At 42.0% G+C, this 72089-nt stretch overlaps 1 protein-coding gene across 4 annotated transcripts; it reads right to left on the bottom strand.

Annotated features, from left to right (window-relative positions):
* Positions 1 to 21132: 21132 nt before the first annotated feature.
* On the bottom strand, positions 21133 to 63951 carry mylk4b (myosin light chain kinase family, member 4b). Of its 4 annotated transcripts, none has more exons than XR_013935755.1 (15): positions 63739 to 63951; positions 54882 to 55134; positions 31403 to 31484; positions 29972 to 30365; positions 29259 to 29485; positions 27817 to 27922; positions 27059 to 27152; positions 25782 to 25891; positions 25545 to 25686; positions 24496 to 24566; positions 24274 to 24402; positions 23890 to 24121; positions 22497 to 22545; positions 21592 to 21720; positions 21133 to 21388 (listed from the first exon to the last, which is right to left on the bottom strand). XR_013935755.1 is itself a non-coding variant. In XM_080474217.1 (15 exons), exons 1-14 carry the CDS (start codon positions 63801 to 63803, stop codon positions 22501 to 22503), a joined length of 2031 nt encoding a protein of 676 aa, XP_080330343.1. In that variant the 5' UTR covers positions 63804 to 63951; the 3' UTR covers positions 21970 to 22381; positions 22497 to 22500. The 4 variants fall into 4 exon arrangements, 3 of the variants coding, with proteins under 3 accessions (XP_080330343.1, XP_080330344.1, XP_080330342.1); XM_080474217.1 differs by lacking the exons at positions 21133 to 21388; positions 21592 to 21720 and adding exons at positions 21970 to 22381; positions 39321 to 39401; XM_080474218.1 differs by lacking the exons at positions 21133 to 21388; positions 21592 to 21720 and adding an exon at positions 21980 to 22381.
* Between the last annotated feature and the right edge of the window lie 8138 nt (positions 63952 to 72089).

The following is a 72089-nucleotide window of genomic DNA, read 5'->3' as shown; positions in this document are numbered from 1 at the left end:
AACGATTTAAGACCAAGACGTTCACTTCAAGAAGAAAGCATGAAAATGTTTTGGGAATATGCTGAATCTGAATTTAAGAGGATCCACGCTGGCAAATCAAGGGTTCCCACTCAAAACTGACAAATCCAAGATGGTTCCCATCTATATTTTGATATCTGCCAACAACTTTGGTTCTGTTTGGCATAAAAAACATGATCTTTGTGACAAATTCTAGGTTTTTTAAGTCAAGGAATGCAATGAGACTGTTTAATATAGTGTAAATTGCGCTACGAACAAGATCCAAGATGGCCGCCATCTGCGAAATTTGGTTCTATTTTTTCTAGAAACTTTGTGGCAAAATATCGGTTTTAGGGGTCAGAGATTTAACACAACTGTAATTTTTGGGGACCAGAACAAGATCCATCTCGATATCTGGCCATGAATTTGTTTCCCACTCAAAACTGAAACGAGGAGCCAAATCACCATGCATCAAGTTGAACCACATTTTAAAATATTGATTTATTTTTTTTTCTGTCATCAAAGCACCAAGTTTCTGCAACTGTATGTGAATCATTCATCATTCTATAATATGATGTTTGAATAATACATGTAACTGCAAGAAACAAACAAAACTGTTTTGTTTGATATGATGTTACTATATACAATAAACCTAGAAACTTAAAAGTTGTTGGATTACATCTAATCCAAGTTCTATACAGCAAGAGTTCATTTTGTAGTATTCTGCAGGAAGTCCTTCACTCGATGTCGCTTGGTGTCCACTGTCCCCTACAGAAGCAGAGCTGTGTGCAGAGGAGACTGGCTTTGGAGCTTTACATCGTCCTGTGCAGCTTTTAATGATTCTCTGATTCACCAATGTGGATCCCATTTAATTTAGATTCAAAATGCTAAAAAAACAAACAAAAAAAAACTAGATGCAGATTATCACGCTCTCATCTGTAAGTGAGCATGTTTTGGGAACGACGCGCCAGATGTGAAGAAAGTCGGTCCTCTCTCTCCCTGGCTTGTTTCAGTTTTTAGGCAGCTCTGCTCTGGCACATGGCACCACGAGAGGAAGTACTTCCTCCTCTTCCCAAGATGGGCATGTGTGGGCGGAGCCAGTCCAGCTCACACAGACACAGCAGATTCTGAATGCAGCTCCTATGATCCAATATTCAAATGGAGGAAAATCAAGGAAAAGCTGGATTTGGGGCAGTAAAATTTGAATACCTTTTTTATTTTTATATATATATATATATATATATATATATATATATATATATATATATATATATATATATATATATATATATATATATATATATACATATATATATATATATATATATATATATATATATTATTTCATAATACAAGACCACAAAGTTAACAAACACGGAATATAACAAAACAACAAAACGACTAAAAGAAAAAGAAAAGACCAATAAAAAACAAGACAAAGGGACAAAGAACCGTAATCAGACCGTAATAATAATAGACCCTGGAGTTTCAGTAGACTGCTTGCACCTTCAGTGCTCGGACCCTAAAGAATGGCTGAAAATGTTAGAAAACTTTATAGCTCACACTGTGCCGAAAATCTGGCAGAAGAAGAAAAAAAAAAAAACAGAAAATAAACCGGGACCTGGGATAGTAATATTTGCGCCTCTCCTATTACATAGGCAGGCACACATGATTTATTCTTTCCACTTGATGTCTTTTCCCTAATACCACTTCACTCAAAGCCTAATTAAGGCGCCGTCCATCTCTTGGCTGTCATTTGCAGAGCAAATTTAACTGTGCTTTATGAAGTGGAGTTAACACCGGGGAGATTTCGGTAGAGGTGGAAATTACATGGGACATTACATTTAACTACTTTGTTTTCAGCGGGGTCTTTCTTGTAGTTCCACAAAGGTGGAAACCTTCCAAGTTAATACTTGTTCACTCACTTAAATCTCATATGGAAATCGGCGCCATCCATTAAACTTTACGGTGGTTTGAGCCACAGCGGAGGGGAGTGTCAGGAGAACAAAGAAAAATAAAGTGATGGACGGTGATAGACAGGCGGGTCGGCGTGCTGACAAAAAGTCCATCACATGTGGTCAGATCTCAGATTCATTTTGGTTTGAATTCGTAGGTCTGCCTGTGACAATATCCCACGCTGGACTGCTGCCTTTTCTGGTCTCCTTCCTGATTGGCTTCTTTGTCCAGGTAAGTGGAAATCTGAGTGAATTCAGCAGAACTCAACGTGACCACGCTGCAGTCAATAATAGTAAGTTTTGTTTTGCAGGCCTTACTCATCTATCTGTTTGTGGAGCTGCTTCAGAAGAGTCAGGTGATACAGCTTGAATCACTGAAGGTCAGTTGGTGTTCAAACATTGATGCATGAGTTAGAAGTACTAAGGCTGGGGCTCGTTTAACTCAACTTTAAAGGGTCGTATTACGCAAAATTTCCTTTCTAAAGGTTCTCCAGCAGTACTAATCGTCCCCATACCTGGACTGACACCCCAGAAGTGAAGACAGTCTGTCCTCTCTGTCCCTGGCTTGTTTCAGGTTTTAAAAAGTGTGTTGCTCCAACCAGCCAATCAGAGATCAAACCCTATATAGTGTAATCGGGGGTTTAGCCGATCCCAATCAAGGTAGGCCCTCCCTTTGACTCCTCCCACAATTAGGCAGCTCTGCTCTGGCACATGGCACCACGAGAGGAAGTACTTCCTCCTCTTCCCAAGACGGGCATGTGTGGGCGGAGCCAGTCCAGCTCACACAGACACAGCAGATTCTGAATGCAGCTCCTATGATCCAATATTAAAATGGAGGAAAATCAAGGAGGAGCTAGAAACTTTGACGTTCGGAGCTCAAAACGTGAAGCGAGCTGACAATCACGAAGTTTCCATAAAAAGAGATGAGACTCAATCATTTACTCCTGAATCCTGCTTTTGAAAGAAGGGGAGTTTTATATGTTTAACTGAATTTAAAATTTTTAAAATCGAGCTAATTTAGTTCTGTTAACCTGTAGGTCGCTGTTGCCTAGCAACTATCCTTATGTTTCACTCTTAATTTATCATCACAAATGTTTTCAAAATGTTCATAAAATGTTTAGTGTCTGGTGTTGTAATCCAGGTGAAAGCTGAATGGAGACGATGTGACACTGTGCAGAACATTTTCTAACTAAATGTGGACAAAATTAAATACCTTTTTCTGGATAAAGTGAGATATTAGTATTTTTTCTGCAGTTGATTTTGCCTTCATAATTAAGCTCTGAACTCATTTAATTTCATTTCATGTATTTTTATTTTGAACATCCAAATCAAAATTCCAAATCACAAATTCACAACAACCAAATATATTTCACTAAACAAACGGAATAAGTTCACCAGTGTCCAGTCTCTGTATCTGTCTGCCCCTGTCTCTGTCTGCCCCTGTCTCTGTGTGTCCCTGTGTGTCTCACATCATGTTCCCAGTCTCTGTGTCTGTCTGCCCCTGTCTCTGTGTCTGTCTACCCCTGTCTCTGTCTGTCTGTCTGCCCCTGTCTCTGTGTCTGTCTACCCCTGTCTCTGTCTGTCTGCCCCTGTGTGTCTCACATCATGTTCCCAGTCTCTGTGTCTGTCTACCCCTGTCTCTGCGTCTGTCTACCTCTGTCTCTGTCTATCTGCCCCTGTGTGTCTCACGTCATGGTTCCAATTGACCAATGGTCTTCTCCCTCTGTGTGGACCTGTCATTATGAGTTCCACCTGTGTCCTCCCTACCCCTGTCTATTTAAACCGTCTCCCTCTGTCGTCTGTGTCGGCTCGTCTTGTCGCTCCTGTGTCCCCTGCGTTTCCTTGTGTTCCCTGGACTTTTCTACAATAAACCTAATTTTATGGAACTCTGTGAGTCTGTGCTTGGGTCCGTCCGTTTAGTTATTTAACCAGAATTGTGGGGAAACCAGAGCACCTGGAGAAAACCCACATGAATAACTTCTAATGGATTAATGGCTTCTGAAGAGTCGGTTCTGGATGTCGTTGCCACGGTAGGTAGTAGAAAGGACCGGTCCCACAGCAACCTCCTCTTCTTTTGGTGTCTTCATACTTACCTGGAACCATCCGTGCCAGAAACCCTCATATTTCTTTTTCACTTCCTTCTCGCTCACTTTCCTTGCCAGCCTCATCTGTTCCTCGTTCTGCTCTTCCGACTGTTTTGTTGTCTTGAGTTCTTTGACCTCAAACCTTCTTGGCCTCTTCCATCGTCTCTCTGGCCTTCTTCTCTCTGTTGTCATTGTTCAATGCCTTTTGAAGAGCCGCCTCCAGAAGCCTCGTTTCTTCTTTTTCTTGGCCCGGAGTTTCTCCTCTAAGGTCTTGTTGGCCTCCTCTAAGTCCTCGTTGGCCTCCTCTAGCCTGTTCTGCTCAGCCAGCAGGTTGTTACACTGACTATGGAGGGACTCATTTTCCACGATGATGGGCTGGTTTTCCTCCTCTAAGAACCTGTTGGCCTCCTCTAGCCTGGTCTGCCTTGCCAGCAGGTTGTTACGCTGACTGAGGAAGAACTCATTTTCCATCAGCAGGGTCTCATTTTCCTTCAGCAGGATCTCCTTTTCCTCCAGCTGGATCTCCTTTTCCCCCAGCACAGTAAGGTATAGACTGTGGAGGGACCTCTTTTCCTTCAGCAGGATCTCCTTTTCCTCCAGCACAGTATTGTACTGACTGTGGAGGGACTCATTTTCCTCCAACAGGGTCTTGTATTGACTGTGGAGGGACTCCTTTTCCTCCAGCACAGTATTGTACCTACTGTGGAGGGACTCATTTTCCTCCAACAGGGTCTTGTATTGACTATGGAGGGACTCCTTTTCCTCCAGCACAGTATTGTACTGACTGTGGAGGGACTCATTTTCCTCCAGCACAGTATTGTACTGACTATGGAAGGACTCCTTTTCCTCTAGCACAGTATTGTACTGACTGTGGAGGGACTCATTTTCCTCCAACAGGGTCTTGTATTGACTGTGGAGGGTCTCCTTTCCCTCCAGCGGGGACTCCTTTCCCTCCAGCAGGGTCTTGTATTGACTGTGGAGGGACTCCTTTCCCTCCAGCAGGGACTCCATCTCAGCCAGGAGCCTGTCTCTCTCCTCCACCACCTGCTGGAGCCTCTCCTCCAGAGCTTGGAGCTTCTCCGACCCCCTGTCCTCTTTTTCCTGGAGGCCCTGCTTTGGCTTTTTATCCAGCTCATCTAAGGTGGCTTGCAGCATTGCACAGAGACTCTTATTTTCCTTCTGGAGTTCAGCAATGCCTTTTTCACTTCCAGTGAGATGCACATTCAGATGGATCACATTTCCTTTGAAGTCACTGATTGTTTGCATTGACTGGCTGTCTGAGGAGGCCTGGAACATCTGGTTGTCTTCCTCCAACAGTCCACCAGTCGTCTGGAGATGCTTCAGTTTGGATTTCTCCAACAGTCCACCGGTCATCAGGAGATGCTCCAGTCTGGATTTTTTCATGTCCAGCTCTTCTTCAATTTTCCGTAATTCCTGTCTGTTCAAAGCATTTTTCTGCTTGCATAATTCTTGACGTGCGTTCTCGAGTTCACCGATTTCACCGCGCAGCACCATCATCTCACGAGCAGCTTTAGGCGTAGGAGCCATGGCAGCGTCCTGTTCAAAATCTTTACGGTTTCCGCCTCTCTGTGCCATTTCTCAAACCTTTTCTAAGTAAAACTAATAATGTGGTGGCTACTGTGCCAGCGAGTGCTATTTCTCAAACCTTTTTTCAAATAAAACTATTAATGTCGTCGCTACTGTATCAGCTAGTGCTATTTCTCAAACCTTTTTTCAAATAAAACTGTTAATGTCGTCGCTACTGTACCAGCTATTGCTATGTCCTACCAAGTCCGCAGTTCAAATGTTTGTGCTGATCCAACGTGGCGTGGCCTCTTATTTATAGACGTCACTTTATGACATCACCCTTTCATCTTGAAGACATTACACATTGATCTTGATGGCTTTGATTCCAAGATCAGTGTGGGTGTGACTTTGAGCTGATGATCAAAGGTGTGACTTTGCTCTAATGATCAAAGTCACACCCAGTGACTTTGTTACTCAGTGTTTGTGTTGAATGAATGTTTCAGAAACGGTCTATATTATCAATATAATTTTCTTTGTTGAAGATACAGTGACTCAGGTCCTGTGTAGAGGTGGTGGACTGTGTACAGCTCTGGCATTCATAACATCTGTGCCTTGAAGAGGTTTGTTATAGAGAAAGCATGTATGCATGTTCTCTGATGCCCAGTTTGCATTTAATAAATGAAAAATACTACTCAAGTATGTGCCATTTGTGTATTTGAATATGTGATGAAGCTGGCAAAGGTGCAGACACATTTTATTCACGTGCCTAGTTGTTAATTCTTTGCTGAATTTCAGCATCACATCAGTAAGATAAGGACGGACAGCAGATCCAGACATAATGCTAAATTAAAGCTACAAGCAGCCAAAGAATTAGTATATCATGAAAATGTTCAATATTTTTTGTCACTCATTTCAGAAAGTCAAACCCATATACAATATAGGCTCATGACACACAGAGTGGAATATTTCAAGCCTTTATTTCTTGAAATGTTGATGATTATGGCTTACAGAGAGTGAAAACCCAAAATTCAGCCTCTCAGAAAATGAGAATATTCCATAAGATCAAGAAAAAAAGGAATATTTTAAAGAAAAATGTAAGGCTTGTGAAAAGTATGTTCATTTCTCTGTACTCAATACTTGGTTGGCTCCTTTTGCATGAGTGACTGCGTCTTAGCGGCGTGGCATGGAGGCCATCAACCTGTAGCACTGCTCAGGTGTAATGGAAGCCCAGGTAGCTTTGATAGCAGCCTTCAGGTCATCTGCATTGTTGGTCTGGTGTCTCTCACCGTCCTCTTGACAATAGCCAGAGATTCTCTCTGGGGTTCAGCTCAGGCCAGTCTGCTGGCTAATCCAGCACAGTAACACAAAGGTCATTGAAGAAGCTTCTGGTACCTTTGGCAGTGTGGGCAGGTGCCAAGTCCCGCTGGAAAATTAAATCAGCATCTTCATAAAGCTTGTCAGCAGAAGGAAGCATGAAGAGCTCTAAAGTTTCCTGCTGGATGCTGCCTTGACTGTGGACTTCAGAAAACCCAGTGGAGCGACAGCAGCAGAGGACATGGCAGCACAAATCATCACAGACTGAGGAAACTTCACTCTGGACCTCAAGCAAGGTGGATTCTGAGCCTCTCCATCTTCCTCCACACTCTGGGACCTTGATCTCCAAATGAGATGCAAAATGTTCTTTCATGTGAAAAAAGGACTTTGGAGCAACAGTCCAGTTCTTTTCCTCCACAGCCTAGGTAAGACTCTTCTGACCTGGTCTCTTGTTCAGGAGTGTCTTGACACCAGGAAGCCACGTTAGGATCCCATGTCTAGGATTGGTCTGTGCCTAGTGGCTCTTGATGCGCTGACTCCAGCCTCAGTCCGTCCTTGTGAAGCTCCCCCAAATTCTTCAACGCATTTTTCTTGACAATCCTCTTAAGGCTGCGCTCCTCCCTTTTGCTGGTGCACCTTTTCCTCCAACACTTTTTCCTTCCACTCAACTTTCTCTGAATATGCTTGGATCCAGCGCTCTGTGAACAAGCAGCTTCTTTAGCAAGGACCTTTTGTGGCTGACCCTCCTTGTGGAGTGTGTCGATTAGGGCTGCCACTAACGATTATTTTGATAGTCAACTAATGACCGATAATTTGTTCTTCGATTAGTCGACTAATCGGATCATACATAAATTGAATGTAAAACATACAGCTTATCACAACAGAATGAAGCTGCTCTTCTATAACCATCATTCGTTTTCAGCTTGAAGTGTTTAAGGTTTATGCTAACTAAAAATAAAGACAATTAGGATGATAGTTCATTAAACCTTTAATGGAATATGCTTGTAGCAACAATCACTTGTGCAAACAGCTGAGTAAAATAAGGAAAGGGCACTTGTCTAAACAACACAAAAATAAATACTTCAGGTTTATTTTTTAGGTTTTTTCTTTCCTTAATTTGCCTTTGGCATCAAACAGCAGCAATGAGGGAGGCACCTGGAACTAAGGAGTTATTAAAGTTTTGGTCTCGCTGACTCAAATAGAACACGAGTGCATTTAGTACTCACAACTGATAACGTTTACAGCTATATGAGTAAGTAGTTAGCTGCTAATATTAGCGTAAACAGAGAGCTAACTAACTAGTCAGTTAGCTCACCGAGACGATGGTCCCTCTTCATCGTTGTCACGAGCCACAACGTACTTCCTTTTTCTTTTCAGGTGCTCGTTTTCAGGTGCTCATTTACTCCTGAATCCTGCTTTTGAGCGTCTTTTGAAAGAAGGGGAGTTTTATATGTTTAACTGAATTTAAAATATTTAAATTCAAGCTAATTTAGTTCTGTTAACCTGTAAGTCGCTGTAGCCTAGCAACTATCCTTATGTTTCACTCTTAATATATCATCACAAATGTTTTCAAAATGTTCATAAAATGTTTAGTGTCTGGTGTTGTAATCCAAGTGAAAGCTGAATGGAGACGATGTGACACTGTGCAGAACATTTTCTAACTAAATGTGGACAAAATAACATAACAAACAAAAAAAATCTTTTTCTGGATAAATTGAGATATTAGTATTTTTTCTGCAGTTGATTTTGCCTTCATAATTAAGCTCTGAACTAATTTCATTTAATTTCATGTATCTTTATTTTGAACATTCAAATCAAAAATCAAAATCACTAATTCACAACAACCAAATAGATTTCACTAAACAAACGGAATAAGTTCACCAGTGTCCAGTATCTGTGTCTGTCTACCCCTGTCTCTGTCTGTCTGCCCCTGTCTCTGTGTCTGTCTACCCCTGTCTCTGTCTGTCTGCCCCTGTGTGTCTCACATCATGTTCCCAGTCTCTGTGTCTGTCTACCCCTGTCTCTGCGACTGTCTGCCCCTTTCTCTGTCTATCTGCCCCTGTGTGTCTCACGTCATGGTTCCAATTGACCAATGGTCTTCTCCCTCTGTGTGGACCTGTCATTATGAGTTCCACCTGTGTCCTCCCTACCCCTGTCTATTTAAACCGTCTCCCTCTGTCGTCTGTGTCGGCTCGTCTTGTCGCTCCTGTGTCCCCTGCGTTTCCTTGTGTTCCCTGGACTTTTCTACAATAAACCTAATTTTGTGGAACTCTGTGAGTCTGTGCTTGGGTCCGTCCATTTAGTTATTTAACCAGAATTGTGGGGAAACCAGAGCACCTGGAGAAAACCCACATGAATAACTTCTAATGGATTAATGGCTTCTGAAGAGTCGGTTCTGGATGTCGTTGCCACGGTAGGTAGTAGAAAGGACCGGTCCCACAGCAACCTCCTCTTCTTTTGGTGTCTTCATACTTACCTGGAACCATCCGTGCCAGAAACCCTCATATTTCTTTTTCACTTCCTTCTCTCTCACTTTCCTTGCCAGCCTCATCTGTTCCTCATTCTGCTCTTCCGACTGTTTTGTTGTCTTGAGTTCTTTGACCTCAAACCTTCTTGGCCTCTTCCATCGTCTCTCTGGCCTTCTTCTCTCTGTTGTCATTGTTCAGTGCCTTTTGAAGAGCCGCCTCCAGAAGCCTCGTTTCTTCTTTTTCTTGGCCCGGAGTTTCTCCTCTAAGGTCTTGTTGGCCTCCTCTAAGTCCTCGTTGGCCTCCTCTAGCCTGTTCTGCTCAGCCAGCAGGTTGTTACACTGTCTATGGAGGGACTCATTTTCCTCGATGATGCGCTGGTTTTCCTCCTCTAAGAACCTGTTGGCCTCCTCTAGCCTGGTCTGCCTTGCCAGCAGGTCGTTACGCTGACTGAGGAAGAACTCATTTTCCATCAGCAGGGTCTCATTTTCCTTCAGCAGGATCTCCTTTTCCTCCAGCTGGACCTCCTTTTCCCCCAGCACAGTATAGTACAGACTGTGGAGGGACCTCTTTTCCTTCAGCAGGGTCTCCTTCTCAGCCAGGAGCCTGCCTCTCTCCTCCACCACCTGCTGGAGCCTCCCCTCCAGAGCTTGGAGCTTCTCCGACCCCCTGTCCTCTGTTTCCTGGAGGTTTTGCTTTGGCGTAGGAGCCATGGCAGCATCCTGTTCAAAAACTTTACGGTTTCCGCCTCTCTGTGCCATTTCTCAAACTTTTTCTAAGTAAAACTAATAATGTGGTGGCTACTGTGCCAGCGAGTGCTATTTCTCAAACCTTTTTTCAAATAAAACTATTAATGTCGTCGCTACTGTATCAGCTAGTGCTATTTCTCAAACCTTTTTTCAAATAAAACTATTAATGTCGTCGCTACTGTACCAGCTATTGCTATGTCCTACCAAGTCCGCAATTCAAATGTTTGTGCTGATCCAACGTGGCGTGGCCTCTTATTTATAGACGTCACTTTATGACATCACCCTTTCATCTTGAAGACATTACACATTGATCTTGATGGCTTTGATTCCAAGATGAGTGTGGGTGTGACTTTGAGCTGATGATCAAAGGTGTGACTTTGCTCTAATGATCAAAGTCACACCCAGTGACTTTGTTACTCAGTGTTTGTGTTGAGTGTATGTTTCAGAAACGGTCTATATTATCAATATAATTTTCTTTGTTGAAGATACAGTGACTCAGGTCCTGTGTAGAGGTGGTGGACTGTGTACAGCTCTGGCATTCATAACATCTGTGCCTTGAAGAGGTTTGTTATAAAGAAAGCATGTATGCATGTTCTCTGATGCCCAGTTTGCATTTAATAAATGAAAAATACTACTCAAGTATGTGTGATTTGTGTATTTGAATATGTGATGAAGCTGGCAAAGGTGCAGACACATTTTATTCACGTGCCTAGTTATTAATTCTTTGCTGAATTTCAGCATCACATCAGTAAGATAAGGACGGACAGCAGATCCAGACATAATGCTAAATTAAAGCTACAAGCAGCCAAAGAATTAGTATATCATGAAAATGTTCAATATTGTTTGTCACTCATTTCAGAAAGTCAAACCCATATACAATATAGGCTCATGACACACAGAGTGGAATATTTCAAGCCTTTATTTCTTGAAATGTTGATTATTGCTTACAAAGAGTGAAAACCCAAAATTCAGCGTCTCAGAAAATGAGAATATTCCATAAGATCAAGAAAAAAAGGAATATTTTAAAGAAAAATGTAAGGCTTGTGAAAAGTATGTTCATTTCTCTGTAGTCAATACTTGGTTGGCTCCTTTTGCATGAGTGACTGCGTCTTAGCGGCGTGGCATGGAGGCCATAAACCTGTAGCACTGCTCAGGTGTAATGGAAGCCCAGGTAGCTTTGATAGCAGCCTTCAGGTCATCTGCATTGTTGGTCTGGTGTCTCTCACCGTCCTCTTGACAATAGCCAGAGATTCTCTCTGGGGTTCAGCTCAGGCCAGTCTGCCGGCCAATCCAGCACAGTAACACCAAGGTCATTGAAGAAGCTTCTGGTACCTTTGGCAGTGTGGGCAGGTGCCAAGTCCCGCTGGAAAATTAAATCAGCATCTCCATAAAGCTTGTCAGCAGAAGGAAGCATGAAGTGCTCTAAAGTTTCCTGCTGGACGCTGCGTTGACTGTGGACTTCAGAAAACCCAGTGGAGCGACAGCAGCAGAGGACATGGCAGCACAAATCATCACAGACTGAGGAAACTTCACTCTGGACCTCAAGCAAGGTGGATTCTGAGCCTCTCCATCTTCCTCCACACTCTGGGACCTTGATCTCCAAACGAGATGCAAAATGTTCTTTCATGTGAAAAAAGGACTTTGGAGCAACAGTCCAGTTCTTTTCCTCCACAGCCTAGGTAAGACTCTTCTGACCTGGTCTCTTGTTCAGGAGTGTCTTGACACCAGGAAGCCACGTTAGGATCCCATGTCTAGGATTGGTCTGTGCCTAGTGGCTCTTGATGCGCTGACTCCAGCCTCAGTCCGTCCTTGTGAAGCTCCCCCAAATTCTTCAACGCATTTTTCTTGACAATCCTCTTAAGGCTGCGCTCCTCCCTTTTGCTGGTGCACCTTTTCCTCCAACACTTTTTCCTTCCACTCAACTTTCTCTGAACATGCTTGGATCCAGCGCTCTGTGAACAAGCAGCTTCTTTAGCAAGGACCTTTTGTGGCTGACCCTCCTTGTGGAGTGTGTCGATTAGGGCTGCCACTAACGATTATTTTGATAGTCAACTAATGACCGATAATTTGTTCTTCGATTAGTCGACTAATCGGATCATACATAAATTGAATGTAAAACATACAGCTTATCACACCAGAATGAAGCTGCTCTTCTGTAACCATCATTAGTTTTCAGCTTGAAGTGTTTAAGGTTTATGCTAACTAAAAATAAAGACAATTAGGATGATAGTTCATTAAACCTTTAATGGAATATGCTTGTAGCAACAATCACTTGTGCAAACAGCTGAGTAAAATAAGGAAAGGGCACTTGTCTAAACAACACAAAAATAAATACTTCAGGTTTATTTTTTATGTTTTTTCTTTCCTTAATTTGCCTTTGGCATCAAACAGCAGCAATGAGGGAGGCACCTGGAACTAAGGAGTTATTAAAGTTTTGGTCTCGCTGACTCAAATAGAACACGAGTGCATTTAGTACTCACAACTGTTAACGTTTACAGCTATATGAGTAAGTAGTTAGCTGCTAATATTAGCGTAAACAGAGAGCTAACTAACTAGTCAGTTAGCTCACCGAGACGATGGTCCCTCTTCATCGTTGTCACGAGCCACAACGTACTTCCTTTTTCTTTTCAGGTGCTCGTGCATCGTAGTTGTGCTGCCGTGGAAGGCAAGTTCTGTCTTGCAGAAATTGCATTGCACACGTTTCTCTTTTGTTTTGAGCTGCGTTGCCGCCGGGTCGCCATGACAGCAGAGTCCGTCTGGTATAACTTCCGGTGACGTCACGGCCGACCCCGATTACCACTACTGCGCATGTGCATCAAGGACAGAAAGGCAGACGGCAGTGCAAGGTGCCGCAGCAGATTTTCAGAGAAAAATAAAGATAAAAAAAAAAAAAAGCTGACGATTTTAATAGTCGACATGATAGTGGCAGCCCTAGTGTCAATGAGTGTCTCCTGGACATCTGTCCAGTCAGCAGTCTCCCCCATGATTGTGTCCCCTACTGACCCAGACTGAGACCATTTAAAGGCTCAGGGAACCTTTGCAGGCGTTTTGACTTCATTAGCTGATGAGGCTGTGACACCAGGACTTTCCAAAACTGAACTTTTCCACAATATTCTAATTTTGTGAGACACTGAAATTGGGATTTTCACCATCTGTAAGCCATAATCATCAACATTACAAGAAATAAAGGCTAGAAATATTTCACTGTGTCATGAGGCTATATCATATATGGGTTTGACTTTCTGAAATGAGTGACAAAATACATTGAACATTTTCATGATATTCCAATTTTTTGAGATGTACCTGTATATTCTCCCGGCACCATCTGTCAGCAGCTCTAAAAAGCACCTCAAAACCTTTTTATTTGGATTCTATTAAACTGCTGTGTTGTCTTTTTTTATACTCCTCTCATATTTAATTTGATTCCTTTTATGGTTTGGCTGAAGCTGGTTTTTAGAGTGTCTTTGGTGCATCAAATTTAAAGTAAATAGATATAAAATGTACTTCTCCTTCACGTGGTCTTTATTCTGAATTTATAATATTAGCAGAATGTGTAACACTGAATCCTCAACAGGTTATTGATTATACAACCCAATACAACATAATTAGAATTATCTTAATTTTCTCACTGATTTCAACTCATCTATAACACATTTCTTTTCTTTTTCTTTCATTATGGGACCGAATGTGTGTTGTGAGTGTCAGTTTAAAGGTATTTCTATGAGTTTAAGTTAGATTGGATATATTTCATTGTGTGTTTTGCCTGATTTGCTGGTTAATTTGAGATGTGCCTTTTGATCAGTTCACAAACGAGTGAAAAGAACAATTTTAACTGTACACATGTTTAAACACGTTTATTATATTATGCAGTTATTTCAGGTTATAAAGCAAGTGGCATAAAGTTTCCTTAAAATTCGCTCCATGTTGAATAATTTTCCTTATTTGCAAAAATATAGATATTAACATCCACGTGTAATCTGTGCCACGACAAAGAAAATCCTTAACGGTTAAATTTAAAGGTCATTACGGCCCTATGTTACGGTCAGCCCATTCAAAATGAAATTGTACTTTACGTGACCCCTGAACTAACTGTTAAAGAGATTTCAGCTCATTTAAAAGCACAGAGGCACATTGTCTCCTGATCAGGTACAAAGTGTGAAATATACAAGTGATAATCAGAAGTACCAAAACAGAAAAATCATTAAAGTACCAGTATCAATTGAAATCCTCAACAGAACTTGATTTTTCTTCGGTAACATGCTGTTCATGAACTCCCAACCCGAACATATAAACAAAAGTTTCATAATTACAGCAGTGAGTTACTCTCTATAAAACCTTTAGTGAAAACCGGTTTTAAACAGGTCGGTAGTTTATTGGGAATCCTGCCTTATCGGGTCATTTTTCCGTAACGTGGGCTGGATAGTAACAGACACATCCTGCAAACAAAGAATGAAACTACCAAGTCCCAGGAGAATGTGGACTGGGCGTCGTGCGCCACGGAGGAAACTTTGTTCTTATTGTCCAACCACAGGTCTGTATTTTCACTGCAGCTTCACACCGTTTGCTCAGATGCTCGGCTCTTTTTTTTTTTTTTTTGTTGTTTTTTTTTTCCCCTTTCCTGCTTTCTTAATCACGCACTGCTGCTTCTCTCCGGTGCGCTGCTCTCGAACGCTCGGTCTCTTTTTAGCTCAACAAAAGCCCCAAAACACTTAACATCTTTCACCTCGTTGCCTTCTGACTGCCAATCGGAGCCAAAATCAAGTTGGTGCAACGTAAAGTTTTCTGCTGATGAGCTCAGCTCATTCGGTTCAGTGTGTTCAGCTTCAGCACTAACATGTTTTCTTTGGCTCAAAACATCGACGCAAACATGAACAATGGATTTATTCAAACATGTAGGGAACATTTCACGTGTTTACAACAGTATGCTTTATTAGATGAGGGCATTTATAGGCTGGTTTTATGACTGAATATTCGACCCCATTTACGCAACAGTGTTTTCACGTAAACAACGCGACACTTTGGGTTTTCGTTTCCACAGACGTTAAAAGCTTTTGTGACGCGGAAACGCAGAAGGTTTCACTTTGAACCGTCGTCGTGTGAACGGGGCCTCAGCGGTCTGAATCTCTCCCTCAGATGGGCGTCGCCGAGTGTATCGTGATGGATGAAGTGGGCGTGGAGGAACCGGCCCCCACTGAGGAAGAGGATGAAGACGATGATGGGGAGAACGCAGAGGCCGGTAAGAAAGTACCTTCTTCAGACCGTTTTTCTTTTTTTTTTTTTTTTAATTCATTCATTTAAGACGTGTGACATTCAAACATTTTGTGCAATCACATACATAACCAATATCCCAGTATACATCCATACACAAGTATCCAACAATATATACAACATTTGATGATAATAGATAATTAAATTATACCTCGTATATCTGATTAACATGCCTGAAAAGTGGTAGCAAGAAGTAAACTTATCAAATCCTAACCCTTCTCCAATTTATAATATTTATCTTTCTGTATTAAGAATAGTTAGTATTATATATGTAAATATAACAGTAAGAATGTTATCTAATATAGACATATACACACATAAAATATACACACAATTACATACACAATATAGACAGTGCGAAATATAACGGTCTTAAATAATCTGAAGTAAACATAGATAGTCACATCTGAATGTCAACCCCCTATCCACCCACTGCCAGGCCAAACACTTAAGAAAAATAAAAAAAGAATAATTTAATTTAATTTAATTGGGGGTGGTTTCAATGCTCCACCTCAGAGGAAAGGTCCAGCGAAGAGTGTACATAGTTTAGAAAAGGATCCCAAGTTGTATGAAATGATTTCACTGAGCCTGTTAGTATAAATCTGAGTCTTTCCAGGCTGTTGGTTGTTTTTGTAATTAAACCACGTATACCTGCGTGCAGAGAACAATGTGCTCTAAATGTTAACAATGGAGAGTACCAACATTCATATGGACAGTGGATGCTATTAGTAGTGAATCTCAACTATAAAACTACCCGACCAGCCCCCCTCTGGTCCAGAGTCACTGCCTCAGAGCTTAACAGGTACATCTGGTTGTTTGGTGCTGAGCGTATTTTCAGAAACCTTTTCAAAAAGTAAAAAGGGTGTTTGTGTCTGGCTCACAGAGTCAGGAGTGGAAGTCCCCGAAGCGGTGGAGGCAGAAATGAGCAGGTCTGTTTGCATTTATCTCGACATATTTTACACAAGATGTGAACTAAAAACCTTCCGGATGCTTTTATAACATTCGTAGAGTGGACTCTTTTTTTAACTTCTACACCAGTTTCTGCCAGACTGGCGTCCTTCTGCTGAGTGAAAAGACTCCATTAGTTGTGTTCATTGATGTGGAAAATAAATGTGGTTAAGACTAAAACATGAAAGTCTGAAAAAGCACTTTTTGGTTTACTAAACATTTTTATCTCGGGACATTGAAATGTAAACATGAAATTCTTTCTTGTCAATTGGAATGTTGAAGTGGCATAAATACATGTGACGTCTAAGGTCCTGTTCATCGCTTTCAATCTTTCCATGCGTTGTCGGGTTCTGCTTGTAGGACAACGGTGCTCTGAGCCACTGAAAACAACACTTTTTGAAAACGGCTCCCACGGTGGCACTTTTGGAAAATGCTCAGTAGAGACAATCAGAACAAAGTTTCCTCCGTCGTGTTCATGACTCCCAGTCTATATCCTCCTGGGACTTGGTGCTTTTATTTTGACAGTCACCGTAACAACAATCCAACTTGGCGGTCTGTCCACCAGAATATCCGTGTTCTCCCAGGGTTAATGTTTATCACCTCTTGTTTTCTGCTGCATGTGTGTGCGGCTTTACTACAAAAACAAGTTAAACGCTTTATTGTCATTGTCCTAAATACAACGAAATTCTGTTCAAGCATCACAACCCAACATAGTATGTTGAAGGAAAAAAAGGTGTTTTAATGGTGCAGAATCCCAGGAATAGTCATAATAATAGAATCCAGTGCAGGCACAAAATATAAACTCTGGTTTTTTTTCAGTGGAAAGGAAAAACAATTCTGAAATGAAAACGAAACCTTTTCACTTGAAACGAGGTTGTGGCCTAGAAAGTTCATTTCAGTCAGAACAACAGAGTAGAAGAGCTTCCATGATACCAGGAATCAGGAGCCAAGTCCGTGTTTTCACAGCCCGAGTCAATCTGTCGGGGAAAGTTTTGAGGCACGTGCGCTCCAATACAATTTGAAGTGATTAAATGTCCCTTGATTAAAACGTTGACTGTTTACTGGTGTATTACAGTAAATCATCTCGGAGCGTCGCACACTGCTGCTTTTACATGCATAATAGATTGGAACAAACAAGACATTCAGGCTTTATCTGGAGCTTTTCCCACAGAAGATAGTGACAAAGCTGAAAAACGTGTGTGTGTGTGTGTGTGTGTGTGTGTGTGTGTGTGTGTGATATTCTCTTCCACATTTGTCCTCCGCTGGCGCCAACGAGTCATGCTTATCTAATGCAGACAGACAAAAGTACGGCTTAAGAATAAAAGTTTTGCTCGTGTAGAGGAGTACAAGTTGTTTTTTTTTTTTCTTTTTTTGTTTCTCCAAACTGGAGCACAGATGGTGGCAGTCGTGTGTGTTTGTGTGTTAATGTCCTACTCTTACGTAACACACGTCTGCAACGCTATTAATTTAACATGCTTGTTTTGACTATCACTGGGTGCACACGGTCTGCCAGGACCACTTTCATTAAAGTTATTAGAGTCTAGACAGGCTGAGGGAACGCGACAGGCTGCCACTGTTTGTCCTCGCGAGGCTCCAACCGAGGACAACGCCGTCACGGGATTGTGTGTGAGAACTTGACTTGGACTTGAAGCCGGAATTCAGATCATTTAAGTCAAAAAAACATTGTAAAGAAACTAACAAGTAGCTGAGTGTTGGAAGATAAAGTTTAGATCAGGAGTGTCAAACTCATTTCCACCAAGGGCCACGTCAGCATCATGGCTGCCCTCAAAGGGCCAAATGTAACTGTAAGACAGTATAAATGGAACTAAATGTAAATAAATATAATGTAAAATAAATGTAACTACTCCTCAATTTTAAATAACTCTGACTTTATTACTTACTCATATTACAAATATTACATATGCATTTGCATAGATATAAAAATATATATCTGGTAGTTGCTCTGTTAAGTTTAACTTTGTCATACTTACCACCGTACTCGGTGTCAAGATGTGGACTTATATTTTACTCTTTGACAACCGACACGCCTCAGAACACTAAAGACAAACTGTTTTTTCTCCTTGAAGCACAAACATGTCTTCTCCTCCCCATCGTTCATGAAACAGCCTCTCATCTGCATCAGGTTTTCTCTTCCTGGACATTTTGGGATCATTTATATTTCTCAATTCTACTTGTTGAAAATTGCATTGATGTTTATACGCTGCAATCTTCACGTGTAATATAATATAACAATCATATATAAATTGTACACAGATTGTAACAAAACTGCAAGATTAAATCTTTAGTATTTTGAAATTAATAGAATCAGCATGCATTGTGCGAAATGTAGTTTATGGTCAATGCAGTTTTACAAAGATATCGTGAGCTCAAAGAAACAAACCTCACTACTTGATCAAATTATATTTTGCAGTTGGTGTAAAAGTGTATAAACAACAGTAAATCAAATTTTTGTAGGCGTTTTTTTTTATTATTATTAACACCGCTCCGCACATGCCGCACGGCGCACGTCGTTCAGCCCTCGTGACCCCGTGTCAGTGTCTCAACGCAGCGCACGCGGGACGGGGGGGGATTCGCCGCTCGCCGCCGCGTGGGGTTCTCACGGGGGTTGTCTCTCGTCGGGTGGAACACTGGTCGGCGCGGGGAATATCTTAACCTGGATATGCTCAAATTCCCAATTATTTCCGCCTGAACAAAGGCACATGTAATTACCGTAATGTTGCCAATAGACGCGCACCCCAAGGCGTCCTCTGCGCGTCTGTTGAAAACACTACGGTATTTTTTATTTTTTTATTTTAAAAGACAATCAGACCTTGAAGCCCTCGCGGGCCACATAAAATAACGTGGCGGGCCACATTTGGCCCGCGGGCCTTGAGTTTGACACATGTGCCTTAGAACAAGTGTTTGAGTGGTCTTGGGTTTATGTGCTTAAACTGTGATTAGATTAGATTAGATTAGATCAGATTCGATTCCCATAAAAGAGAAATTTTAATAGTTACAGAAATAGAAAAAAGACCATATGAGCAACAAATAATAAATATTTAAAAGCAATAAAAACAATTAACAGTAAAAAAAAATATAATCAGACATTGACGTTGACATTATTTACCTTTTTTTATACGTTTTTTCCCACAATATATATATTTAATGGGTTTTTTCAGATTTATAACACAATAACGGCAATGAAAACAAACATCTTGTTTAATTAATATGGTCAAAAGATCCTCTAATCGAGTTGCCAGGAATTTAGAATGCGAGCATTTCTTTTGTCCATAATGGCTGAACAGCTTGATAAAGGGATAAAAAAGAAAACTCTTCATACACAATCTAGGTTCGGGTCTGTCTTTGTGCCAGAAGCAACACAAGAGCCGAACTTGATCCGGCGACCCGGTCAGAGGATTCCTCCCTTCCATCTGAACTAATGTGGCGGAGCGATCAGAGAGGCTCCCCGATCTGTTTTGGTTCTTGTACATTCGATAACGTATGACAACATCTGCTCCAGCGGAGGGCGTCAGTAGCCCCCCGTGAAAGAGAGCTCCCTCACAACTCGACGTCCCAGAGAGCGCAGTGTGACGGGAGACGTGGGATTTCATTAAAGTCCTGGAAAAACACCCGTCCAGCGCTCGGGGGTCCTGAGAAGCACAGCAGCGTGTCCAAGTGAACCAAAGTGGAACAATGAAAAGGTCTGTTACAGCCTTTCTTCATCTTCATCCTCTTCTTCTTCTTCATCCTCTTCTTCTTCTTCATCCTCATCCTCTTCTTCTTCTTCTTCTTCTTCTTCTCCACAGCGGTCTGTAAGTCTGAGGCCACTGCTGTGCAGAAATCTGCATCATTCAACATGTCAAAGGGGGCGGGGCCTAAAATCACAGGGTGCCCATTGCTCTGCTTGCTCCAAGCATAAAGGGGAATACTTCCGTCTCTACATCCCCATCTTATAGTAATTTATTCAGTCGTTTATGATTGGAAGTGTGTGCCTGTTCAGATCTTGCATTTCCTTTATGACCGGTACCTTTGCTTCTTCTTGACGCCCATCCAGCTGCACCAACACTCTGCAGCTGTGTGTCCACAGCCATTGTATTTTGTTCTGTTTCCTCGGAGTGGAAGCCTGGCGGCGATGTCCGCATTCTGTTTAAGTTCTCATTTATATACACGTTTGTTCCTTTTGGTTTCTTTCCCCGTTCGAGTAGTGCCTGTTAATGCTTCCTGTTTACAAATCTAACGATAATGGCTGGTTTATCTGTTGTTTGTATGAGTGAGCGGGTGACGAGCTTCAATCTGTTGGGATCCCTTCAATCAGACATGTTGAAAGTGTCGAATATTTTCGAAGATTCCTGCATTTGTTTGTTGGTGGGAGAGGCTTTGTGGTTTTGTTGTAACGCGTTAAATCAGAGGAGTGGGACCAGCAAACTGTCTTATAGAGCCGGGAAAGCAGAATGTGTCACTTATAAATGTTATAATTCTGCTAATGTTAATCACTGTACAGTGAATACAGCTTAATGTTGATGATCCTAACTGGGGATGCACTGATACCACTTTACGATACGAGTACTTAATAAATGCCATAAAGCCTAATTTATACTCCATACGCAAAGCGTTTTTTCCGGGTACGAGTACTCGGTGCAGTATGTTACCGATACTGGTGTCGGTATCGGTGGATCCCTACTTATAACACACCTTCACAAAGTGAACAAAGCTTGAGAACCAGAAATATGAAACATGAGCTACTCTTTCCACACATGTGGAAACCTGAACGTTCTTATCGGACAAAAATTAAAAACACATACACAAAGACTACTCCACGTGCTCTCTGGTGCGTAGTATTTATTGACTTATTTAAGTCCTACATTTAATTATGACTCATTAAGCAAGAAAACTTGAAAAAAGGTATCATAAATTCAAACTAACAAGTCTTCAGATCTCAAAGGTTTTTGGTTTCCAAATCCAACTGAGTGTCAAACTATCATCCAACCTCCAATTGACCTTAAAAAAAAAAAAAACAACAATAAAGCAATGAGCTGTGTCTCCTCGGCTCTGTCCGTGGCCATTCGAGCGGAACTGTGCACCTACACACACACACACACACACACACACACACACACACACACACACACACACACACACACACACACACACACACACACACATATGTAACGTGCACATCAAATTGAAAAATACTGCATCTGGATTTAACGCTTTGTACTTCAAGTACATCCTGGTGTTGAACCAGTAAACGAAAGAACATAAGAATCCACTTCAGTCCATTTACCATAAACGTGAGACTTTCATAGGTAGTATTCTGTTGTTCGTTATGCCTTCATGGAAGGTGAGACGGCGACTCCAAGCTGCTGAAGCCGGTCGAGATAGCGGCGTGAACGCATACGGAAGGTGACGCAGGCTACAGTGGAAGAGGACAAGAAATATTGCGGAGTAAAAGCACGAACCAGGAAGTATTCCTCTCATTTCTTTTTTCTGAAGGGGGGGGTGATGAGGATAGACAGACTTGAGTTTTTTGTAATATATATATATATATATGTATATGTACAAAATAAATTAAATGGGCGTGACTTTAAATTCAAACACATTCTACATGTATCATCATCTAGTGCCCAAAGAAAGAAAGAAAAATCCAGTTAATAAGACTTGTAAATTCAAAGAAAGAAAAAATAAATCTGTATTCACAAAAATATATAACTTTAAATAACAGCATTCAGTCTATATCTTTGTTCCAAATTGTCAGCTGGAGAAAGTGCAAAGCATGCAAAAAAAAACAACAACAACAAAGAAACAACATGACGGTGGAACTACAGTCAGCAGATGGATAGCAATGCTAAGCTAAACAGCTATGAAGTGACCGGTGATTTGAAATAAAGTCTTTGTTTTGTTTTGTTTTTCCCTGTGTGTTTCTGACACGAGTGGGGTCAGAGCTACAAGCCGAGGCGCTAAGCTAAGCTCATCGCTGTCATCCAGTGGCTAAACAAGTACAGCAGCATTGGTCCAGTGTTGGGCTCCGAGGCCCTCCATTGTCAAAAGGCATGCTGAGGGCCTCACAGTGTTTTCTGAGTGGGAAGTAAAGGTGGGAAAAGAAAGAAGGATAGTTAGTGGGAAAGTGACAAAAACAACAAAAGATAACAAACAAACAAAAAAAAAAAAACAGATAAAAAGTGACTTTACCTCTCTAGCTCTCTGGTGGGGGAGCATGCGTGGAGTGACACTTGTTTTTCTGAAACGAGAAGCGCAACAGGAAACTTCATAGTCTGTCCAAAAGGAATGTCCAAGTACTTGCTTATTTATTTATTTATTTATGTTTCTTGTTCTCTGCGTGCATGTGTGTGGTTCCATTACACAAACAAACAACACCACCAAGCCTGGCATGTTGACTACGTCATTATCAGCGTTTCTGCCGTCTCCATGTAAACGGACATCATTTTAAAAACGTAAACATGAAACTTTTCTGAGATGAAAATACAAAAACGATGGGTTTTCTCTTGAAACATCGTCGCGTAACGGACCCCAGTTCAAATTATTTGTCACTCTTAAGTGAAAACAGTTGCAGGGCGGCTGTCTCCGCGTCGTTCTCACTGAGGCAAAGGTCAGTTTTAGCTTTTGTAACATCAAGAGCTTTGCTACTATTTCAATGAACTCCTGTTCACTCGAGGAAGAGAAGGACTTTGCATGGCAGCCACCGCCATAGATGTGTGAAATTAATACAATATGCATCACTGACATTCTTTAAAATGGTCTCACCAAGCTGCCTCAGCATTAAGGCCCCTGCATACTCCCTTTTGAACCCATAAGAACAAGAAGAAAATTCGGCAGTGACGTCAGCCAGCAGCAGAAAAAAAAAGCTTTTTCGGCAGGACTGTTCATACTCCGATAAGAAGCTGCCGAACTCGCAGGCCACGCCCCCTCGCAGCAGGCCACGCCCCCTCGCAGCAGGCACAAGTCTGTGAAGCGGCGTTTAAACTTTTCAACTGCACAGTTTATTTCCGGCCTCCAGTGCTTTCAGAAATACATTTCTCTGAACTTTTTCAGTGATAAGAAAGTTTTTGTCCGAGCGCGATGTTAGTCCAGTTTTAACTCCAGGAGCTGACAGCTGTTCGTGATGCGTTCAGGTGCATCACGTCAGCCTACACTCCGACATTTTAACGAGCTGCGGCGCTCGTACAGGAGCGCTGTTACAAGCTAAATATGATTAAAATATTATCGATAGTCATGAGCGAACTAGAACACGCATGCGCAGCACACGGCAGTGCAGAAGTTTCGGCAGTGCGGCTCCCACATAGTTCGGCCAGGGCGGTTGGCACAGCCCAAACAAATTTGTTCGGCCAGAAGGAGCTGGAAGAAGGAAATTACGTCATTTTGTTCGACAGGACCCCGCACTGCCGAACTTTCGTCTTGTTCTTATGGAGTATGAAGAGGCCTTCAGTCTGCTTTCTTATTTCTTTCTGATTTAGAACAGCGCCCTCTGGTGGATCGAATGCAGTCGTTGGAAGCACTCGTGTCTCTCTGGAGCATAATTGAGCGTCAGTTCTTGATTGTTATATCACGTCGTTGCTGCTCCTACCTTCAAGTTTAATAGGAAGTGCAGACTCTGGTCTGACAGCCAGGGGTGCCGGAGCGACTCTGCCGCGCTCATCCTCCAGCTCTTGCTCTTCACCAGCAGACGCGTGATGAAGTCTTTGGCCTCGTCCGAGATGTCCGTGAACTCCTCTTCCTCGAAGTTCCACTGGCAGGCCAAGATGTTGTTGAGCGTCTCGTTGTCGTCGTCCCCGAGAAACGGAGACAAGCCGCTGAGCCTGGACGCAGACATGACGGGCGGGTTATCTCTCTTTTTCATACGTGTGTGTGTGTGTGTGTGTGTGTGTGTGTGTGTGTGTGTGTGTGTGTGTGTGTGTGTGTGTGTGTGTGTGTGTGTGTGTGTGTGTGTGTGTGTGCAAACCGTACTCACAGCATGTAGGTGATGACCCCCAGACTCCACATGTCTGTTGGGAATGAAACAAACTCGTAGTTTATGACTTCTGGAGCTAAAAACTCGGGCGTTCCAAAGTTGACCTTCAGCTTCTCTCTGGGTTTGTACCTATCGGAGACACCACAGCAGGTCCGTGAGCAAAGCTGACAACGAAAAAAGGAAAATATATCTATAGCTAGATGTGAGAGCATTTCTTTTTACCTCCTGGCAAGGCCAAAGTCGATGATTTTGATCTTGTTGGTGGCTCTGCTCACACACAGAATGTTCTCTGGCTAGAAAAGACAAGAGAAGCGTTGATTTTTAAAAACAATCAGACAAACGGTCACTTTAACAAGAGAAAACACGTTTCACTGGCAAAAATAAAGCAGTTCCTCCATTTATTGAATTTTTTCCCGCTCATCTTGATCCAAACCTTTAAAACTGCTGACATCTGTTGTGAAGTGGTCAGATTGAACTAATTTGACCTCTTCCTCCCCCTTTTCAGTCGTGTGGGATCAGATATATGATGTGTGTGTATATATGTATGATTAGGTGTGTATATTTTTTTCTACAATTTTTTTGTAGAGTTCAAATTAGTTTTTCTTTCTTTTTATATTTTCACTTTTTTCCCTCAATGTTTCAAAATGATTGAACTTTTTGGACCTTTTTCCAATATTTCAGCTTTATTTTGATATTTTAATATGAATTAAACTCTTCCATTAGTTATCAAGCCAATATTTTCTCCACCTTCAGAATTTTTCTCTGATAAGCTGGACTTTCACTCTCCACATTCTACTTTTTTTTTTTCTTCAGATCAATATAATCATTCATTCATTCATTCATTTTCTTCCGCTTATCCGTTTCCGGGTCGCGGGGGTGACAGTCTGATAACTGTCACCCAGATCGCATCGCACCATTAATCAATATAATCAATTCCTTTTTATTTTTTTTACATATTTGTCTCACACTTTCACTGCTTTTCTAAATATTTTGACTTCATCTGTCATATTTTGACATTTTCTTTTCAATAATGTGATTTTATTTGACCGTCTTTTCTCATTATTTTCACTTTATCATTTACTTTCTCATTTACTCCATATCTTCACTTTGTGTTCCACATTAGTTCCTTTAGATTTTATTGGAGTAACTGTATGATTTGACGTCACGTCACATATTCTGGCACTAACTGAAGTACAACTAAGTGTGACTAACGTTTAAAGTCCAATCAGAAGAGATAATTGTTAACGTGAAGAGGACTGCAGCTGGTGTACCTTGAGGTCCAGATGCAGGATGTACATCTTGTGCATGTACTGCAGCCCCTCACAGATCTGACGTATAAACAGCACCGTGTCCAGCTCAGTCAGGTTGTAGTTCTCGTCAATGATGCGGTCGAACAGCTCCCCTCCTTCCACGCTGCAGCACAGACATCCAGCTACAGCCACTGCTGTCGCAAAGCAACGTGGCGCACAATACACACTTCACAACATAAAAACTCGTAAGTGACTCACTACTCCATGACCAGGATGATGTCGTGACGCGACTCAAAGGCGGCGTACAGCTGGATGAGGTTGGCGTGATTCAGCTGGTTCATCACCTGGATTTCATTCCTCACCACGTCCTAAAAAAAAAAAAAAAAAAAAAAAAAACGACACAGAAAAACAATTACGTTGGAGTTCAATTAAAGATTTATATGTGGATATAAGCGGAGAGCGAGTTGACGTTTCAAAGAAAGTTACGTAACTGTAAGCAAGTTAATCAAGTGGAGTTGAAATTGCGTTTCTGAGAGATTCACGACAGCGTTATGAGCAGAACGTGTTAAGTCCCGTCGGGAGTGTAGGAGCTCTTTTCACGGTGTCGTATGACGGCGTTTCAACGTGCGAAGATTTCCTCGAATGCCAAGCATGTCGGTCAAAAACTGTGACATTTGTCCTGCAACTCTCACATGGAGTGTTTGATCTGACAGAACCTTCAAAAGTCCTGCTGCTTTGAGTAAAAAAAAAAGAAAAGATATTTAAAAAAGCCCATTCGATGGTTTAATACATGTTTAAACTTCTAAAGCTTCTACACGTCTTTAAAAGTGACGCTGGCGAACAGAGAATATCAAATAATAAGCCAAATGAAATAAATCAACAGTCCCGCTGGCACATATACTAAAATCAGCCAGTTTAGCCATGCAGTACAAGTTTGCACCACAAGGGGGTGTATTGAGCAGGAGGACCAGGTAACACAACAAATGTAGAAGTATCTACATCTCTGATGTGATAAGCAAGTTTGTACCGTTTGCCCAGTGGAAATATCTGGAGCTACAAAATTTGCACGGCTAAGAAGGAATTTGTTTTGTGAAAGAGATAAAGAAACTACGTTAGATTACAAGTTGTATACTGCAAACGTTTCACGATGGACGGCAGCCTCAAGTGGCTTTATTCGCTCCCTCATCTGGATTGTTGATTGTTGTTCTTGGTGATTTAACTCCGAAGCAGAAAGTTTCTTGGTGAAGCAAATAAACTTATTGTCTAAATTATCATTACAAATTGTGGGCGCACTTATTTGTACTTTTTTTTTTTTTTGCTGAAAGTCGCATGAAACGCTTACGTTATTTGAATCTTTCAGACGATGATGTGAACACTCAGCTGTTCGGGAGACAGAGAGAGAAATATAGACACAATGACGCCTCCAGACTGCGGATCTGCGTCTATTTTTAAAACCTGATCCTTCCCGGGGCTCTGCCGCAGTGAAAGGAACCGTCCGATGGAACGTGGATCCATCGTTCGCAGGCCGCCGTTACCTTCTCTTTCTGGCTGCGGGCTTTGATGATCTTGGCAGCCAACATCAGACCAGACGAGTTCTCAATGCACTTGTGCACTTGTCCAAAACGTCCCCTAATGAAAGAAAAGCAAACACAGTTCTAAGTGCATGACTTGTAACAAAGTGCATTTTCAATATTTTCAAAAAATTTTACTAACTTCTCAAATTGAATTATCAAATGTTGTCATCTATTACATCTGGTATTACATGATATTACATCTATTATCTATTACATTATTGATATTTATAATAATGGAAGATGAAAATCAGCTTTTAAACACTGCATTTGGAATTGTGGTAGTACTTCTGGGCTCATCTATTCAAACTGTATAAATATACATGAAACCGGCATGACACAAGTTAAGAGGCCTCGTGTCTCATTTCCCGGTCCCTCAAGTGGTTCCAATACAAAAGTAATCTGTAATTAAAAACAACAGCTTGTTGCAGCTTTTACTTGTGTGGCCGACATCCTGCTCCATTATGTCAGCGATGTGAGAAATGTTCTAGCGTGCAGAGGAGTAATCTCCAGTTTGAGGGGCCGGATTTAACACTTGTCTGATACATCAGTGAGGCGACCACCCCCCCCCCCCCCCCCTTCCCCCCTCCCCAATCGCCTTTGAAATAACCATTAGCCCCTCCCACACACGGCGTGCGATGCTCTGCCATGTCAATACAGCCGGGGGTGATGAATTTAAGGGTGTGTGGCTGAGAACTGCCGACAAACTAGTTGATGCTCACCCTCCCAGGACCTCGTCTCTGTTGATGGTGTAGTAGGTGGCGATCTGGTGAGGTTTGGGCGTCACGATGCGGTGGTCGAAAGGCGCCAGCGGTGGGGGACTTGAATCTTGACATGATGGAGGTGAAAACAAACAGAGAGAAATAACAGAGAATGAACAGAACGGCCACGGCTGAATATAGAAAGTGAAATGGAGGAAAGAGGAAGGAGGCCTCCCCGATCCCTAGAAACAAAGTGGCTGGAAATAGCCGCATGCCGAAGGTCTCATTATGCTGACTGACATGCTGGTGACGCTCGAGCAGGCATGATGTTGTGACACCGAATCTGCTATAAAGCCACATGAATGAAAAGCCGATAGTGGCAAAGCTGGAGTTCACACGGAGGATCTGAAGGAGCCAAGCAGACGCTGAATGATATATCACGTCCTGAGTATTAAACTAAGAACGCTGTTTACCAATAGAGCACAACTTTTTACACTAAAGAATCTTCCATCTTCAGAGGGAGGAAAGTCTCGGGCCTCCCCGGGGTCCAGACCTTGGCTAGGGAACAGCTGTCATACACCGGTTATGGACCATTGAGGCCTAAACTCCTGCCAGATAATATTGTGAGTGAAAATCATTTCAATCTGTGGCTGAACTGAGCTTGTGTGAACTGAGCTGATGCTCTTTGGGATCAACCTCAACTCCTTCAACTTCCTTTTAAACTTTGAGGGGCTCATATTTAGCAAATCTTCCAAAATGGTATCCAGTTAGATCCAGAAGTGCTTTTCTGTCGTGAGGAGGCTGAATCCTGCAGATTATTTTATTAGATTTATATTTTTACCTTCGCCAACGAAACATGAGAGGTAATGTTTTTGGCCGCGTGTATTCATTTATTTATTTATTTATTTATTGGTTTGCACGTATGTATTTTACCAACTTTTCGCAAAATACAAAAAAAAAAACGATCTGTCACCGTCCAAGGACCAATCGATGACATGGTCAAAATACTATTTCCGTCATAACACGGTCAAGTTTAATCCGATCTATGTCAAACCAACACTAAAATATTCAGGTTTAAATCCCCTGTCCTCTGACATGTCACATGAGGCATTGATGTCATTACCACGGTTAGTGGTTGGGGGTCAAAGGTCGAGGGGGGGTCACACATAAATTGTAAACGTGTGTACGTCTGTGTCAAACAGTGACAACATGAAGCAAATCAAACCACCATGACAGATGATGGAAGCAGTGGTGTGGTGGATCAAATAACCTTGTAATCTGTTGGTTTCCATGGTGATAAATCTGGCGTTGGCGAAGGTATTGAGCTCTACCGAGTGACGGTTCTAGTTAATTATTGCTCCGGCTTCTTCTCACTATCCAAACACACACTTATGAACCTACTTCCACCTTTAATTCCTTTCAGATCTTTCCTTCGTGCTTTGCAGGCGTTTCCTACATCTTACCGATGGTGAACTCCTTGACGGAAGATTCTCCCTCCTTCGCCTCCTCCTCGCCGTCTGTCTTTGCGTCGTCAGATTTGGACGCCTGTGTCTCGCCGCCCTCCTGTGCCTCCTCGGCTTGCTCCGCCTCGCTGTCCTCCACCCGGCTCTTCTTCAGGTCATCCTTCACCAGGTCCTCCTCGGTGACGCGACGTTTGCTGCAGGTGGCGACGTCGCCGACCTCCTCAGAGCTTCAGGTGGTAAGAAAAGGAGAAATATTTTCTGATTGAAAACTTTCAGTTAAATTAATTATAATGTGGAAAAGAATTTTATAATTTTAACTTTTCAAAAAGGTAAAGCAGATAAATGAGTGCAATGAAACATTGAAAACACAGTTGAGTTAATGATAAAAATAAATAAAGCTGATTATATATATATATAAAACTAAGTAAATGAACACAGATGAATGATGAACAACATCAATAAATACCAAGAGTGAGATTATATAAATGGATGGATGGATGGATGGATGGATGGATGGATGGATGGATGGATGGATGGATGGATGGATGGATGGATGGATGGATGGATGGATGGATGGATGCATGGATGGATGGATGGATGGATGGATGCATGGATGGATGGATGGATGGATGCATGGATGGATGGATGGATGGATGGATGGATGGATGGATGGATGACACTGTTACAGAAGTGTGTTGTCTGGTCTTGTTTACCTTTCCTGTGGCAGAAGAGACGTCTCATCTGACGATGACTCTCCTGCCTCCCCTTTATGTGTTTTCTTCGCATCGTCCTCTACTTTTTCACCCTCCTCTTCTTCCTCTTCCTCTTCTTCTTCTTTACGCTCTTCCTCCTCTGACTCCGAGTCCCCAAACACCCCTTCCTCATCCGACCTTCCCTTGGCTTCCTTCTTCCCGTCGTCTGACGGGGCAGCGGAGGTGTGCGGTGCGTCCAGGATCCGGGGGGCCGGCTCCTGCCTCCTGCCGCCGCTCGCTGGGTCCTCCCCCCTCTGGCCGTCGGCCTCGGCGTTGACGTGGGATTGCTCGGCGTTCTGCCGGTTGAGCTTTTCCACCTGCTCCTGCAGCGCAGGCTCGTTCAGCGAGGAGACATCTGAAGTGGGAGAAACACAGATCTGAGCAGACCGAAAGTACTGAAAGTAGAACCCTAGAAAGCAAACAAGTAGAATCCTTAGTGAGATCAGATGTTCAGAAGCAGTGAGAAACCCTATATAGTCAGAATTATGTGATATTTACGTGGCTATTCATATTATTTGGGCCTCCGCTTTGGGGTGAGTCGGCTCAGTGCTGTAATGGTTTGAACTGTCGCCTCCCAGCAAGGAGACCTCAGTTATGGGTCTGACGGCGGTTTATTAGTTTTTGCAGCCATTTTTGTTTTATTTAATTTTTTTAAGCAGATCCATTTGTTGAACTAATCTGGCTTGAACGTCCTCTCATGTGCTCTGCCACCACTTTAGCCTCAGTGATACACAGAGGCAATAACCCTTTGTTATGTAAATAATGGATCCAGGAAGTGACTGGACACTGGAGGTTCCAAGATCGGAGGATGGCTGCAGGTGAATCCTCCACTGTGATTGGTCCAGAGAGGACAGGAAGTGGGTCACAGGAAGTATGGAGGACTGAGGTTTAGGACTCTGTGTACATGTGAATTTGGTCTCTTTCCTACACCTTAAGTGGAGGGGAGACCACGGACGGAGCCATGTACGACCCGCATTATGAATACGATGTTTCTTGTTTCCTGAGGAAATACTGAAAAAATTAATCCAAACTTTGGTCCAAACAAAAGTGTTTACTCAGATTCTGCTTCATATTGGCAATAAAATGTCCAATTGAGCATTTTTCCATTCTTGTTTAGTTTACAAAGGACATTTAAATAAGGCAAAAAACAAAAACTCTACAGGTAGTCAGGTAACAGTGTAGAAAGTTCATCTTCCACTGGAAAAATACTTTTTTTTTTTTATTAAATAAAAACAAAAATAAACCAATATCATGAAGATTGTCCTTTTCAGTTTTCTCTTTTAGACCTCAGCTGTCACAGTACAGTAATAAAAAAAAATCTGTTTCTCGATGAGCTCCATGAATAGTGTTGAAGTTGTTGATCTCGGGGTTTGTGTGCATTTCTTTCTCTACCTGATGAGTCCTGAGGTTTCCTCTTCTTCTGGGGTTTCAGGCCCTTCAGGCTCAGCTTGGATTTGTCCTTGTCATCCTTTGCCTTGTTGTGGAGAGAAGAAACAAAGATGAAGTGTTAAAGGAGGAATGAATCTCGTATGAACGCTTTCAGGAGTCTCATGGATGTTTTGTTTGTTTGCCTGCAAGAGGCTTCAGTTGCTCAGTTTCCTACATGTACTGTAAAGACAAGCGTAAAAAAAACAACTTCCAAGCTCACATCTTCAGGAAACGTACAGAGAACGACTGCTTCACTCCGCCATGTGAGAACACTCATTATAAATACACACTGGAGGACTATTTGTGGTTCCATACGAGGCGCTGCCTGCTCATCTAATCAATCCCAGCATGAATGTCACCTATTCAGAACAGGAGAGCTAAACTGAGCGTGTCCCACTGCTGATAAAACCTCAGTCTGGACAAGATAAGAGAGCCCGAGTCTGATCAGCGACACCTCAGAGGCCAATGACAACCTGCACACAACGGAAAAGTACTTAACATTACAGAGAAACCACGTGGCGAGACGCAGCAGCAGCAAGAACAGCGAGGAAAGTCACAGTCAAACATTAAAGGCAGGCGGCTTCGTTGTGTTCGAACAAACTAAAAAGCCATCTCACTTTTGTTTTAACTTTTTATTTAGATTTTAACAGCTTTTACAACATATCCGTTCATTTACACATTTCACAATTACATCATTTGCAATGAAAGATGCCTTTATTCAGGAAACATCGCTCAGGAACAGAACATGAAGACTACTTACTAAAAGTCAGAGGCAAACAAAAAGAAGAATAAATAAAAAGCTAAGTATGTGTGCAGAGGTTGAAAGATTGTTCTGAGGGCCTCAAAGATTATTTTCCCCCCAGAATGTTTCTAACCACGATATATGAGAGTGATTCGCCATCGTCGCGCTGCAGTTCCTCCAGCGGGTCTTATTCGTCGTAACAAAATAGAAAACACCTATAAAAATAAATAAATATCAAAACATTGAAAAGAATGCTTAAATCTCCTCTCTTGGTTTTTAATAGTTGGAGTTATTTATTTTATGATTCAAATCTATTCATTTTACTTCCTTTTTTTTTAACCTTGTGTTATCTCATCAGCTGTATTTGTCCTCATTACTTTTAATAAATCTTGACTTAAATTTCATTACTTAGACTGAAATTGAAGTCAGTTTAATTATCCTCCATTTCTCTCAATATCATTCTAATTTTAAGGTTACGTTCACACTCCCGTCCTGGAGTTTCTGTTTCCTTGTTCTTGTTTTGCCTCGTCATCGCGGTGTCAATGTTCCTGTGAAGCACTTTGAATTGGACCAACCAAAGTATGTTTGATTGAGGCAAAAGTGTTTATCAGGACACGGACACATAGAAATAACAAATTCTTAAAACCTTGAATTAACAAGTTTAGTTATCAAGTATTTATTGGGAACCTTACAAACGGCTGAAGCTGTTTGTTTCAGAGCAAAACAAACAGGCTGCTGGACGTTTCCAGTCAAGACAATCGATGCACTTATCAAATCCACTTCAAATGCACTTAGACTCATCAGCAGCCGTGTAAAAAGCACTGAACCAGGGCTGGGCCATTTGGCCTTAAAAAAAATTCAATAAAAATCAGGTTTTTTTCAAGAAAAAATTCACTTTCAATTCAATTTTCGATTTTGTTTTTCTCAATGCACTTAAAAATGACATCAGATAGATTATCAAAAGTGCAACTTTATTGCTGTGATTGTCCTCAGAGCTAAAATGTATATAAATAATCCCAAAATCAGGATTTTCTTTAAAACGATAAAAATAAAAAAATTTTATAGTTACAAATTTGATAAATCTCGTTTTGTCACTGAACAAATACAGTCAAGTAGAAATAGTCTAACCATAGATTGTACTTCTCTACAGTGCATAACTGCTCCTCACTATGAAACTACGGTAAAACCTTTACTTTTTCACGTGTTTGGGCTCCCAGGCTGCAGAAAACCCTTTTTTTTTTTTTTTAGAAGCTCTCACCTTCTTGTTGACTTTGTTTGCAGGCTGTCTGAACAGGAGCTCCACCAGCCTGGAGCCCTTCACTACCTCCCCGATGAAGCTGATGACCTGCTGGGTGCCCTCCACCAGCCTCTCCACCCCCTCCAGCCGGCGCCCCTGACTGTCCAAACGCTCGCCCGCCCTCTCCACGGCGCCGCGCAGCTCCCTGCACGCCGCCTCGATCCCCGAGCTGCGCCTCCTGCTCTGGGCCTCCTCGCGCATGGAGGCCAGGTCCCGGCCCATGCCCGTCACATCCTGGGAGAGGCCGTCCAGCCGGGTCAGGACGGTGTGCTGCATGTTGAGGAGGCGCTCCATCTGAGAGGTCAGGGAATCCATCCGGCTCTCCACGCTCCGCAGGGCAGCATCAGAAGAAGAGGAAGAGGACGACGATGAAGAGGCAACAGCAGCAGCAGCAGCAGCAGCAGCAGCAGCACCAGATTGAGATTTTTCCAATCCATTCATCGAGAGCTTCCTTCCAGCCGTCTTCTGGCCGTGGAGAGGGTTTGGATCATAAACTTTGGCTAAAGAGTTGACGATGCTGGAGCTCATGACTGCCTTCGCAATGTTCCCCCCTCGCAGACGTCAAGAAGTCCACTCACTCTCACGCAAACGCGACAAAATCTACAGCGAGAGCCATATCACCAGACGTGAAGAAGTGATGGGAGGACGGAAATCTCTCTCTCTCTCTCTCTCTCTCTCTCTCTCTCCCCTGAGTCGAACAGCACAGTGGAGTTTTAAGAATAGCAATTGGCTCTTTTCCAAATTAAAGTGCAGCCCCCATGAGGACGTCAGGGGGCCGAGTGGCCAGCGATAAGAGCAGAGGGCTCGGGTGTGCAGCCAGGGATTGATGGGGGGGTTTAAAGAGAGATGCTGGGGAGGATTTCTGTGCGACATTTGAGACACTTCAAAAGCCCTTCAGCCGCGTGTCAGAATCCCAAATATCCGGGAGTGAAATATGATGCCGTAAAAAGTAAGACAAACAAATAAAACTACACCGCCAATAAATATTCAGCAGGAAAACCCAGTGTCAAATCGAGGACTTGGGTTTAGTATATGGAAATAGCACTTTTCCCACAGTGTTATTCCAGTTTCATGATGGTTTTCACATTGTTACGGAGCAGGGAGGATGACAGCAGGTGCATGCCTTCCAGGAACATTATCATCCACTCAGACCTCGGTTAAAGTCTCAAGCATTGGGACTATTTCAGAACCGCAGAAAATGTCACCCGCTTCCCATAACTGACTTGATTTCACTCAGCGGTGTCAGCACGACGTTGCGTAATCTCTGCTAATTCCAAGACTAAAAATTGTTCCTTTAACATATTTATAGGAAAATCCCCAAAACCTGTTTTTACAAGTATTCCTCTTACTGATACGGAATCTCTGCTTCCTTTGTCTATTAGGACCTATACTTTTTTCTGTGTACGTCAAAGACCTGCCAAATGTTTGTCAAAATGTCCACTTTCAAATGTACGCCGATGATACTGTAATTTCTACTCCTGCTAAAACAACTGAGGAGGCATCGTCTCCCCTCACAGCAGCCCTGGCAGACATACAGCAGTGGCTCATCAACTCATCCTTACTATTAAATAAAGAGAAAACCGTGTCCATGTGTTCCTGGGAGACACTGAGCTTGACCTTGTTGAGGAGTTCAAGTATCTCAGGTCACTCTGCATTCAACACTCTCCTTTAAAAAACACATCAAACTCTCACATGAAAAACTGTAATACATCCTGGTGACTCACTGGAGAAACAAAGAGCAAACCCATAGAAACCCTTTTCAGAAAGTCCATAAACATCCTGGATCCAAGTCTTGGTCATATCGTCACTGGAATATTCTTGAAAAATACAAAATGCTAAATTTTTGAAATATTATTCATTTTTAAAAACTGTTGCCTTGTATACAAAGCACTTAATAGTCTTGCCCCGCCCCCACTCTCTACCCACATTAAACCTAAACCAGTGAGGGGTCTCAGCACCACAGCGCCCTCCACAGGAGATGTTGGCATCCCACACAGAAGAACAACATTTGGACAAACTGTCCATAAGAGGAGGTCAGTTTAGGAACAGATATAAAAGAACGACCAACTTACATCTCTTTTAAAAAAAACTTAAACATTATCTTAAAGTAAATCAGTTCTGCATTAATTTTATGTAAATGTAATTTGAATAGTTTTTATATCGTGTTTTTATATTGTGTTTTGTATTCCTTTATACATTGTACTGCTTGTGTGACCTGCCTCGGGACTATACAGATGTAAAATAGCAGTTTTGCTATAATCTGGCACAATAACAATTTGTGTACAATTTGTAAATGACTGTTCATTAATGTGTATTGTCAAATAACTAAATAAATAAATAAATAGTAAATCGTGCAGAAGCGTATTTGTAAACAGAAAATTAAGTGAAAAGATGAGAAAAGGTTGATGTACTGTGAGACATTTTTTTAAAAGTTCCGCGATCCGAAAGAACATTCAAGGTTCCCGATGTGGGCTAAACGTCCATGCAACGTGAGCAACAATGAAAGGACAACAGAAGAAAAACAGGAAACAGGTGACACCACTGATACCTGACAACTGTTGACACAGAGAAGAAGAGGATTGCTGGAGAGGAAACTTGCTGCACGTGTGGTCGTGAACGTATTAATTAGGACGGCGTGACACAGTTGGACACATTGATATTCGCACTGTAAGTTCATATTGACGTATTGGGACTGTGTATGACTCCGCACATTGACCTCGGACATTTCCGCGTCTCCGTGCGGCGCTGTCTGGAACGGGCACGGTGACAAAGCACTGGCGCCCATATAGCGACACCCGTCTGTCAACACCGGAAAAACCTGACCTACACTCTGTCCCTCGCACCGGTTCCAGCACAGACAGCTCGTCAGCTGTCAGGGGTAACACTTGTGTCCCCAGCGCCTATTTGCCACGGAAGGTGCGAATGAAAAAGGACACCGCGCCAGTGCCAGAGTACAGTACATAATGTGGAAATGCTTCGTCACTGAATGGACAAGGAAGATCAATGATCCAGACAAGGAATATTACATTGACCTGGCTTGTTTGGGCTGATTTGCCCCATAACAGAACTTCTCTGATTCCGAAGCTTTCCATAGTTGTCAAGGAAAACTCGATAATTAAGTACTTAAACTAAAACATTAATTTAATAATGGAAGAAAGCTGTGATTTTAGTAAAAAACAACCCATAGATTACTGTCACAACATAAAGACATGCACTGAAAGTGGTACAGCTAGTCACAGCCTGAACGCTTTGTAATACCACTTTGCACCACAAGGTGGTACAGTGAGTCATAGGAATTTCACAATGCGATGAAACACTGGCAGCGACATATGCTGAACTCACTACTGCCACCAGGTGAATAATACTGGCGTAACTTAACAAGTCCAGCGAAGTCTATAAGGCATTTCCAAATAAACTCAACATCGAACATGAATTTTGAGTTTGACAGTTTTTGAAATAATTCCCAATAGTTAATATGGGGATTACTTTAAAAACAGGTCATTTTATTTTGCTCATGATTAAACATGACGATGTTTTTTCACAAATCCTTCTTCACTGACTACTGTAATAAACACAGTTGAAATTATTGTTTTTTAAAATGACAGATTACTTTTGTAAAAAAAATTAATAACTGTAAAGCCTCAAAGTTGATGTACCTTTATGTTCTGTTTATATGTGCCTTAGCATATTACATGGCATCATCTAACGCATCATATATCATGTGAAGCTGCTTTCACTCTGTCTTGCGCCTTAAGCCCACTGTTAGCATCGGTTATATTCACATTCCACAATCATCTCCTGTCTAAGAGTAACATCTTAGGTTTTAAAGAGTATATTAACTTTTGACAGTCACAAGATTGCAATAGAAACTTGAGATGACGTAGAATACAAACAAAATCTAAAAAGACACAAGCCTGCAGAGCGACGAGGTTCAGCGCAGGCTGGCGGCGGGTGTTTGCTCAAGTGTTGAGGGCAGTGGGAGGTTTAACTGAACCCTGCAGGACAAAAGGTTAAGTGGTAAGAGAGCACAGTTTGGGAATGAGACTGACGCAGCCATGAGCCTTCTCGCCACATATAGAGTTACTCAGCAGGAAGATGCAGACAATGCATAATGCTCGTTCTAGCACCATTCGGCATCCCAGTAATGAAATATCACCGCGGTGGCGCAGTGACCTGAAAAAAAACTGGCATGCAGCAAGCTGTAGCCCAGTACCACATTAGAGACTGTGTCACACACGACAAATGTGTTGTGGTGGGCCGAGTGAATCCACATTTAACGACACTGTAGCCTTGGCAATGGGAGGCTGAAACTGAGACGGAGGTGGACAGTAGCAAGAAGTGTGTGTACTCTCGTGATGTGGTAATCGTTTATATTTTTTGTTGCCCCAGAAAGACAGTAAAGTACATTGATAAGTGCATCGAAGCTAATCTTCACCACACTGCAACTGATATCACCGGATGCAAAGCAGCTTTCAGGAGTCATAAAATGTCGGGCCCATTGACAACAGCTCAGTGTCGGCTCTCCGATCTCCAGCATGTTCCGAGGCCCCGGTCCAACCCAGGAGGCCCCTGAATCATCCAGGGCTTCCCCGACCCAAAGGCATCCCTGGAACACGGTGGCTTCACCAAGCCATCATTAGGACTTGCCCCCATGTCGCCTTACTGGGGCTGAAAATAGTCCCAAATGACTTTACATATGGGTCCTTGTCAACATGTCCTTCTGAATGGACGGCAGAGTGATGGATACGTTTTCCTATGAGAGTTGCATGATGTGTTCTCATGCTTGAAGCATATATTCTTTACTTCTAACGACTGGTCAAACACATGGAAAACATATTTTCTACCGGATTGTGGGGAAAAAAAGGAATGAAACACTTTTCTCCTCGCTGATGTTCGAGTAAAGAACTCTGGTGAGTGCAAGACGATGGAAAGAGTTGCTTGTATAATCTTTGCAGCTCCACCTGTTCATTTTCTATCTGACAAAGCTCCTTGTGTCACCGAGCGCCGATGACAGCTTGTTCTCTCCCGGCTCAGCTGCTGTGATAACGCTCTGCAGCGAGACGCTTTAAAAAAGGCTTTTTATGGAGTAGAGGCGTCAGCAAAGTGTGTGTGTGTGTGTGTGTGTGTGTGTGTGTGTGTGTGTGTGTGTGTGTGTGTGTGTGTGTGTGTGTGTGTGTGTGTGTGTGTGTGTGTGTGTGTGTGTGTGTGTGTGTGTGTGTGATTGGGGTGAGCATGTAAACAGGTTACATAAGCAGCACAAATATGTACACAGACTTGTAAATAGATGCAAACCAAGTTCCGTTACATAACCAGAAGACCAATGAGCGTGACAAGACTGGAAAAAAAAAAAAGAAAAAAGAAAGACGGTGACTTTTGAGTAGAAGAAGGTGAAGAAGAAGAGGAAGTATAAAAAGAAGAGAAAGAAAAAAGAACAGGAAGTAGAGGAAGTATAAGAACTGAAAGAAAAGGAAGAAGACAAAGAACAATAAGAGGGAAAAGAATAGGAAGTATAAGAAGGTGAAGAAGAAGAAGAAGAGGAGGAAGAACACAAACAAAGAGAAGATGAAGAAAAGAAAATGAAGATGAAGAAAAAAAAAGACAAACAGGAATAAGATGAAGTAGAACAGGAAGAAGAAAAATTAGAGAAAGAAGAACAAAACAAAATGCAACGAGAAGAGATGGAAGAGGAGGAGCAAGAAAGAACAGGAAGTAGACGAACTAGAAGAAGAAGTAGAAGAAGAAGAAGAAGAAGAAGAAGAAGAAAGGAAATATAAAAGCAGGAAAAAAGAGAAAGGAGAACAAACTATATTCATGTGTTAGAATGGACGAGTCAAAGTTCAGACCTTCATCCAATTGAAAATCTCTGGCATGACTTCAGAGTTTCTGTTCACAGACGTTCTCCGTCCAGTCGGACTGAGCTTCAGCTGTTTTGTAAAGAAGAAGGAGCAAAGTTCAATCTGTAGATGTGCAAAGCTGACAGAGACAAAACCCCCCACAATTATCATTTATCTAATTTCTTACATTTATTTTGGCTTGTTTTGTTCCCAGGGCATGAGGGATGAGCAGCATGGACACAACAAGACTTCAAACCTTGAAACAACCCTGGAGAGGCCACACTGCTCTGACACTGGACGAGGTTCAGAGAGGCAGAAAGTCTGTTATCATCCTGGTGGTTGGTGCTACTTTATAAACTGGGGAAGAAAACAACAGGGAGGCTATGAGTTTTATTCAGAGCGGCTTGTGTCTGGATCCTCTGCAATTCTAAATAAACCTCCAGACTCCTCGTCTTTGGCACTAAAGTCGCAGCTTGTCCAGGATCGAAATACAACAGGAACAAAGGTAAGTGCAAATGTTTCCTTGTTAATATTCAGCTAAGGAAGTCGGGCCTTTTCCCATGAGAATGTTTGACTTGCTGAGCGCTCTGCCACCCGTTATGACCAAAAGAGCCGTGGCTGTGAGTTTCCACCAAATCAAATATAAACTAAGCACATTTTAGAACGAGGCTGACGCAGCTTCGACAGTTTAATGTGTTCCGGAGTTTTGAAACACGTATGGAAACAGCATCTCGTGTTGCATTTAGGGAGTTTCAGTTACGATTTAGAACGGTGAACATTTAATTACATTTACAGCTGTTTTGGTACCTGATTTTAGTAATTTCATCCTTCTTTAACAGAATTTTTCAGATATTTTTTTACATTTTAGAATAGAATAGAATAGAATAGAATAGAATTGCTGTATTAACCCCAGAGGGAAAATTCCTTTAAGCATTGCTCCACAATATCAAATAAGACAGGATGAATATCAAAATAAGAGGTTTTAGATGGTAATACATGCAGGGCTTAACTGTGACTGATACAAGCACAGAGTTATAAAGTCCTTTGGCCCCAGGAAAGAATGAATGAAAGACATTTGAGTCATTTTATCTAATTTATCTCTTCTTTAAGCAGTTTTACATGTTTTTTTTTATTTGTAAGCATTTCTTTTCATTTATTGCACCTTTTTTTTTTTTATCCAAGAGGTAAAAGTCATTTTGAAAATTACTCTGGTGTGTAAACATATTGAAAATTAGATGAAATGTTTATTTAGGTATAATTTAATGAAGGTTTCGCGGAGCCACATGGCTCCTGACCCGCCGGTTGCCGACCCCTGGACTAAAGAACCATTTCATAGTTGAGGAATTTATGATTATAATGACCAAATTTCCAAATATAAAAGAGGCAAAGATGTCCCTAAATTTATGATGAATGTTATTTAATTAAAAAAAAACAATAATAAAAAATTCACATTTGATATTGAGGAAATCTTGTCATTTTGAACAGGGATTGGCAGAAGTGATTGAGTTGTCGGGGTTCGGAGTCTGAACCGCCCTGGGGTGGCTGAAAAGATGTAGTCTGGGTTTGAACGGGGTCAGGGTTATCGATAGATACAGACACAAGCCACTCTGAATAAAAGTCAAACCTCTGTCATTTCATTTTCTTAACCTGACTCAGCTTATAAAGTAGTAATAACCACCAGAATCAGATCTGAACCTCATCCAGAGTCAGAGCAGCGTGATCGCTCCAATATTGTCTAAGTCTAAATATGATGTTGACGTCAAAATATTCCATATCACATACTGGACTTGTGAGGAATACACTTTACACAATACAACATAACAACAGGAATGCATATCTGAATCCATAAATGATTTGGGAGCGGATGTACAGATGATAATCTACAAAATAACAAAACACACACACAGACACACACACACACACACACACACACACACACACACACACACACACACACACACACACTAGACTTGACTCAGATCATTAATCAACTTCTATCACAGTTTTGAGTTTCTAAACTGAGAAATAAAAACAAGTAAAATATCTAGCTGGCCTCAGCATAATCCAGTATGAATTCCAAGCAAATCTTTTATTTTGCATGGATTTAATTCTGGAACAGCATAAACAGGAAGTGTCATTACTTTTGATCCCCTCTGGACTGATCACTTGTGCAGCTTCGGTATGGATAACGTTTATCTTCAGCTACACTGTCCTGACACAGGCTTTGTACTTCTGTCTTGTCACCACTAGGTGGCAGGAGATAATTACAGACCGAGGGGTCGTTGCAGCTGGCTGCCTCAGACTCTAAGTTCACCTCCAGCTGGACCTCTGGGCTGTGGGGTGCCTGAGCCGATACCAGGACTCGACTCTGGGACCTTCTAGCTGTGAGCCAAGAGCACTAACCACTGCACCATGCATGTATGAATAAATGCACTAACTCTTTACATGCGTGCAGATATTAACATCTACATACAACATTACTGCACACGACAATATCAATGAAAGTTGGGGTGAAGGTTATGTATATGTCAGCTTATTTATTGGTTTGTATCCGTGTTTTAAAAATTAAAAAAATTTGCATGAACTATAAACCTGAATTGCATAACTTTCAGGAATGATTGATCATCATCCAAGGATCAATCCATTCGATTTTGGCACGTTAGCGACTAACCGTTTATGAATAAATCCCCAAATAACTGCGATAAAATGTCCAATTCAAAACGGATGACAGAGGCACCTCATGGAGATCCAAGCAGATCAAGCGTCTGTTGCCATGGAGACGCTCCCTGCTCACTGTTTCACGCGGTGATGTTGCTACACGATAGGCTAGTTAGCTTCGATATGAGCTAACGGCTAACATGCTAGCAATGCTAACTCGGTTTCTCAAACAAATGTGGCGTTGGTGAAAGTCTGCGCTCTACCGAGTGTAGCTCTAGCTCTCAAAGTACTTGATGGAAAAACATCTACCTCCCAGAAGTTTTTCTCTCAAAATAAGGACCGTAAAACCTAAAAAAAAAAATGAATAATTTGGTTCTCTGCTCAGTATCAGATCTTCTGATTATATATCCTGAAAAGATCTGCAGCTACTAGTGAAAAACGTGAAAAAGCACATGAAACTTGCACATGCTGTACTGCTTATTAAAGGTTTTCACTCTGAAATGAGGCTGTTTACTACAAAACAGGAAGCAAACGGCTCGCCAGTACTTAATGTCATCACCCAATCCTGCTGGTGAAAATGATTAAATCAATGTTTCTCCATCACAGAAAGGAAACTCCGTTTGATTTGGGGGGGATTGCTGTCATTGTTTGTGTATTTCTTTTTTTTTTCTTGAGCAGTTAAATCTCAGCCACAAGGTGGAAATGGGCATCCGCCTCCATGTATCGGCTCTGTGCAGCTAATGAGTAATGCAAACACCAGAAAGTGGACACCAGAGGAGGCCAGACGAAAACAGCCCAATTCCCTTTTGGACCGGCGTACCACCGGGATAAAGATGGAGCCAGGAAGCTAATAATATATATATATATATATATATATATATATATAAACACACCGTGCATTCAGACCAATACAACTATGTAGATGTTGACTGAGGACAAGCAACAGTCATATATTGAACTTTCTTCTTGTTCTCATGGAGTATGAATCGGCCTTTAGTCTGTGCCTTCTCCTCGAGTCTTTGCTCTCTACTGAATGCTGTGCATTCCGCTGTAGTCTGTTTCTGCTGTAGTCTCTGTTTCTGTTGTACTCTCTGTTTCTGTTGTACTCTCTGTTTCTGCTGTAGTCTCTGTTTCTGCTGTAGTCTGTTTCTGCTGTAGTCTCTGTTTCTGCTGTACTCTCTGTTTCTGCTGTAGTCTCTGTTTCTGCTGTAATCTCTGTTTCTGCTGTAGTCTCTGTTTCTGTTGTACTCTGTTTCTGCTGTACTCTCTGTTTCTGCTGTAGTCTGTTTCTGCTGTAGTCTGTTTCTGCTGTTCTCTCTGTTTCTGCTGTTCTCTCTGTTTCTGCTGTAGTTTGTTTCTGCTGTAGTCTCTGTTTCTGCTGTAGTCTGTTTCTGCTGTAGTCTCTGTTTCTGTTGTAGTCTCTGTTTCTGTTGTACTCTCTGTTTCTGCTGTACTCTCTGTTTCTGCTGTACTCTGTTTCTGCTGTAGTCTGTTTCTGCTGTACTCTGTTTCTGCTGTAGTCTCTGTTTCTGCTGTAGTCTCTGTTTCTGCTGTAGTCTCTGTTTCTGCTGTAGTCTCTGTTTCTGCTGTAGTCTGTGCTTTTTCTCATAGAGCTTGTGTTCTCCCTAGCAGTCTGTGCTCTCTCATGTACGCTCCATTTTTGTCCTCACTACAGTCTGTGCACTTTCTTCTGCTGTATTTGTTTCTTTCTGTTTTCTGCTGAGGCCCTCCTGTAGTCTTTGTTCCGTCTCAGCATGTAGCATGTAGCATGTAGCTCGACGCTACTGGATCCACTGAGCAGGTGAACGACTGAGCGACATCGGGTTAACTCTGCTGGTCCAAACCTCACGTGGTGATTTAGTTGCTGATGTTATACGAACTATCTTTCACCTCCTCTTGATGTTCTGGAAGAACGTAGTTTCCAATTTCTCACGTTCATCATTCTGGTTAAAAGTAAAGAATCTCTAAACCTCCAACATCGCTTGACGTCCTGTGATACTCGCGTCACAGTGTCAGGGATGTTTTTCTAAGTATATGTGCAGTAACGGACATGATAGATGATACTGGTATCCTTGGATTTTACCATTGGATCATCACCAGCGGTAGTTTATGTGCACGACTGTAACTGTTATTCTATTGTTGGTTTAAGTCGACGTTGTATATGCACCAGTGTTAAAGGTGATATTTGTTGTTAATCTATGAGTACTGTGCGGCAGTTGTCAGATCCACATAGTTTTTCCTCTGAAGCTTATCTCACAAATGATTCAGTGCTAAAAAGGTGTTTCCTCATTAGTTCATCTCACAAAACAAAGTCGTCCCCCTGAACCACGGATCTATTTAAGCTGCCCTCCAGCGCCCCCCAGAGGGGATTGGTTTTGCTCCGTTTTCAAGTATTTAATGTGACTCACTATGAGGTGCTGTACAAATTAATAGAAATTTTTGAAACCAGATCTACTTGACCAAACTGACTCATTTACATTCTCCTCTAATGAGAACAGATTTAACTTGGACACATCATGGGAAATCACAGGACGGTTTCAAAACATAGCAGCCGTGTTCAGGAGCTCATTGCTGAGCGTCTTCAGTCGTGTTTCTAATCACTCGACACCGTCACCAGCTCTCCTTTATCCCCCTTGTATTTGTTTGTGGGCTAATTTTGTCTCAGCTATGCCAGTGTGAGAATCTGAGGCAGGAGAAGCCCTTCTCACATTAGCCCAGCTCACATTCGCATTAACAGAGCTTACAGCTCACACAAAACCACTTCTCTCTTTAAAATAACAAACAAAACAAAAAAAGCTTTTTAATGACATACTTACACTTCTAGCTATAGCAACATTTTCCCTCAATAAAACACAGTGAAACATTCTGCAGTTTCTGAAGCTCTTATATTAAACCACAGGTGGTTTCTTCACAGACTCGGGCTTTAGGTTTTGCCGGCGCCGAGGTTGTCAAGATCAGATCCGCACATTTCAAAGAAAGCCAGAATAGGAAGCGCATTTACTTAAATTCAACAGCCGCTACGTGTTCCCACATGTTCAGGCGATGCCCAACGTGTAGACGAGGACACTAAGGCTCCGCCCACACCGCAGGTCTTGATGCTCAATTTTTTGCCGCGAACCATTTCAAAAAGTTCACGTGACTCACCGTTTCCAGCACAAACAAGGTAAAACCCAAACAACTCAATGAAAACCAGCTCAAATCTCAGCCTGTGTAGGAATCATGTTAAAACTGTAAAACTATTATGTGTGTAATAAAGAACGTGTCATTAACGCACAATGCACGGAATAAACAAAGTTAAAAGGTCAGAGAGTTTGGCTCCTCGATTAGGGAATCCCTCCATATCTGGCAACACAGGTCAGCGTGTAGATTCATTTTCCAGAGGTCGTTAAATACAAGCGACAGAATCTAGACGACATGACGAGGGAAAGAAGAAGGAGAATGAGGGAATAAAGAGCTTTTATTCTGGCGGAGCCGCTTCCTCCGGCGCTTCTCCGTGACGTCAGTCACACGTCAATGACGAAGCAGTCGATGTAGAAAAGTATCAGAATTGGCTTCACATTGGAACGAGGGCTGGGTCTGGTGTGAAAACATCAGAATTGGAGCTTTAACATGGAAACACAACGGGTCGGATACGAGTCACTTGTGAGGAAAAGAAATCAGAATTGGGTTCGCATTTCCCTGCAGCGTGAACGAGGCCTAAGACCCAATGTACACAACAACACGAGTGAAAACGCGTTGTTTTTGTGTTGTCCTTTCAGAAAACTGTCAAGTTTACATGACAAAGTTCTGAAAATGATTTCCAGGCCACGAGTTGGTGTATTGAAACGACACACACTCACCCGCTGAGAAACACACGTTTAAACATTAAAAGTATGTAAAGACGGCCAGGTTGGGTTGATATTCCAGTGACTGTCAAAATAAAACTACCAAGTCCCAGGAGATTATGGACTGGAGTCACGACACTCTGGAGGAAAACATTGTTCTTATTGTCCATCTTCTCGCTCATGCCTGCCTACTGCAGCAGCGCTTCTGCCGTCTACACAGAGAATTTAAGAAAATAAAACTTTATAGAACATAAATCGCAGGACGTTTATACGTGTAGAGACAGAAAAAGAAAGTTTGCATGTATGAATGAAGAGAATAAAACTTCAGTTTACGTTCTAAAGCAGCTTCATAGTGGAAAAACATCTTCATTGAACCAGATTCAATATATTTCAATGTCATTTATAGATTAGATAAGATTTGCTGGACGTGTCTGCAGAGCAAGCGTGTTCCCTTTGAGACCGGAGTAGCGACAGAGTTCTAAATCTGTTGGTCGTAAGTTTACTGTCGGCCTGTACAACAAGACAGCGTAATAAAAATATTCAGGTGACACTGACGGGCTGAAAAGCGCCGCAGCTCTTCACTTTATGAGGAGTCAATTACGTTTGCTTCCTGTTGGGATTACGTTGGGGTAATAAACCGGTTTATACCAGTCACGGTGGTGGTGCTGGTGGGGGGAGGAGTGTGGGGGGTGGGGGTGTCATGTGCTGCAGGACGGTATTTAGATGTCACTCCTGGTGACAAGCATGTTTGATGACGCTCCGTTTTCCACTGACTGGGAGCTCACGCATGACGGCAGAGGGACAAGATGGTATCGTTGCCAGATTATTCTTCTCAGAGCAGCGAGTTGAACAAACCACAACCAGTTCATAGCCAGCTTATAAATCAGTCAGCACTGGTTTCATATTAACATCACCGGACACACAAATCATTCCCTGATGGCAGAAACTACCAACACAGCACTAGTTTTAGTCATCAAATCTGAGACACCCAGCTTATTTTGTTAGAAAAATCCTGAACACACGTGACACAAGCGTCAAACATCCGTCATCATCCACGGCTTTGCAAATAGCGCTCGGTACAGAAGCAGCCTGACGTTTTTTAACGCTACAAGTACGCATGCGCAATATTTTCAACGCAGTAGGCAAATGTAATCGCGAGAGTCAGATGTGGATCACTCCATAGAATAGGTGTAACCGCATGGTCCAAGAAATGTAGGCAGTAAACCGGACATGTGGGCATCAAGAACTGCAGTGTAAACGCGTCATCAACATTTTTTTCCTCCATGAAACTCAAAAACCTAAAACAAACATAAAACGCTCCTTCCTCACAATGTTCACATATCTGATGGGGATTAAATGACATGTTGGGAAACGAGAGTGAGCCTCTCAGACTTGCTGTGGTTTTGAAATTCAAATTTCAAAATCTCACCAACCAAGTTCAATAAAAAAAATAAAGATTTAGCTGTTTTGCAGTCGTGGAATGAAAAAGGAGCTTCAAGGAGAACTTGTAATGGTTCTGTTGGACCAAGGAAAAGCAAAGTAGAGGACATGTAAAGAGCTTCAGGTTGAACTACGACGATCTCCAGCGCCGCCCGAAACAGACACGAAACACTAGATTGCCGAAGGCCAAGGAGGTCAACGCTACTGGGAGGAAGAAACACCAAGGGTCACGGAGGCAAAACAGCCTTTCCAGAGAAATGAAACCGTGGAAGAGTTCTTCAGAGTATAAGGTATCGGTATGTTCAGCGAATGAAGGTGTTTGGGACAAGTTCAACATCCACTGGCCTCATTGGTCACGTCTCAGAAATGATCAAATCTGTGACAAATATTCTGTCAAATAACAGAATGTTTGGTTTTTTAATCCAGAGAAGTCAAATACAAAAAGGTACAGATGGACTGTTTTAAACTGGCCAGAGATTATTTCAGTCCTTAATTCGACTGAAGCAAGACGATGTTTAGAGGGTGATGGTTTCTGGACTTACACTTTCTATAGACTTTCCCTTGATTGTTGGAGAGTTGCTCTTTAACCTTTGACCTTCTCTTAAACTTTCTGGTGTCGCACAAGAAGGTAATTTTTCATTTTTTTTCTGCCAACAGGTTTGAGGCGATCTGCATAGCCGGGGGGGACTGCGGTCAGACATCCCCAGGACGCGTGCTAAAGGGGAAGGTCAGGACTCGTTTTTCAGAGGGTCTCAGTTTGCGTGTTGGGTACTCTCGAGGGTTTGGATGACGCTGCGCTCACAGCCGAACCAGAGTTTGCTTTAATCGACCTCGTTAAGTTTGAACAACACAAAGTAAATAGTAAACTTCTCTTAATTGCAATGCTAAATTAATGCTTTTCAAAAACGGCTGGGGCCAATAATTAAACATTGAAAAATTTACATTAAACTTCAAAAAAGTTCCACCATCATTGGTCTGGTTTTTCAAGCTTGTTTGTCTCGAACGGACAAATTCAAAACAGGAAAAATGGCGCTGTTCTTCAACAATGAGGTGATAAGAAGATATCTGGATGCATCTCGTTGGCATCGGGGCGACAGTGTTAATGTGACAACATCCATTCCTGGTTCATGCAGGCCTGCTGCTTGTGCGCCTCTTCCAAAATCCACCAGACGATGAATGAACCCGTCGCACGCTCCCTAATTAACATGTCGCCCAACAGGCGAATGCATCCAAACTCCTCCTCGTCGCTTGCCGTATTACCTGTGCGTCTTCGGCGCTCGTGCTTGCTCTTCCCCTCTTCTTCACCGAGAAGAGATTCCACAAGCGTCGCCACAGAAACGTAGCCACCAGACACACACTCCCAAATATCCAAAGGTCTTTATCCCGCAGGAGGTTCTCCATGACGGTACGTGGCTGTCCACCTGCACGCACGGTTCTGTGTCTCCCCGCAGCCTCTTTGCCGCCGCAGCCGAGAGGCCGATGCTTATAAAATAGCCGGAGTCCGGCAGCGACACATCTAATTCTCAGACTCGGGACGGCGTTTCTGTGCAGACGAGGCGTCCATTCACCCACGGCCCGGCTCACTCACTGCCTCCTGCCAGGCGACCTAAAAGGAGAGGACACGCTGTCTCCGAGACGAGAAGGGGACAGGTGGTGTCGGGTTGAGGGTGTCGTTGCAATACGCAGAATCAGATGCCTTCTGCTGCTACCGCCGCCGCCTCCGCCACCGCCGCCGCAAGCTGGCATGTCAGTGAGACCCTCGCCATATCCTTTAACTTCGGACACAGCACTTCACACATGCATGCACACTCACTGCCAGCCGGCCAGCCTCTTGGCCTCTGCAAAGCCACACAATCGTGTGAGTATAACACTGGACAAGTATGTGTGTGTGTGTGTGTGTGTGTGTGTGTGTGTGTGTGTGTGTGTGTGTGTGTGTGTGTGTGTGTGTGTGTGTGTGTGTGTGTGTGTGTGTGTGTGTGTGTCTTCACGCCAAAGGAGCAAATTAAAGGCATAAAGTGACACGTTCACTGCGGTTTTAACCGACGGGGTTCTAAGAATCTTCCACCACAATGACTTACTTCTACATGTAAGAATAATCTGCACCTTATCCGTAGACCACTAGTGTCATCAGAAGAGAAATTGAGATTGTATTCTAATAGACTTTATATAAACATAGATATAGTGGTGTAGTGTTGAGCACTCGCCCTCACAACAAGAAAACTCCTGGTTCAAGTCTGGAATTTGCTGATTTTCTTTGCAGGTGTTGTTTTTTTTTTTCTTTTCTAGATACTCCGGCTTCTTCCCACAAAACAAAACAAAAAACTAATTTTAGTTTACTTGGTGAGGCTGAAGAAACCGTCGGTGTGAGTGTCTGTGATATTCAATAATAATCACATTTTTAAAATGACTGTGACACAGGTGTGTATATAAAATGAATAAAAGCAACAGAGAGCTGGGACTGACTCCAGAAATCTGAAGATTTTATAACTTTACTCGTAACAACCGTGTACAAACCCTTCTCGCCGTATGACACTTTGTTTTTAGGCCGCAACAGGAAATATCATTGAAACTGATCAGGTTTTGTCTGCGACAGACCAAAATCACCTCGACAACAATACGGTAGACTGAAACGCAGCACGCTGCACCAAACTAGATGAAAAGATGTTTCACCTCGCAGAACTGTACTCATGCATTGCGAGGCTTTAAGCTACGAGGGGAGCAGGAGTCAAGTTGTGCAAACAAACTGGGTCACACCTTATGTTTCCATCGTATGTGACATTAGGCCCCATGAAATCCATTCCATTTTGTTTAAAAAAAAAAAAAAAAGTGTCCAATTCACATTTAAAATATTCCTTTCAAGATTTATTGTGACGTGTTTTTATTTAATTATTTATATTTATTCACATTTATTTATTTAGATTTAGATGTATTTATTATTTATTCACTTGTTTGTTGGTTTGTTTTACTAACTTTTAGCCACTTCATACGGTGGCCCAGAAGGGCCAACAACACAACACAACACACCAACAAACAGTCGCAACACACCAACAAAAAGTCGCAACACACCAACAAAAGCTGCAACACAACAACAAACAGTCGCAACACAACAACAAACAGTCGCAACACACCAACAAACAGTCGCAACACAACAACAAACAGTCGCAACACAACAACAAACAGTTGCAACACAACAACAAACAGTCGCAACACACCAACAAAAGCTGCAACACAACAACAAACAGTCGCAACACACCAACAAAAGCTGCAACACACCAACAAACAGTCGCAACACAACAACAAACAGTCGCAACACACCAACAAACAGTCGCAACACAACAACAAACAGTCGCAACACACCAACAAACAGTCGCAACACAACAACAAACAGTCGCAACACACCAACAAACAGTCGCAACACAACAACAAAAGCTGCAACACTGCTGTTGTTGTGTTGTGGCTTTTGTTGTTGTGTTGCGACTGTTTGTTGTTGTGTTGTGGTTTTTGTTGTTGTGTTGTGTTGTTGGCCCTTCTGGGCCACCGTAACTTCAGCTTCTTTCTGACACACTCATCAGTGTGTTTCCTTAATTTTAAAAGCAGAAGCCTTTAATTCAGTTTGATGGTGTTACTCCTCCAACACCAGGTGAAGATGTGACACTGACATCAGGAATGGAGACGCAATAACGCGACAGTGTGGCTACGACACAGTCCGACTGTCAATAAGTCTGTCTTTTCCTGCTGCTTGTCAGAATGTTTTCACAATCGTGACAACTTCAAAAATGTGGAAGGAATTATAGCCGTAAAAGTGCAACACAACATCTTCAGATTTCATGCTTAAAAGGTAAAATATTTATTTTTCCTTTTGAATGAAATGAAGAATTATAACAAAAAAAATTCTCTTTTCATGCCTTGATTTGTTAGTTTGATCATTTCTAGAGTCGTACTTGCAATATAACACATTCAATTCATTCACATTTATTTTCTGCCATTTCTGCTTCAAGTCCCTCTTTTTTTTTTTTTTTATTCCTGTCCATCGTTTTTGCGGTTTTATTGAAATCATTGTTGGAGAAGGTGATCACATCGGCCTCATGGGGGAAATTCAGGTGAGCAGTCCATCTTAGGATAATGTCACTTATGGTTATTAATCCTAATTTGACTTTGTTTATGTTGATTGTATGTTTTTAGAATTATCTTGGGGGGGGGCTAGACTGGATTTTTTGATATCTGGCATTTTTTTGATAATACTGTGAGGGTTTGACTGCGCATGTCACAAATGTACCCATGCTTTTGAATCTTGTCTGATGACTAGTATGTGGGAAAAGAGCTATATTTACCTACTGTTAGGCAGTTTTCTTTAATTTTCCACAGATCATTGACCTACTTGTTGAGGTTATGACTCTAAATCCTGAAAGAAGTAAATGTGACATAAAACTGAGCACAAATCATGCAAGAGTGAAATATTTATTAAAACACTCTTCTGTTTATAAAGTTACTAGAAAATATGAAAATCATTAATACTTCTGTTGTGTATTTTTGTGAGCCTGAATGGCAGCTGTCTGCCCCCCCCCCCCCCCCATGTCATGTACATTCTGTACACTCCACCTATAGACAAACATGATCGGATCTGCTCTGTTAGGGTTGTCAGCAGAAGGCTGCAGTTTCCTTTTCGGACTGAGGGTGCCTCTGTGTGCGTGACGTCTATCCGTCCAGGCAGAGCTGTTGATTTACACGGCGTAGTGGAATGTGACCGCTGCAACATGGCCGATCAGTCCCCCCCCCCCCCGCTCACCGACTGTTACACATGCAATTTTACAGTATGAATGAATTTAAATCTGAAAGTGAAGGGGAAACGTGCGATGCGTTAAGTGTTATAACGTTGAAACGTGCTGCTGAAGATTCTTCAAAGTCAGTTTTTATGGTTGCAGTGCAGCAAAACAAGTTGTTTTTAACAAGCAACAGCAGCTGTGGAGGGGGGGGGGGGGGTCACTGGGGTTAAAAAGCAGGACCCCTGCGAGGAGAACTATTCCCCGGTGGGAATCGGAGGAGAACCGATGCACAGAGCACCGAGGCAGTGGATCTGTTTCCAGGTCAACTAAATCATTAACTAAATCATTATTGGGTACAAATGGCAGACGAGGGAGGAGGAAAAAATGTTTTAGGTGAAAATCAAAGATGAAGCGGAGGTCAGAGTTTAGATGTAAAATAAATGAATAAATAAATAGAAAAGAAGAAAGAGTTGTTCTCTGGGGACTGTGGTAGGTTGAGATCTCACCTTACATACATTCCCTCTCTTGTAACTACATTTTCCCTGTGAAGTGAGAGAGCGTGAAGCAGAAGTGATGGCGCAGTGGTTCCCACTTCCACTTAACTGCAACGAGACCCCAGTTTGTTTACTCCAAAGTCTCTCTGTGTCAACAGGTTGCGTTGAGATGAATGGAACTCATACAGGATGAGGAACATCCTGTATGATGTCAGAAATTCTAGCCCGGTTAGGCTGGTTTTCTCATTCCAGGTATCCACCAAGTGTCTGAGCAGCAGCAAATCGTAGAAAGAGTCCAGTGATGGTTGTGTAATGTTCGCTCATACTGGTTATTATCACTGGAGCTTTGATGTTGATTGCAGCTGTTTCTCTTCCTTTCTTGCCCAAATATTATGAACAGCCTCCACCACCATGTTTTGTTTCCTGCTGCATCCAGAGGCTCTCAGCTTTCGAGCTCGACTGACGCTTTCTTCCCTGCAGTGCCCTGTCGCTGGTGGTGCTCCCTCTGGTGGTGCTCCCTCTGGTGGTGGGGAAAGCGGTGGTAGATAGTAGAGTCGTCTCAATTAAAAAACGCTTCCATTTTCAACGTTTAGGGGGTCAATAGTGATGTCATTGGCTAAGAGAGCTGTGATCATTTTCACTGGGCAATGCCACTGAAATATGTTTAGTTCATTTTTAAAATGCAGGGTTATGGTTAGGGTTAGTTAAATTAAAAAAATCAGTTCATTAAATTAATTAATGAAATTATTTATTGGCTACTATTCTCTCTCTCTCTCCCTCTCTCTCTCTCTCTCTCTCTCTCTCTCTCTCTCTCTCTCCTGTAGGAATATGGCCAGCCAACATAAAATCCGGAAATATCCAGCTTAAAGATTTAACTCTTACTGAATTAGGAATATTGGGTCTAAAGTGTTGTTCTTATTTATAAAAGTATTATTACTATTATTATTATTATCAACAATCTTTAAAACTACCTCTGCTTAATGATAGATTCACAGCTGCATTATATGAAACTGACCAGACTGTTAACAGGACGTCCAGGAGCAAAGTGGGGCAGCACCAAGCCAAACGTGTGTGTGTGTGTGTGTGTGTGTGTGTGTGTGTGTGTGTGTGTGTGTGTGTGTGTGTGTGTGTGTGTGTGGTGTGTGTGTGTGTGTGTGTGTGACAGGTAAGGCTTCAAACAGCCACTAAAACACATTTAGAGGTCTGCAGCGCCCTCTAGTGGGCGTGTGAAGTTCCCTTCTGCCGGGGTCTGCAGGGTGAACACATGTCGCGCCATCAGGGGGCACAACAATGTCTCTATTCCCCTGTTGTCACTTCAGTTCACTGTATTTGTGTCCCCCATGGGGCAAATTGTGTTGCAGCACAGAATAATTCGCAAAGAATACACATTCATACATGACACACAACATTTAAAAATTCAAGACGGAGGGATAATACAACATGCTGACACTACATCGGTAGCACTGGCTCACTATAATAGTAAAATTATCTAAAACAAGTCGGCTCTAACAGCCTGTCAGCGATAAATTCAAAATTGTTAAAGTACCATCAGTGCATATTAGAGGTTCCTGCCTCCTGTGAGAAGCCACATAATCAAATTAGGTTTGACTCCTCCTCCTGCTCTGTCCTGAATTCAGAGGGGTAATGACTTTAGGGAACAAGAATGGCGAGTACCTGTTGAAGTCTGAGCCTAAAGACAAAAACTGGAACTCAGCATGAAGGAAACGGATTACATTATAGCCTTCCTGATAAAACTGACAGACTACTGAAGCAGCTTTAGTGGGTTGTTTATTTTACAGTTTTAGCCAAGACAACAAACTACAATAATAATAATAATAATAATAATAATAATAATAATAATAATAATAATAATAATAATAATAATAATAATAATTTAATTGTCCGGACTTGTGGGTGAGACAAGTAGGATCTATAACAATAAATACAGCAGAAATTGACAATACAGAAAGGAAGGGAGGCAGGAAAGGTGAAAATTAATTAATATAAATATAGAATAAAATAAATAAATAAATAAATAAATAAATAAATAAATAAGACAGACCGTAGTAATGCAGTCAGTTTCTTCAAGCTAATGTTTATATCATTATTATTATTATTATTATTATTATTATTATTATTAGGATGATAACAGTTGCTTTCTACAGAGGTCAGCAGTAATCCAATAACTTTTGGAAAATGGTCTAAATGTACTCGAACCTTTTGACAAATGAGCGTGACGAAGTTAGAGGGAGTAACTCAATCTGGCTGGAGGCTGACAGAGTTCAGCCGAGTGATCCATAACAAGTGACGCGCACACACACACACACACACACACACACACACACACACACACACACACACACACACACACACACACACACACACAGGTACCTGCTGGCTTCCTCCTTCCAGCTCCACATGTTTCAGCTCCCAGAAGCTCCTCATGGTCTCCACCTTCTCCAGGTGCCGGTAGAAATCCAGACGGCCCAGTCGGAGGCTGTTGCTGCGGTTGCGGATGGCCTTCAGCCCCTCCATCTTTTCAACGATGGGGGACATGGGAATCGGCGGCGGCACGGCCGATGAGCGGGACTTTGCATTGTTCTTGCCAGAAACTGACTCGTTGCACAGAGTCTTTTTGTCCGACCTGAAATCCAAACAGAAACGACATAAGAATCTGTTGTTTGTTCTGGTTTGCTCGTTCTCCAAGCTTCTTGTACTCTGGTATTTTTCTACAATCCAAACACGTATTTGGGATTATTTGTTCAATCTAAATTATGTGTTTGATTGCCTTGTTTTCCTGTGTTACCCTGACATGACCCATACTGACCCATCTGCATTTATACTTTATCTATACTTGTACTTTTTCCTCCCATTTTTTTAATAACAATATGAAATTAACATAGTTGATCTGCTAATCTGTAATTTCTTTATTTACATGAAGAATTTATATTTGTGTCTTTGTGTTTAAGTGTTAAAAACTGCACAAATCTGAGCAATTTCACTCGGTTTAACCATTTGGTAAAGTAAATTGTGTGTTGCTTATTTGTGAAATGCTCTTGGTTAAAGAATTTACCTTCATTTTAAAGAGTATTTCTCTTTCTTCCAAACTAACGATGATGACTTAATTATGATAACATTTACACAAATTGTACAAATCCCTCACCACGATTTCAGTGTGTTCATAACAACAAAACATGTCATTAAATCACATAAACACTTTTTGTTTCTTCAGCAGCAGCAGAGGATTGGATGAGAGAATAGAACTCCAGCATCCTTCTTCCAACACTGTGACAAATATATAACCCAATTTAAAAAGCATTTTCAAACTATAAATTAATGACACACGGGCAATGGTTTTTGTTTTTGTCTTTTTCCGCCACAATATTTCTTTTAAATGTTAAAAGTGGCACATAATGATGTGAGTAAGTTACTTTTGTGACTTTAAAACCTGTTGTGTGGAAAAACTCAGCGTCTCACACTATAAAGGTTTAACGAGTCTAGAGTGCAATTTAAAGAGGTGAAGTCCAGCGAATATAGTTGGTTCTAAAACTCCAGATGCAGTTTGACGTGTCCAGGTGTTTTAAATAGTTGTCAGTCTAGTTTGGGGCTTGTTATAGGAAGTTGAATGTAGAACCCAGTTCTGTTTCGGAGAGTCCAGTTCAGTTGTATCGAAAAAAATAAAATAAAATGCAGGTATATCAAAACAAAAACTCTATTAGTGTGAGTCTGTGTTTCTATGAAATAATCCAGGTGGTCTGGTTTGAAGACACGAGGAGGTAGGTAGGTAGGTAGGTAGGTAGGTAGGTAGGTAGGTAGGTAGGTAGGTAGGTAGGTAGGTAGGTAGGTAGGTAGGTAGGTAGGTTTGGGGCTGGTTGGTCAGGAAGATAGGTTGAATGAATGTTGTAGACAATATAATGTAGGCTTGAATATATTTATAGAGAAAGATGATATAGACATTATTTTTTGTTCAAATCCATAAATCAGATCCGATACAAGCGATTAAAAAAAAAAAATCAAAAAAACACCCTCTGCTGTGATATTCAAATAAAAACACAGAAAATATAATTACAGCCGCAGGGCCGCTCAGCGATTTGCACCATAGCTTTCACCTCCATCATGCAACAAATGATACTAAAAGGATTGCTCGCCCGGCATTAACAGAGTGGCAGAGCCTCTTGCCCGACTCTAATCTACACAGTTGAAATAGCTATGCAGCCCCGTAAGCTTTGATCCGGCCCCTCCGGAGGGCCGGCAGCGTCTCCCATCCAAACGAGATGACTGATGGTGTGGTGGAGAAATCCACTCTGACGCCTGCTGGCTTTCTGCTGCGCTCTACCTGTTGAGCCTCCGGGGGGAGTCATGGAAGATCACCAGGGGGGGGATATTTATACCTCCAGGGTGTAAATGTCCTGCCTTTGCTTGACAATTACAGAGGTCAGTGAGTGGCTGCATGTTTCGGTGCAGTGCATGAGCCTCTAATGCAGCAGGCAGAGCGGGTCTCCAGCATCAGAAGCTCTCTGAGGGTAGGATTTCAGTTGTAGCGCTAAAACCTAAAGTGTAGCCAAGGATGCAGCTGTCACTGCTCTTTATGGGATGTATTTACAGATGGCAGGGCTTCAAATCCCCTATTATTTTCTTCCTTTAACTTCACTTCAACTGCATCTTTCCTTGAAATAGAGGGATGTCAGCTAAGGTTATGCCAACAGCGCAAATACACACAAAACTGAATATTCAATGTGCAGTCGGACTCTTATTGTAAGCAAGCAATGTTTTGCACAAGGTACAAGGTGAAGTAAATCTTGAAATAGATGTTTAACAGGGATTATATTACTTAGAATTTAAGCACGTTCCAACAGTGTGTGAATGAGAAATATGGGCGAGACGAACCCTCCCTCTGGTCTGTGCATCACTCACAAGGACACGGCACAAAACTGTCATAAAAGTACATTTCGGATGATTAGTACACAGACATTAAGAGTTGGACAGTCGTTGTAATTCATTATTTCATTAAATAAAAGTCTGGGATTTTTTGCTGTAAGCTATATTTTATATATCATAATGTCTCTTAATGTCAAAGTTATTTTTCTGTTGTTGCACTTTGATTTTCTACACAGAAGAGGCATTATTTCTATTTTTGATTCATTTCTGTATCAAAGAGATTGTTTTTGGCATATTAGAGCGTGTTGATTAGCCTCTCTGAATGGGCGTTTTTCTTTATTGAGACATGTTTTTTCGGTATATAAAGCATCTTCAAGTGAACTTAAGATTCTCGCGGTCAAACAAAGTGACGTATTTAACATGAACTTTGTTTCTGTGGCTCTTCATTTGGTTTTCCTTTTGTCTTGAGCTCATGTTCAGATTGCATCACTCCCATTTTATATATTTGTACTTATGCGTGCAAGGATGTAAAAGAATGAAATAGCAAAGAATAGATGTAAGTAATTAATTCCACGGGGACATTTTTAGTAGCATTGAGTCATAATAAAATGAAATATCAAACGGGTACACCACATACATGTCAGGCATGTGCATATACAAATATGTACGCATTCATAATAATTATTATTCAGTACAGAATTATTCATAATAACAACGGAAAGAGTTAATAAACCTGATTAATAGGTATTAATTTACAAAGATATCAGAGCATTGGAGCTAATTCTAGGAGTGTTAATCCGATGTCTCATAATCAGATAGCTGTTGTTTACATGATCACTTAAATACTCCGATTATCTCCGAACAAATGTCCTGACGGTTTCATTCAGAAGCATTCCAGACAAAGAGTGAACGCATGTCAGCGTATTGTGTTGCTTCTTTTGACGTCAGTGAAGGAAGCGCCGCTTTTCAGACTCGCGGTGAGACACAACAGTGTCGGTCCCCACCCGGCCTGCACTTTTTAAATTTGGTCCTTTGCCATACAAACCCTCCCGTGCCGCGTCCCGACTGTGTCAGCTGGTGCTGAGGTGGCCGGCTGCCCCTCAAGCGAGCCCTTTTGCTCCCCGGGGGCGAGCCCTGGGGGTCACTGACGTTAAAAGGCTTTATTTTGGGTGCCCTGTGAGTGAACGGTGTCGGTCAAGGGTCACGCCACCACCAGAGAGGGAGACCCTTAAAAAAAAAAAAAAAAAAAGGCCAGACCCGTCAGGAGAGCCCGCAGCCGGGCAGACGGGAATTAAAGACGATTAAAATCGCTTTCCATCGAGGTCGCTTTGACTCATCCCAGTGTCTGCTGCAAACCAGCCGTTACATAACGATGTCGCACGTGGAATGCGGCCGCGTTTTATGTGTGCATTTGTAGTTTGTGTATGTTTGCTTTTGCTAGGCGGCCCTGCAGTAATCCCCCCCCCCCCCCCCCCCTTCTATAAAACAGCAGGGGGGTTCCTATCTGTCTTCTCCATCATAATCCTTCCGTGTAACTGATAGGAAGAACTGCATGTGTCTCATACCTCTTAAAGCAGCAGTGAATCATGGAGACCCTCAGGACTGTGTGAGTCCACAAGTGTATGTTTAGATGAGCAGAGAGCAGACAAAGAAAAAAAAACTAATGCCAAGTGAGCCACAGGAGCGCAAGGATGACAGAAAATATCATTGGCAAAGACAACATTGGCAAATCAATATATCGGTATTAAATCTACAAGGTTTTATATAACAGAATAAAAACTTAAAAAAAAAAAAAAAAAAGTATACAATATGATAATAACAGAGTTTAATTAAGATTCTAATAACACTTTACAGGTGTAAAATAGTCCCTGCTTGTTCAGGAGAAGGGCCAAATGCTGACCAGAGTCTGCACATCGCTGCGGATTTACCGTAACAAGCTAATCACACGAGGCACAAGCTGAGTACAACGAAAGACGGTTCCAACAGGTGACACTGTGAAGTGCGTCCATTTCTGTTTGAGTGATCACAGGGACACAGGTGGAGCGCGGCGATGAAGGGTTCAGTGAGGGGAAAACGGCTGGCACTAAAGATATATTGGTACTATAGTGAGGTCAACAAGAACATGCACCTTCAGTCTGTGCAGACAAACCCCATTTAAAATGTGGACGCCCTGATTTTTCTTCAATTTATCAAAGTTCAAGTCAATGCAGTGTGATTAAGTTCTTAGCATTACAGTTTCAGTTGTTAGGGTTAGAAAAGGGTTCGGGTTTTCACTATAGAAAAGCATACATTTCCTGGCTATACATTACACTTTTATTGTTGTTGTTAGGTTGGTTGTGCGACTTATATAGAAGGTCCCACATTATCCAGTTTTTCCAACCATTTCACATCAATGTCATTCAATTTTATTTTAATTATATTTAATTTACATACAGTTCCAAGAATTTCTATCTGAATAAATATGTTTTAAACCCTACATATTCCTTTTTTATGCTATAGTATCTTGTCAATAGTTTGAGGAAATGTGATCACCTTTCCCAATCTTTGTTTTAAACCTAAGTTTGATCAAAATCGTGGGTGAGTTGACACAATCTTAAATCAACTTGACGTCAGCACGTTGGTAGTTTGTCGCTGTGTTTTTCTATACGCCTAACATTAGCATTAGCCTATAGCCACTCCAGTTGTGATTAGCAGAATTAACTAACGGTTGGCTTCTCTGACGAGCTCTCTTCGTGCAGGTAGTTTATGTAGTTCACCATTCAGATTCTCATGAGAAGAACTGACGACCAGATTATAGAGTAACTTCCTCATGTAACTTCAGCTAACATCCAGATTATTAGGCATCTTCCTCCGACTTCCGCTGAGTTCATGGTGAATCGGTCGAAACTTAACGTGAATCTAGTAAAAGTGCATACAAACAGATTTCATTTGGTTTTTACATTTATTTCTTTTAATCTCTGAAGTTTTCATGAACTTTGTAAAATCCTTCTAATCAATGAGTTCAGCACAAGGTTGATGTTTTGTGTTTGATGCAGCCGGGTTTAGAGGCTGTGAGTGATCTGTATTGCACAGCGATGACTCACGTAATCTGGTTAATTTACACCTTCTATTTTGTGTGTTTAACACATATGGAAATAGAAAATGAGACTGCAACATTTCCTGATTACCAGCAGCTGTTCACTCGCTTGATTAGAACGCACCGTTGCTAAAACCTGCATGATGATGTCTTCCAGCTAACCAAGGCTTCAATATATGTGTGATTTGTGTAAACAGGTTGTGCTGAAACATGTTGTCACTTTATATATTGCGTGTTTTGTTTTTTGTCATGTGCTGAGCCCCTAAAATCAACAAAGATAGTTTTTTTTTTTTATCTTATGAGCTAACTGACTGTCATACAGTTAAATTCCTGCTGCTCTTGCACATAGACGTTTTTTTTGTTTTTTTTATTATTGCACCGTATTAATCCTTCATGGGGGAAATTCCTTTCCAAACTGACTCATCGGGGGCACTGGCGGGGGCACTGGCGGGGGCCGAGGGTTTTGCTCAGGGACCCCCAGTGCATGTTTTTTGGGAGCAAACATGGGGAGAACATGCAAACTACACATAGAAAGGCCCCGGGCGTGGGATCGTTATCAGCAGGAATCACTTCCTGCACATACTGAGGACGTAGCTTTAGGCCATGTCATTTGACATGACAATGAAGTTAGTTTCCGATTTGTTGCCGAGTTTGTGGCTTCTGATTTGGGTGAAGTATGACTGATACACTCATTAACAGCAAACCTGGTCCTTTTGTCTACGTAACTATCGACACACTGCCCTCTGTCTGGACCGTAGACTGCAAGGCTTGCGTGGCGTCGATGCAGAGACCGTGCAGAGGTGGTTCGGGGCAACGCATTGCCTTCATGATCAAAGTTGGATCTGAGACCCCCCCCCTTGGGGTGCATGAGATCCAGGGGAGACCTGAAGCTTTGCCCAATTTGAGGCTGTTCAAATGAGTTCAAACCAGAAAAAGACGCCCAGAGACTCTAGAGAAGATGTGGGAACAGCTTTTATTAGGGATGCACCGATACCGATACCACTATCAAGTATCAAGTCGGTACAATACTGTACAGAGTACTTGTATTTGTACTTGGAAAAGGAACCCCGCATATGGAGTATAGGTTAGACTTTATGGCAGTACGCATATCAGTACTCAGTATTAGCTAAAGGTCAGCACTTGTACTTGTACTTTTTTTTGAAAATGGTATCGGTGCATCCCAAGGTTTCATTTTAGCAAATCAGAAATCGCACCAGAGGCCCCTAGTCTTTCTAAAGGAAATCTGAGCCGGCTCTATAAGGGTCTAAAAGTTATTTATTTTTATCCGACACAGCAGTGGGTGTGTCAGTCAGTTAGCAGTGGAGAATAACGGGCCGGACTTAAACATTGCCCACAGAGTTCAGGTCCAATAGACATTTCATTTTGCACATTCTGCAATTAAAATCGAACAAATTATCTCGGTGCCCCTGCCGCCTGCTGAACACATATTTCAGCCTGCCGTGGGCTCAGATAACATGAAGTGGTGTGGTGTGGGCAGACATGAAGTCTGCTGTGTGTTGTGTACACTTGGGCATGCGTCCATGTATATAGTACATACTGATGTTAAGGTGAGGACATTAATGTTCTTGGGTTTGTTACGCTTCAGATCAGCGTGGTACACAAACAGCAACAGGGGGGGGGGGCAGATAAATGGCCTTTTTAAAAATATTAAGACCAGGACAGAGGGTCTATTTAATGTCGGTAGGGGCAGATGCGTATGAACTGTCTTCACTTGGGGGGGTTATCTTTCTCTCTGGGACATCTACTGTCCTGTTTTGTAGTTGCATGGAAACAGTCATCAAAGCCTATAAACCATAGGTATGTGTGTGTGGGGGGGGGGGGGGGGGGCATGGAGAGGAGAACAGAACTTTATCAGCCAAACGTTTCGTTTTTTTTCTCACCTAGAAATAAGCACGTACCTTTCAAAATGTCTAAATTGGACAAATTACTCCCCGGACACTGTAATAAAGTTCAACTATTCTAAATACAAAGAGTAAAAATCCAGCATATGGGAGACATATTTTTAAGAAACTGGAAAAGACTCAAAGAGATTCTAAAATATAAGAAAGTTACTCAAAAGTTTGTTGGAGAAGCTTCTCGACTGCAGCCTCGTTCACCCGAGAAAAAAGCTCCAAAAACACAGAACATAATTCCCAGCCCATGAGGCTTCGCTACAGAGGATACTCATGTGACTCCAAATTAAAACCCCTCAAATTGAACTTGTTGACTGCCCAGACTCGATAATATCAAGTTATCAACAGGTTTATTTTCGCAGATTCCCTCCTTTTCAGTGAGGCCAACTCGCCACAGCAATCATCGAAACTGAAGCCTCAATCAGACGTCGCTCCCGGGAGGGTCCATTGCAAATAGTCTGGACTGTGGAGGTTCTCTGAGAAAGGGGCCAAATTGTCACTGGACCCCAGCAGCCCCCCCCCACCCCCCCCCCCCCCCCCCCCCCCCCCCCCCTGCGAAAGTCAACTTCAATTGCCGTGTACAATGGAGACGGACACACCGTTTACACCGAGACGGACATTCGAGTGCAACGCAAGCTTTTGGAGGAGAAACACTGTATGGTCAAACCCAGTGCACACAAGTGTCAAACACGTAGACACAGACACAAGCTGGACGGTATGCACGGACGTACACAATCACTTGAGCCCCCGACAGACGTATTCTGTGCCCACAGCCCTCCAATCCTTCACACTGACAACAACTCAGCAACCTCGGCAGAACAGTGTAACCGTAGAAGTTTCCCCTCCTCGTGTACTTTCCCATTTCGCTAAGAACAAAGCACGGCCCTTATTTTAGTCCATGACAGATGGAATTTATGTTCCTTTACAGAGAAATTACACACAACTTAAAAGAGGTCCCACCCTGCCGCTTTTATTCAGTTTCACAATTTACCAGATAAGAAATAAGTGTTGACAGGCCACTGAGAGTCTTTAAAAGGCAACTCTGTAAAGAGTTTGGAAACTTACAAGTGAATCCTGCTTCCCCTACTTGCCTTTTAAATGTAAAATACACAGGTATTTGTCAAATGATGCCAATAGAAAATTATCCAAGGGGTCAATGTGCGCTAAATAAATCAGCCTCCTGCGTAACTTGACAAGTAGCACCTTGCCCTGGATGTAACTGATACCATGGGAGCGGAGGTGTTAGAATTCAAAACATGGTCATTATGCAGGTTTAAGACAGCTTAGCATTTCAGAAGAATATACAACAAGAAAAGGGCAGTACTACAGGAGGAAAATGTCTTAATCTGTGCTCTAATTGGGAAGTCAAAGCTCTACCTACCCTTGGTAGTTGGGCACGTTTGCAATCACCAGGAACTTCTTTTCCTTTCCTCCCATGTCTCTCATCCGTCTCGGTTCCTCCACTAGGTATGTGAGTTCAGGTTTAATGACGCCCGTCGTTGATGCTCTTGTTCCTCCCTGATCCGCACGCAGATAGACAGATCAGGAGTGACGACTCGATGGGACGCTCCGGCTGCTTGTGGCTCTCTGCACTGGGAGCCACAATCAACCCGAGGGGGGATAAGCACCAGAGGGGTGGGAGGGGGAGGCGGTGGTGGCAGTGGGAGGAGGAGGAGGAGGAGGAGGAGGAGGAGGAGGGAGGTCTGCTCTGCTCTGGGACCCGGGGACCACAAGCAGGAACAGAGCTGAAGAAGTGTTCCAGAGAATGTGGCTTGTTATAAAGGAATGAGTGGCATGCCGGAGCACCATGTGTGTCTGCAAAGAGGACGGATGATAGACTGAGAGGGGGAGAGCTGGGGGGGGGGGGGGGGGGGGGGGGGGGGGGGGGGGTGACATGTGGAAGGAGCACAGACACCGACGGAGAATCCAAAAGCTTTTATTAAACCAGTGTGGTGAAAAACGCAACAATATACTTATTGGACACTGAAAGTAACTGTTAATGATGAAAACGTTGTTACCACAGATATAATTACTAATAATAATGTTGTAATGCTTAATAGCTGAAGGTTTAGCATTAGCATTATCCAAAGGTGTTGTAATTTCGGCGACTGTTTCACTAAACTCCTGTTTACTGGACGAGAGGTGGCTCATCGATCCCAAACAAAGTCAGTCCTCCTGTCAGTCACGTTAGAGACCGACAGGTGTAAGACTGTAAGTTTAGCATTAGTATGTAACCACAGTAGCTGGAGTGCATTATCACTCTTAATTAGAAATAGCTTTTTCATGCTATATTAGCTTTGTGTCAAACATGTCTGCATGTTGGTGGTTTGTCTGTTTTGTTGTCTCATTTTCAACGGTTCATATATGCGTTTCTTTCAAAAAAAATCTTAGCCTCTATCCACAGTATCAGTGATTAGCATTAGCAGCCTTGAATAGAGATGACCTTTGTTCCATGTTGGTAGTCTATCTGAGCTGTTTTGTGCCAATCATAATTATGCAAGTTTTTGTGAACTTGTTATCTTTGTTGTCCATCAGAGGATTAGTGGAGCCGCTGTCTCTGTCCGTCTCACCACCGAATCGTAGCCGTTACCTCGACTAAAATTAAACTAAACATTTGTTTCCTGAAGAAATTCAGTTCTCTTGACAGCAACGTGAAAGGCATGAAACTATAGTTAGCATCAGCTAGTAGCTGTGACCAAGATAAAGGTTAGTTTCCCTTTCTGAGAGCCGTCTGCGTGTGGGTTGTTGCTCCTTCTCGTTGTTATTTTAGGAACCCGACAGCCAGCCCAGCCAATGTGTCAGAACAAGTAACTAATAACTGTAAGCCAACAAGACAAAAGCTGTGGCTCCACTGAGGGAACAGGTCACTTTCTAATCAAAAACTTGGTAGTTCGATAATCGCACCCTGTACATGTGTCAAAGTCTAGAGGTTAGAGAAGCGGACTTGGCATCTGAGGTTCACAGGTTTACTGTGGGTCCTCGAGCAAGGCCCTTGACCCCCGCCCGCTCCCTGCAGCTCACGACGAGCATGCACTCCTAACATGTGGACTTAAGGGTAACTATGAATAGGATGGGTGAAATGCAGACAAATGACTTCCCAGAGAGGAAGTTATAGAGTACACCAAAATACTCCACGTGTGTGTGAATGGATGTGTTTAAACGCGTAAAGTGCTTTTAGGGCGTGTTCACATTCCCGTTTGGTCCAGACTGCAGTTCTCTTCCCGGGGAAAAAACGTTCCGTTTGGGCGACGTGAACAAATCCCACGAAGTCTGAACCAGACCTAAGAAACGATCTCCGGTCCCTTCGTAAAAGAACCGAAAGAGAGGTTTTCAAATGACCTTTCTCGCGGGCGGGGAGAGAGGACGTGACGTAGAGCGCAATGCATTCTGGGGAGTAAACAAACAAAGCTAACCACGCGAATCAGAAGAATTAGATGCTGAAAGAAAAAGTTGGAAAAAAGCTTGCGGTCAGACGTGGAGTAGTGAGGAAGAAGTTGGGGAAAAAGGCGATCATTGATATCTGGTCTGAAGACTATAGTATATTCTGGTTGTTTGTGGCTACCCATTAGACACGAGCTAACTAGCCTAGCCACCACGGGCTAAAGCGGTCGGACGTCCTCTTTCGGTCAGGCCAAACGTTCCGAGGCATTCAAAACAACTTTATGAGTGTTCAAGAGACCTTCAACCAGTAACACTTAGTTTTACATTATAGTCCTTCATTGCTTTTAACATTTTCAGATTGCTTTTAAAATAATGTGATTATACATTTTTAAAGCTAAATGTTTTTTAGATAATCGATCATCTCCATGATGACAATCGTACGCACAAACTTAAGTACATTTCTGAATCAGTACTTTCGTCAAATCATGTCTGGGTTCTAGTGACTGTTGTTTCATGCTGAGAAGTATGTGTGAGGCAGAGTTCAGCTCAAAGGGTGGCCCGAAGATCAAAAGTGTTGCTAAGTGTAGGATTTAATGGTCCTGTAGTTCCTGCCAGAGGGCAAAGAGGGCAAACAGGTGAAGTCCGGGGTGAACCTGAGGTTTCTGAATATGTTCTTTAAAGAGGGCCGAGGGGTGAAGCACCAGTCTTCCTTATGGGGATGGTCACTCTTTGTAGAGATCAACAGTTGGCATGCTTAAACAGCGATGCAGCACGTAGGAACACTTTCAAAAGACCGGGTGGCATTTATATTGTTTTTCTTGAAGGTCGTCAAGACATTCAGTCAGTTTGTGAACCGGTTTGATCATCTCTAAAGGTTTTTTAGTCTTTTCTTTGTTTGTGATATTATTACGGTGAGACCAAGGGGGGAAACTCGCCTGTTAGTTATTCATTTATTAGTTTATTTTTCTAGGACCATGTACACAAAACATGAATCTTAAAGAAAAGATGATTTGTACCAGATTTAGTTTCCATCTGCAGTTCTCGGGCAGGCACACATTATAATACATATTGCAAATATAACCTACATTAAACGTTAGTAACATTAGCAAAAACCATTAAAATTTATCACCTGGTTTCATAAGAGTCATACAGAATACAAAAAAAAAAAAATCTTGTTTGAATCCAGAAGAACAAGCAACAAAACAACTTCGACGAACGACCAACATGTAGATTTGGAGGCTAATGTTTGTGTTTAACCCTTTATAGGGTACTTATTGTAATATTTGGGAAACACAAATATACTGCATGTTGTTCTAATGTTACAAAAATCCTTTGGAAAGTGTAAAACTGACCAGGACAACATTGTTTTTTCGCTCCTTTCAAGGTAAAACAAAATCTCTAAATAGGCTTAACTTCTCACTGAAACTGCACAAAAAGTGTGTTTTAATCTAAAACCTGACCAGAAGTGGCGGGTAGCTGAAACGTTCATCTGACAATAGCAGCTGGGTTTTTCAGTTCAATCTTAAAGTTAGACTAGGTTGCATGTACGCGGTGTAAACTGGCATATAATCATCCCACTCGTGGCCTGGCGTGCTATCCACATCGTTTTCAGCGCTTCTGCCGTTTCTGTGGAAACGGACATTGTTTTCAAAACGTTACCGTGTAAACGCAAAACTTTTCAGAAACAAAAATGTAAAAAATTTTGCTTTTTCACTTGAAAAGTCACGTAAGCAGCTTAGTTAGTTAGTTAGTTAGTTAAAGACTCTTCACCTGATCTTGGTGTTTGGCGCTGCAGGAGCTACAGGAGCTGCAGGGGCTGCAGGGGCTGCAGGAGCTGCAGGGGCTGCAGGAGCTGCAGGAGCTGCAGGGGCTGCAGGGGCTGCAGGAGCTGCAGGGGCTGCAGGGGCTGCAGGAGCTGCAGGGGCTGCAGGAACATGGTTAATGGGCCTTTTCGGCGCGTAGGTTTGTCCTGTACATTGTACGTCTACAGGATTGTCTCATTATCATCTGTTGTGTTTACCACTGCTATCTATTGTTCTCTTGACCTTCCCATTACTGAACCCAGTCCTTAGTCATCTGGTCCCGACACTGAATCCTTCCTCCCTTCTGTCCCTCCACCCCTCTCTCCCTCTCTCTCTCTGTGCTAATTGGGTACATTGGTGTCTGTTGCTGTTGGGTTTAACGGTGCTTTATGTGTGTGCGAGAGAGTCGCCACCAGTGTTATATTTAGCTCCCACTCAATTAGATTATCTTGGGACAATAGTGGTGGTTGCCATCGGAAATACAACAGTGTTGTACACTTCACACGTGTCCCAGGAAAAACGACAACAGTGAACAGACGTGAATCTCAGTGAGGTGAGACGAAATCTGTCAACCAACGCTGTGTTAAAGCTGAGAAGACCTGCTGACAAATTAAGGCAGACAAGCCACACTCACCTACAGCCAATTAAGAGGCACCAAATTACCTCACAAGTCTGAAGGAGAACATGCAACCTCAACATGAAGAAAAGGCAGGAATAAAACTGGAGATCCTCCGGAGAGCGATCCATTAGACCACTGTGCATCCCGATGTTACCACCCAATATTATTTTACATATTGAGAGATCTTAAATAATATCCCACTGATGGGCCTGATTTACTAAAGCTCTCTCTATTCGACTAAAGAGTTCAGTTTCTGAAAAACATGTGCAAAAGTGATATTGCATTCACACTGTAGGCTGACCTACTAATCGGACACACTGAGGATTAATGTGGAATATCAGCCAAATACAAGGTGGAGTTTGTGTCAACTGGAAAAGGTATAAAGTGAATTTACTACGACGATCCGATTGTTTATGATCGTCTCTTTTTAACGTATTTGAAATGATAGAAGTTATCAATTAACTCAGCCTTTGGCAGAGATTCTGCTATTATTGTGGTGAGCGGCGGATCCGCCACAACTTTTATTTGCAGATTTTAGGGATGCACTGATAAGTACTAACCTTCAGGTACTTGCTAATATGAGGTACCGCTATAAGTACTTAAATAAATGCTGTCAAGACTGTAGTCTGAGGGACCCGCTGTGTGCACCACACACTCCAGCTCGCTGCTAATGAGAGTATCAGTCATACTTTAATCATATGTAGCATGTAGCATGTAGCATGTGCTTAATTTATTATGCATTTGGTAATGTCACATTAAAAAAATAAGTTGGTAATAAAGTTGCGTTACAGACACTAAATGAACATCATCTAATGGAGTCACACAAACATTTTAATTGTAATTCCAAGAAAAGTAATTACATTACTGAGTAATTTATCTGTACTCTGCACCAGTAACTAAATGTGAGTGTAGTGAGTATTTTTATGAATAAAATGCTACTTTATAGCTGTAACCACTTCGACAAAATTGTTGCTATAATTTATTATATATGAAACTTTTAATAATGAAAGTGAGTTTATTTTAAAATTTTTGTAATGTAAAAGTTTCAAAGAAATCCATCTTGGTCTCATATATTAAAATCAGGTTTGAGATGTTAGAGTTACACGTTCCCCATTGAATTATATGATTAAGTTTATTGAGTTTGTAAATGTTTGATCTGTTTTATTTAAGAGTATGTTTAACATGTGTGAACTATATTCTTTTTAGAGTAAATGTATACTAAAATAAAGTTCTTACGTACATTTCTGGATTTATTTGAGTCACTACTTATCCAAACACAGATTGAAAAATATGTGTGTTACGTCCTAATAAAGAAAAGAGTATCTAAATAGCATGAGGCTAAAGCACAATGACACCACAAAAGAAAAAAACAAACATTAAAAGTCTCATAAAAATAGTGGAAGAATGCTATTAAACAGAACAGAGAAGGATCAGAGTCAAATATCAGAGACAGGAATTGACGAGCGGACGTGCTGGGTGGTTTGTGTTGTTGGGTCACTTTTAAAGAGTTGCGTTTACTGTGCGGTATTTTCGGCCCAGTGTGCTGCGTAAACTGTCTGGTATGGGTGCGGCAGCGTTTTGAAGACGCATCATATCATGAAAACTGGCATCAGCACCGAGGCGTAAATCTTTCCCGGCGCTGGCCCCACGCGAGCTAAGAAACAGACGCCGCACACCGCGGAGGCCGACACGCCGCACGACTGACACACATTTCCCCCGCCCGCGGCCGCACTTAAGCTTTAGGTGGAATCTCAATCAGGAGAGCAGATTCCTTGGTGATCCCCGTGAAGGTCACAGCTGTGTGGCCACACAATAAGGCCGGCATACCAGACTGACCACGGCGGTCCCGCTCCACAGGCCACGTCCCCGACAGACGGGATGGAGGGCACCAGCGTTTGTATTGGAGGTGTGTTGGAGGAGGATGGTCAGCGGAGTCACCAGGCCCGACCTCATCGCTGCTGATCTCATCTCACACCACATTCTTGCTACTGCTGCCCGGTTACAATGATGAACACCTGCTAAATGAAAACCACGGTGATGCGTGGAAGTACTATCACCTCAATGGGAGACTTCCTGGAGAAGAGGAGGAGGAGCAACCAGAATTAAACCTCTGGTGATTTTATAAACTGGCAGTGAAATGTAACACTGGATATTTGCACAAACCTGAGCATTGAAATTATCTAAATTTCAATTAAGAGCATTGTCACACACAAAATTCAATAGTATCTCTAATAATCACGGAAGCCCCGATACCAGTATCTGGTATAAGGTCCAATATTGCATGGAGTTCTCATACTTGTACTTGTCCCAAATACAACTGCTGGAGGTGCATGTAGTGTCAGTACCCCCATGGAGTATGAATTAAGCTTCATGGCATTTAACAAGTACTCGCATCAGTACTCGGTATCAGCAAGTAGCTAAAGGTTAGTACTTGTTCTTTAAAAAAGTGATATTGGCGCATACCTAATAATAATAATAATAATAAATTATATTTGTTAATGCAGTTTAAAAGTAGTATATTGGGCATTTTTACTCAAAAAATGTATTTCAATAGATGTTATTTTGCCCTTTTCCACTGGTTCAGCAGACCCAAAAACACATCACATCTCGAGGTTCTCAAAATGTCTTCGGCATTCAGACAGGGGGAGATTTGAAATTAAACCGGCAACTTTACAACTGAAAGTTGACCAACTGAGCCACATTATTATTGCTACAGAAAAGCTGCATTCAAAGACTTTTTCTCACTCTTTTTTTGGACATGCAACCCAAATATATTTTTCTGCTCTGTTTGTTTGGTGAAATGCAGTATCTTTGGGTGATTGACATTCTATTTTGAGAATGTCCAGAATAGCAATAAATAAATAAATAAATAAATAAATGAAAGAGCAGTGTTTACTTTACGCAGAAACAGTTAAAAGTATTCCGTATAAATCTCAATTGAAAAAAAACAACAAAACTTCCACAATAAAACAAAAGTGATTTGCCACAGCAACATAATATTTCTGTTTCATCCAGTTTGTTTGGAGAAGATCAAGTTACCTCAGAGTAATCCTGAGCCAGCATAATACTACCAAGTTTGTCTGAGTTTAAGAAGGGCTTTTTTATTTTATTTTTTTAGAAAAGTCTGGAAAAGTGTGGTGGTCTCATATTTGGAGTACAAATTCAGAACTCTGTGTTTAGTAAAGTATTTTTTTGAGATACGTCATGAAGCCATTAATAAACAGTGTACGATCAATAGGTTTCATCCCTTTTACAACATTAATCAACATTTAAATTTTTTTTAACTTTAAAATTACATGTCTCTCGAACATGAACTGAATAACAGCATATACACATACACAGTATTCAAAAAAGACCTTATTGTACATTATTAAACTCAAGAAGCACTGAACATGGACAAATACATCAGCATGGAAGTAAAATGACTGAACGTCTACTTCTACTTCATATTTCCTTAGTACAGAAATACTGTGCTTTAACTGTACCTCTAATACTTGGTATCAACCTTATAATGGTGAACGAAATCAGTTACACAGTTAATGTCATACTTTGTACTGGCTCTGTGTTAATGATGACCGCATGGCTAATGTGGCTAACTGTGTTAGCTCAGCTGCAGTAACTCACCAAGGCTCTTCTAAAAGCAACAAACTCCTGGTGCGCAGGTCCGCGAATCCCCTCTGTCACTAAGCTCAGGGTCCTGCCAGGTTAATTCAGGAGTAATAAGACATGACAACAAGTATTTATCTTGTAATTAAGTCCTTTCTGCACCGCAGCACGTATACGTGGGCTCCGCCAAGGGGGGGCGGGACTTACTCCATTCTAACCAATCACCTGGTTGTTTTTGGTGGGAAAGCCCTATCAGGAGGCGTCTCGAGGGAGGCGCTGAGGCGGGAGCGACACACCTGATGCCCATCAATGTTTAATTGTGTC

Source organism: Lipophrys pholis, assembly GCF_963383615.2.
Source record: "Lipophrys pholis genome assembly, chromosome: 10".
NCBI lineage: Eukaryota > Metazoa > Chordata > Actinopteri > Blenniiformes > Blenniidae > Lipophrys > Lipophrys pholis.
Note: the sequence above shows the minus strand (reverse complement) of the source record. Positions and strands in the feature narration are given on the sequence as shown.

What these genes read in the sequence shown, in the direction of transcription:
- mylk4b (XM_080474216.1), bottom strand. Translation starts at nt 34,005, where the DNA reads ATGAGCTCCAGCATCGTCAACTCTTTAGCCAAAGTTTATGATCCAAAC. An exon ending in CAAACAAAGTCAACAAGAAG is followed by an intron (nt 31,485 to 33,438) that starts GTGAGAGCTTCT and finishes CTCCACAACAAG; the next exon opens with GCAAAGGATGACAAGGACAA. An exon ending in ACTTCCTATTAAACTTGAAG is followed by an intron (nt 22,546 to 23,889) that starts GTAGGAGCAGCA and finishes TTCTCGTTTCAG; the next exon opens with AAAAACAAGTGTCACTCCAC.